Source organism: Saccoglossus kowalevskii, chromosome 6 (assembly GCF_978046115.1).
Source record: "Saccoglossus kowalevskii chromosome 6, keSacKowa6.1, whole genome shotgun sequence".
NCBI classification, from domain to species: domain Eukaryota; kingdom Metazoa; phylum Hemichordata; class Enteropneusta; family Harrimaniidae; genus Saccoglossus; species Saccoglossus kowalevskii.
Genome location: NC_140646.1, coordinates 2,701,675 through 2,763,387, shown reverse-complemented (window position 1 = coordinate 2,763,387; position 61,713 = coordinate 2,701,675). Strand labels below are relative to the sequence as shown.

The 61,713-nt window shown below is 35.9% G+C and overlaps 4 protein-coding genes across 5 annotated transcripts; 3 read left to right on the top strand and 1 right to left on the bottom strand.

Annotated features, from left to right (window-relative positions):
• The first annotated feature begins 7,823 nt into the window (after positions 1-7,823).
• LOC100369902 (cilia- and flagella-associated protein 90-like) lies at positions 7,824-11,397 on the top strand. The gene is made up of 3 exons (XM_002731645.3): positions 7,824-8,119; positions 9,297-9,413; positions 11,215-11,397. Exons 1-3 carry the CDS (start codon positions 7,940-7,942, stop codon positions 11,377-11,379), a joined length of 462 nt encoding a protein of 153 aa, XP_002731691.1. The 5' UTR covers positions 7,824-7,939; the 3' UTR covers positions 11,380-11,397.
• Positions 11,398-21,046: 9,649 nt separating this feature from the next.
• frat1 (GSK-3 binding protein FRAT1) lies at positions 21,047-23,235 on the top strand. The gene has a single exon (NM_001165027.1). It carries the CDS (start codon positions 21,138-21,140, stop codon positions 21,579-21,581), a length of 444 nt encoding a protein of 147 aa, NP_001158499.1. The 5' UTR covers positions 21,047-21,137; the 3' UTR covers positions 21,582-23,235.
• A 7,251-nt stretch (positions 23,236-30,486) lies between these two features.
• LOC102809467 (magnesium-dependent phosphatase 1-like) lies at positions 30,487-39,122 on the top strand. 2 transcript variants are annotated; one of them, XM_006812562.3, is made up of 6 exons: positions 30,487-30,730; positions 35,230-35,290; positions 36,107-36,217; positions 36,617-36,724; positions 36,816-36,901; positions 38,140-39,122. In XM_006812562.3, exons 1-6 carry the CDS (start codon positions 30,676-30,678, stop codon positions 38,235-38,237), a joined length of 519 nt encoding a protein of 172 aa, XP_006812625.1. In that variant the 5' UTR covers positions 30,487-30,675; the 3' UTR covers positions 38,238-39,122. The 2 variants fall into 2 exon arrangements, with proteins under 2 accessions (XP_006812625.1, XP_085356078.1); XM_085499952.1 differs by lacking the exon at positions 36,617-36,724 and having other exon boundaries at positions 30,490-30,730.
• Positions 36,079-60,381, bottom strand: LOC102802463 (biogenesis of lysosome-related organelles complex 1 subunit 4-like). Its single transcript, XM_085499951.1, has 6 exons — positions 60,225-60,381; positions 51,914-51,985; positions 51,118-51,219; positions 50,756-50,887; positions 46,980-47,098; positions 36,079-36,700 (listed from the first exon to the last, which is right to left on the bottom strand). The coding sequence occupies exons 1-6, from the start codon at positions 60,360-60,362 to the stop codon at positions 36,676-36,678; spliced, it is 588 nt and encodes a 195-aa protein (XP_085356077.1). The 5' UTR covers positions 60,363-60,381; the 3' UTR covers positions 36,079-36,675.
• Positions 60,382-61,713: the final 1,332 nt, after the last annotated feature.

The following is a 61,713-nucleotide window of genomic DNA, read 5'->3' as shown; positions in this document are numbered from 1 at the left end:
TCACTTTTCCAAGTTGATATAAATGATGTTTGTATATTTGTATTAATTTGGCCTAATTGCCTTGTTGTTAGAATTTCATTGTTGTCAACCAGGTTATACTGGTTGATGTTAATCAAAAGGGAGTCTACCATTTACTATTAATTTCTTAATATTAACAAGTAACCTGTAGAATACTGTGTGGGTAATATTTTTTATATTGATTTTTGTTGCATTTGCAGCAAATAGTTACCAAACAATGAGAAATCTATAGGATTGAATATACCCCACAGCTGGCTTCACGTGCATTGTTCATAGTTCATATGGTGCTTACACCAGGATTTAATTACAGCACCTAGGCGGTATGTGGTTACAGCTTAATGTTCGAGTAATCGCAAGAAATTGACATGACAATAGAAATTCATTAAAGACTGCCACTCCCATGCAATTAACAGCGAGTGAAATTCCTGGGATTGAAACATATATTTTGAAGTCACTGATGTAGGCAACGAATAACTGCAAGTTGACATAAAGACGAGGTAGTTTATTTAATCAGTGGTCAACTAGAGGCTGAAATTATAATTAATTTGTTTATTTCAATTTCTCCTGACGTCAAATAGAATACACTGGTGAAACACGGTAGTAACTGTGGGTGAAAGGATGTTTTGGGGTGTAGTTTACATTGTATATGGAGTGGTAGGGTCGGGTGTAATGTGTTCATTTCCAACTATTATGAAGTCACGTAGAATTTCACTTAATTTATTTTTGCTGACATGTTTTCAAGCATTACATGTGAATCTAATTTTCGCTGCGCTGTGTCTCAATATAGTATGAGGGAAATGGCATATTCACTGGAATTTATTTCAGGGGAAAAATGTTTTCAGTGATAATGAAGTATTATGACAGATACCCTCCCCGTGGCTTTCATTGCGTATGGAAGTTATTTTCACGAGTGATGCGGTGTATCCTGCTGCCGTACTTTCACGAGCGAAGCCACGGGGAGGGTGTGGGGTTCTGTTATTATACACATGTCCCATATTTGATTATTTCATATTAAAAAAAGAACGTGCAACAAACCGGGATAGAAATTTAGATCGGGGAACCCAATTGCCATTAATATGCTCCAAGACAGTGCTGCGACCTAGCAACGCTTGTCAGTGTAGAACGCGTGTCGCTGTACGTGTGAAAATAAAATAATCAGACGTCTAATTTAAGTCATTGTCCGAATAAATAACTCGTGGATGTTTAAGCGCGGTGGTCGTAGCACAGCGCGTGTTCGAATTTCATGTAAATAAACAATGTATTTTACACGCGTTGTATACGTCGCTGTGAGTCCCATATCGAACAGGACGCGACACGACGACTGTCGCCCTTTAGTTGGGACCACGACAGAACCAGAACTTAAACTGGGCGACTACGATACACGGTTGATGTTGAAGTTAAAAGTTCCTCCACAGATTTGTACATTGGCAAACATGCCGTGCAACTGCGGTACTCCACTGACGGAATGACTTTCGTTGAAATCGGTCGTCGCTGACTCGTGAGCTGCACACTACAACCTCGTTTGGGATGTTGCTTGCTTGTCGTGGATGGACTGAGTCTTGGTTACCGGTTAAATTTTGCTAATTTGGCGTTGGTAATCTTTATTTGGAACTGAGTAACGCCGCAACGTCGCCAACAGAAACCTCATGGTATATCGATGTTGATGGTTGCGGCTCCATATTAATCGGAGATTTTACTGCGGGTCCAGGCAGCGGGTGGATCTTCCGAGAGCCCTTCAAGATTTATAAAACTCAGATTCCAGGTGGTCAACAAACATTAAGTTCTCCCAATCCTAGTATTCTATGTGATGTACATCTAACATGCCAAAAATGCTGGTGAACGATTTGAACCTGACAAAAATACTTGAAATAGATACCAGGAAGGGGAGGGGGAGTAAAAGAAAAGTTATATAACATTTTTATTAAAATACACAAGTTTGTCCAACTCCCTGTGATACAACACCTCAGACATAGCTCATTGTACTCGGCTGGAGTGTGGGCAAAAAGTTACTATTTGAATTTTTGATATCTTTTTTCATTAATGAGAAAGTTGACCCCGAAGTTAGAGTAACTGTTCAGCAGGAATGGCTTTTTAACTCTTCTGTGATTTTTTTTTGGCTTGGCTGATTTTGTCACGGTTCATACTTGACAGGCAGGTCGTACCATCACTAATTGGAAAAACAATCCTGACCCACCGCTACCATGGCAACAGCCAAAGTCTTGTAATAGCAGTGCCCAAATGATCATGCCTTTTATTTTGGCTACGTTGCGCACTGGTAAGAGATCACCGGCGCCGACATTGTTACCACTGTCAACGGAATCCCAACGCAGCTTTGAACTTTGAATAAAATGTAAATGCTGCTTCCAATCTAGAAAATACTATCGCAAAACGATTGGAAATTATACATTTAACGGCTGAATACGTCCTAACAATAAAATAAAGTGACTTCTAATGACTGCCATGTTATTTTGCAAACCTCGTATAAGGTGCCCGGTTTTAGTTATAAACAGACGTTAGCTTCACGTTCATGTCCCTTCCATGATAACAGCCGAAAACATATTGCTTGTTTTTTACCGGTTTTCATTGGCAAGTATTTTTATTTTGTAAACAAATTTTCGTCTGCTATTTTTATTCAGTTCAAATCGTTCAGCAACATTTTTGGCATATTAGGTGTACATCACATGGAATACTACGATTGAGAGAACTTGATGTATGTTGACTGATTTTTATCATAGTACGAAGTACCAGGAAGTTACTCAGTTCCAAATAAAGATTACCAACGTCAAATGAGCAACATTTGACTGGTAATCAAGATTCATGTAATCCATGGCTAACAAGCAACATCACAAGCGAAGTTGTAGCATGCAGTAAGTCATCCCGTCAGTGGAGTACCGCAGTAACACGGCATGTTTGCCATCAGCATTGTATTCAAACGAATCACGTGGTGTGCCGTTCTCGTTCAAACCCGGGATTCGATCAATAGGAGAGTCCCATTAAAAAAACACATTGCAAATCATGCAAGTTCAACATTTTCAAACCAATATACTAAAACAGAAATGCTCAGAGATGTAAATGAAGGATAGATATTACTTTTCACTATACACATCTCTGTTGATATTATCCCTCACATATTGTACTCCCAATTACTCCTGTGTAAAATGGACTAGCCTCTTCTTGTTGACATTCAGACTAAAATCACGTGACAGGCTGTTAAAATTGGCTGTTGCATACTCTTTCGCCGGTCTGGAAAATGTGTTTAATTAACTCACATTCAAGCAACAATGCAGATTTTCCAGTGGGAGTGAGACTATTCAAACTCTGCCACTAAAAAATAGGGGTGTTTTCAGCAAAAAACGAATAACCCTGGAATACACACAATATACTGAATTTCGGAACAAATCGTGCATTACTTACAGCAGCAGAATACCACAGAAATATCAGACGAAACATGAAAACACTATATATTGTATTTCAGCCTGAACCCTCTATATTGCAATTCAAGGAATTAACCCCATATGTGCATCCATTTCCCACCTTGGTATCATCTACCCCTGAAAACAAACTCTTAATACCACGCTGAAGCGTTTGGTAATAATTTACTATTAAACTCAAAAACATCGTAATATTATTACTTATACACCAGGCAACTGTCATGAATTTGTTTTCGCGTATCTGTTGACCGACTTAATTAGCTGATTATTAGCTGAATTGCTGTGTTATGTCTGTCATCGTTTAGGCCTATTTGAAGTTTTGGACGGAACTTGGCTCAGTGATTTGGAACTAATTACGAGATATCCGTCGCGATTCTGACAGTTGGTATCCGTAGTTATTAATGTAGTGAACGATTAATCAAAAGATATGACGTATTCAGTACTTAGTGTGATTGGCTTTATGATTGAAGGTTACGCCCTAGAGTCTTTTTACTGTTTTGTAATTGGTTAGAGTTTTGAAAATGAATAAAGAGAGTTTGAGTTGGTCTTGGCAAGTACTCCACGATAGAAGCAGTCCTGGGCAGTCGAGTCGAGTCCTGGAGAGACTTGGGGCGAGCCTTGACGCAGTCTAAAAGAGTCTTGGGTCAGCCTTGTGATAGTCCTGGGGATTTTTCCCCAGGGCGCTGTGTCTTATAGAGTGCTCCACAGATCGACTAAGACGAGAGCTGAAACGTATTTCGTTGTGTGTGTCTTATTTGACTGTAAAGTATAAGTGACTTTCCCGATCCCGTACCTCAAAGGGACGCGATAGAGAGACGAGACGAGATTCCCCCCCTGACAAGTGTGGAGAACCCCGTGGAGAAGAATTACCCCTGATACAACACCAATTAAAACCAACATCGATTTAGAATTACTGTGGTCAATGACATTGACATTTTTTGCTTTTCCATAAAGCAGCAGTTTCCCTTTTTTAATAATCAAAACTACCCTTGATACCCTGGAGAAGTATGTCCATTGTTTCACAACAACGACTGTCCCAAGAGATTTTCGTCTTCTCAATTTCTCAAGATAAACGTCCCAGGGTTGTTTTGTTTACTAGAAAGAAATGTCCTTTGACAGCATTACTTGAATTAATTTCCATTGCACAAAAAGCAGCAAATACTCTTACTGAAGCACAGAATTGGCATGATTTTTTTCCGGCCATTCACGCAAACTGCAAATTAAGACTTTTACCGCATCCATAGTTGTTGACAGCCGATGGATGATGATGGATGTATTGTGACGTATTTTGACCCCCGGATTCTGACCTTGCATTCTTGCCACATTTACTTTCATACCCGTTCAATTTCCTTTCATTATTTCATCCAGATTCCATGATATTTTATATTTAAAACCAACCTTTATTTCACAGTCACTCTAGTTTTCACTTTTCTAAAATTATCCTACTGATCAAAAGACTTTTCACTCCCATCATGCAATCTCCCATAGTACTTCCGCAGACACAGCGGCGATCACCAACATATTTACAAATAACCTCAGAAGCTGAGGAGTCAAAAGACTTTTCACTCCCATCATGCAATCTCCCATAGTACTTCCGCAGACACAGCGGCAATCGCCAACATATCTACAAATAACCTCGCTCTCAGGAGCTGAGGAATAACTGTTCATTACCAGTCTCTGTTAAATGGTAAGATCATACTAGTCTGACTGGACCCTCTAATCATTTAGTTAACTGTTCGGTGACTCTTGTACAACGTAACAATGACCACGGCTAATTATAATAATATTAAAATTTATTGCACCCTTAGAAATAGTTTCCATTGGTTGACAGCAATAAAATGTTAGTAATAAAGTACAATACATATAAAACTAAAGTAAAATGTCCGTTATTGTTATTTCTGATATCAAATATTTTGTATAAATATGAATATTGGCTTATTATTATGTCTTCTCTTCAACTCATAATATATTTAAATATCTGGACATAACTTATTTTTTTTTGGAATATTGATATTAATATCTGCACATCACTTTTATTTTTTTTTTTGGAATATTGATATTAATACATAAATTTCTGTTTTTCTGGTCTAAATTTTCAATTATGGAAATGGTGTATTTCCCTTGTAATAAAATATTATAGACTAGCATTTTTTATAACATTGGCTTGATATAAATGACTGTCCACAACTTTGACAAAACAATAAATAACAGTTGACATAAAATCAAGCACCTCAGTTTGACTGTAAACTTTTTCTGTATCTTCTGCATTGTTTCAAAATTGTCACTGAATAGTGTTAAATTGTTTTCATATTTTCAAGTTGGTAACTTGAACAAACATGCGCCCACCCCTTTGTTTGACCCCCCTTTTCACGGTTTACTCCATGTAGAAGTATACGGATATGACAAAAAAAAAGCAAATTTATTAGTCAAAGGCGCCCTCAGCGTCGATCTTTTGGGGTGGAGTAGTCCCACCATAAATTTCAGGTGATTTCACACACCCTCAGTGGCAACCATACATATGTGCCTCAAAGAGTGGTTCAAAATTAAGAACTAAAATAGCAGAAACCGTTACAGGGGGTCGGCAAGGGGTATTTTCGTAAGCTGTAATCAATTGTTTTTATTTTCGTAAAAAATCTAATTCAAATAAATAAGAATTGTAATTTTAGATGTTTTTAGATGTGTATATACATGACGGGGTACTTTTGTTTTCCGGAATTATTTCAAAAATCTGAGTTTTAAAAAGTGTCGAAAATGCAATTTTAGTATAACACAATGCTCTACGGAACTGATATAATATTTTTGAAAAATATTAGGACGAGTTTCTCAAAATACATGACTGTAACACACAAAATAATACTATTTCATGGTGTCATGAATTCACATCACATACATGTACTAGTAATGGGCCGATGAACACTGCCATGCGATTTCTCAAACATAGTTGAACTCTGGTGACCTTGCCCTTTGTTATATAATATAATTCCCTTTATCATATTTGTTTCAATATAAATATGCATTGTCATAATTAATTTTGAATACAAACAAGTTTTGGGGTTGAACCAACAGTGGGGAATCAGTCTACCGAATGTCCTTAAAAGATGTAAATATCTTACAAAAAGATTGGTGCCTTATTTGTTTGACATAATTTCCAGCTTTATTCAAAGTAATTCAGATATTTTAGTATAAAAACAAATGCCTCATCGCCCCAAAAAAGTGTTGCATTTAGACGTGAATAGATTCATAAAACATGCAAGATAACAGAAAATCTTAGCTGGCTTTTGTCCAAGTATTTTGTACAGGTGTCTGTCAAGAATTAATGATTCACTGAAACAAATATGAACTGCCTCATTGTGTGACTACTGTATTATATGAAAAGTAAAAAAAAAACACCCTTTATGAATAGCTATCATGTTGCAAGTTCTGCTTTGTATGCAAATCAACTTAAATAGTTAGTTGGTGTCCAGTGGAAGGAGAAGTCAACAGTACTGTTGCCTCCTGAGAATCTACATCTTCAAACACTGCAATCTTTGAAGTGCGTTTTTAAACCAGTATTATAAAAACTCTATCATTCTGTTCTAATAGCTGAAACATATTCCTGTGAGTTTTCATTTGTCAAATGAACTGTTTGTCAAATACAGAATACATATATTTTAAAATGATTTTCCTTTTAAAATGTGGATGAAATGTTTTGCTTTTAATTATTTTTTATGTATTGTTTTTGATTTGATAACTTTGAACTAAACAGATTTTCTATTAGCTTCAGATCTTGATCAAAGTTAGGCACCCAGTTCATAGGAGTGCTTATATTGATTTTCTGACATCTTGTTTTCTGTAAAGATGTTATTGGTAGGTTTGCAAATGTGTATCAGACTGTGCAATCACTCCATGAGTTGGTTTTGAACCCCAGTATGGGATTCTGAGATACATTACCAAGGATATTATTACAAGATAAATCATTTGCTTCATTGAACACATACAACAATGCATATTTCCACTGAGATCAGTGACCTTTGATGTGTATCACCAGTGATCAGTCAAGTAGAAACAGTCAAAATATTTTATCAGATTTTCTCAATTTTTGCATGATATTTTCATACAGGACATCTGTTGTTCAAACTCAGGGAAGACTTTATACTGATGAATAAGGTGACCAAGTTTGATAAAGTTTGGAATAGAATTAGTAAAGTTATTATGCACACAATAACAATTATTAACGACGACGACGACGACGACAACGACAACAACAACAACGACAACGCCGGACAAAATTTTTCCCTTAATATACCCTTCCCTTTCATCTTTGATGGTACGGGCAAGGTAAAAATGATTACTAGTACACAATGTTGGTAAAAGTCTACTTTGCATCTTATGAATAATTCATGCGTCGCTAAGCACGTTGGTACTTAGTTACCTTTCGCGTTGTAGTGCTGCTGTCATTGAGCTCACTGGGATAATACGTGTACCATTTATCGCTAAAACAAGATTTACTGATGGAAGCAGATCCCGAAACTAATAATATGGCGACGGAGGAAGAACAGAGAAGACAATTAAGCGACTATCCAGGTTTAATGACGGCGAACGAACCTTTGGCCGCTAAATCAGCGTTCAGCTACGTCCCAACAGTTCGGGACGAACCACCGGAACGAACGGTTTTCAATAGCGTTGCACAGGTAAGTACGATTTATTTCATGGTGCCCTGTACGGCAATATCAATAACAAACCCGATTCAACGGAAACGTAGCCTGGTCGTTTACATAAACGTTTCCAGCCATGCCAACAAAATACCCTAATGACACGTCTTCTATAATAATGGCAACACTGTAACTAGCGCCGTGTTGTGTAAATTATTCGTCGCTAATGGTGGCATCAGTACGGGGCTGTGTTATTATCGTTAATGGTTGATTGCCACGGAAAATATGCATAACAGGTTCATTCGAAGCGTGATCAGAATCAGTGATGTGCTAGAAGATGTACATTCTCATAGTAAAAAATTGCAGTTCGACCACATGGAGCCCAGGAACTATAATCAACTGTAATACGCAGTCTCTATGAGCAGGGGGGGGGGGGGGGTATCGGCCGGTATCTAGTGTACGAAATAGACTTCTTACACTAGATACCAGCCGATACCCCCCCCGCTCATAGAGACTGTGTACTACAGTTGATTATAGTTCCTGGGCTCCCTGTGGTTCGACAGTGATTGAGAGCACCGCCCCTCACTGAGGTTCGCTGAGAGACGGAGGCTATGATTGGACAACCACATTATAGGCATCATGGCAAATAAGAAGGTGTTAATTTCTCATTAATATCAGTATTGACACCTTGGTACCCAATGACAAATTGATATCATTACTTCCTTAGAATTTATTTAGAAAACTAATTATTTTAAAACAATAGACAAGTAAGGTTCATGCCATGATTATGCAAACTACGGTACCGTGTTTTTACTGTGTGTTTTTTCAAAGTCACCATATAAAGCCCATTTACCGTATATTCTTCACATATGAAAACTGTGATATAAGAACCTCAAAACCATGCAAGCGATCAATGTAAATACAACATAGTTTTACACCATGTATTCAGACTGCAACTGAAACTACTATTATTGTTCATCTACAACTAAAACATTCACTAATGAGTCATAGTCTAATTACATGTATATGTCAGTCATAAATTGATATTTAATTACAGAATGATATTTGAATTAATTTTTTACGATGATATCAGTTCCACTTAATATGGTCATTAGTCATTAGAAAAAATATTCTTTTACAATTTATGCATAGATATTTGAGGATTTTTTATTTGAGATATATCAGATTTCAATTTTAGGGTTTAATTTAATTTCAGCCACGGTCCAATTCTACGTATGACAGATTATTTCACTGGACCGATACTTACAATAACAAATTGCATCGTTGTGATCGAGAGCATGCTAAATCCAGAGGATTGCAAGTCAATGATGAAGTAAGTGTCAATAATAATTTCTGCTCATACAACAGAATGTGTTGGCTATTGGTGTTGACAGGTAGAATTATAACATAGTTTCCCCTACAAATACATTGGTCTGCCCCTATTAAAATGTTTTACTCTTTAATACATCACTGGTATTTTAGACCATGTTCATGTTTAAAAATCAGATGCTCACTTGTTTTCTGTCATTGGAGAATTTTAAGAATTGAATGATAGAAAACATAAAACAAATGTAAAGGATTAGAGCTGTGCTGCACATTGAGAAAAAAACGCTTCATCTTTCCATGAACCAGAAAACAAATCATTTTTTTTTGTGGCCAGATTATTTAAGTATAATTTTTGCATACAAACATGAGAAACATGAAAACAAGTGAAGATGATCTGAAATTCTTAAAGTCAATAAATCATTATGGCTGTTGTGATTTTGGACATTGTTGTTAACACACAGTGTCTGTTTATTCTGATTTACTGTAAAATACTTTATTTTCACTATTTTTGCTGAAGGGATGAATCTTTGTAAATAAAATATACCTTTTTTCCTGTATTTTAAATTCAAGTCATCAAAAATTATCTATACAAAACACCCAAAAGGCCATCTCAGTGAAAATTAATTCCATACAAAATAAAGTATTTTCCAGTAACCCAGGCACTGCCCAGTATAACTTACATTTGGTCACATGGTTGAAGTAAAAACAATGATACTTTTATTCTTGAAATGAGTACCATGGAGAAAAGATTACATGCAAACCAATGTTTATATGTACAAATTAATTTTAGTAAACCCAACATCAGTCTTATTCAAATCCAAACAAGGTACAGTATATGCCTCTCTTCATTCTGCAGAGCACTCGCATATGTCACCATTTTTCTATCTCATCATGATCAATTGTATTGATTAGCCTACCACTGTGATGTTACTTCATACTGTAAAACAATATATTTCTACTTAAATATATTTAAATTTAAGTTTTGAGTTCGCAAGTTTGCCAGCGAAACAATGAATTCACATGAATTTCATATAGCAGATTTTACTCATTTGCGAAATTAATTCCCATTGACTAATTATTACATTTACAGTAATTAGAAGCTCATAGAAATTGTTTTTAGATAATTTATATTGTATATGACAATTGTTGATTACAGTGTATCAGTAATAAACATACATCACATAATTGTTTGCAGTACAACCACTTTAGGCCTGCTTTCATTTGCATAATTTGTATTATGGTTATCTGAGGAGCAATTTAACCAGTGGGGTACTTGATTTTTCAAAGTTGAATTTTTTAAATCAAGGCTAAAAAGATAGCCATAATAAATTATATTGTTATTCTACAGCTGTTACAAACTACACAAAGTTCTTTCTACTGGTAATACGTAATAAATTTGGATTTACTGTTGTCAAATCTTGAAGAAATGCACCCTCCAGTGGCCAACAACAGAAACATTTCATATAACATGCTGGTACATCCAAAATAATGCATTTGTTTTTATTGGCTGCTGTGTTGACTCTTTGTATTTCACAGATCACAGACAACTCTTTAATGTATTATCTCCTTCTATAACAGCGTCTATTATTTTGTCTCAACACAAAATTCTGCACATAAATGGACTCTCTGTGGTTTAATATTTGCTAGTAACTTGACTTCATCATGGTCACCAGTCTGGCAACATTAGTTACGGATTTTAACGCTAGATATAAGTTGTCAATTATATTTTCACATGTTGTCATTTGTGCATTACAATATTGTACATCAATTTGGTTGATAACTCCTACTTATTTCTTTTACCACTTCAGGAGAGATACAAGGAAGTACCAACTCTGGCGTCATCAGAATATGGACATCGACTGGAACAGTTTTTGGACCCTCCTGATAGGTTGCATGTCAGGATAGGACATGTTAAATCAGAGTTTTATAGAAAAAATGGTGTAAATATTGATGGAAATACAGAAGGAATGTGAAAAATAACAATTTCTTTATTTATTGGATTACATGCTCATTTTTGGTGACTACTGGGATAGAACATCCTTATTGGTTACTATAGCAACTAAACTTGAATAATTTTATGTCAACTATGATGTTGGTTTAAGTGTTTGATGACTACTGGCAGTTGCTATAGTGATGGGTCACAGAACAAAGACGTTTTGTGGTTTGCGGCAGCAACTTCCCCCCCCCAAAAAAAATATTTGCACATTTTGCAATACATTTAATGGTTTTGGATATTACCATGCAATATCTTTTCTGATTTTTGTAGTGGAAAGGTTTGTTCGAATTAATGAGCATCATAATGCACCATGTGATAGTTTCAGGCATGCTTTCCTATGAATAGTTTTATCATAAACTGTATAAGTTGTGTAGGTAAATGTATTTAATTGCATTAAGCGACTACGGTAGCTGGATTTGTGATAAAATGGTCACAATGTTTCCTAACAAGAGTGATGAAAAAAAACTTTCTCACAAATGTGAATACTAGCATGTCACAAACATTTGGTTTGAACAGAACAGAAGGGGAAGGTCTATATTCCTCAGTTTTTGATGTTAAATGTAGTATTGTAATTATTTGTACAATAAACTGATTTATTAGTTTCTACCATGCTCCCTTTGAATAGCGCCCTCTATCAACTAACAAGTGCCATAGACTTTTTATGTAAATTAGTTTTAATAATAAAAGACATTATGAATATTGAATAATTGTCTTCTTTATATCATTTTATTTATGATAGAACACTCACAATTTTTCTTTGTGATAATAATTCAGTAGTTGTTTACAAATTTTTTTTTGATGTCTAAAAGAATTAAAAATTCCACAATATTTTTAGTGAGTTTTTAATAAGGAAATGTGTTCCCCTGTGGTCAATGAAAATTACTTTATCATTTTTCTCACAAAGCAGACTGACAGTTAACCAAAAAAGTTTACATGTTGGGGAATACTGAAACAATTAATTGTAGATAGATTCTGACACAAAATAATGTCACTGCTATATCTGCTAAAATATGCATTCATGTATTCTTTATATATCTGTGAATTTGATTTGCAGAATTGAAAGCTCCAAATGATATACATGATGTATTTATGTCGACATAATTATGTTATATGGTGGTGAAAAGTCATGTTATATGCTATAATATATAAATATATAATAAGATAATATTATTATATGGTTATGTAAAAATCATATATTATCTATCTACCACAATTTAAGTTAAGGTAAGGTAAGGTAAGGTAAGGTAAGGTCATTACCCAATACATGTATTGTATTCAGCAGAATCAATTTACTACGCTGATTTAATGTTTTTAGAATTCAGTTCATCACCCTTCGTAATTAACAGCCGTAATGAATTACATCCCACATTTTGGTTCATTGGGTTTCTCTATTAAATAACCTATCCAAGCGGAATGTTGTTATAAAAAATCAGTTATTCCGAGTTTGTTGCATGTTAAAAACGTTGGTTTTCTTCAAAAGAATTTTAAGAAAGTTCTCACCTATACATTTTCGATAATGGTGAGATTCAAAATTTAACATGCTACTGTATTCATTGGAAGTTTTACCAATACCGAGAATAGATATGATGGAAAGAACTAGTACAATCACTCTATGACTTAATAACTGTCTGTATCTAGTGTGCAAAGTTTGTGTATATATCTGACTGTGAAATAAGATTGAGTAGACAGCGACAGCTGACAGATAGCTTTAGCTTTCTTTTTACTTTCATGGTACATGCAGATTTGTAAATACAATTTTGAAACTAAAGTGTGCTGATGGATTTTGTGAAGAAATGTTGACGGTAAACAGAAAAACGAAAAGAGAAATTTCGTGCATGTGGATAAAACAATGTATTTTACACGCGTTGTATACATTGCTATGAGTCTCATATCGAACAGGACGCGGTGTTAACATATGTCAATACAATACCACATTTATTCTATTAGAGTACACTCACTCGGATAAACTACAGCGGTGTGTACTAGTATATGATAAAAATGTGTCATACTTTTCATGATCCAGTATATAGAATATGCATCTGTTGGTTTATTTGATGCGCTTACAATATAGGGTATTACCAAAAATAAAAATATACCACAACCACCATAATATTTCAAATAGAAATGCTGTTACAGGTATAGGAAAATGTGTTATGGCAAGAGAAAATAATGTGTTTTGTCCTTTCTATATAATAAAGTGAAATAAACAAAATTACCTGAAGTGTTGGACAATGCCACCCATCATGCAAATTAAGTCAATAAATGGTGGAGTGGTTGTGGTGGAGCAAAGACCTATAACCTTGTAAACATACATTTTCGTTAATGTCACTGCCTCGAAAAATGCCCATTCAAGTTTCTGGTTGGAATACTATTTTATGATAGTACCTAATAACTGCAGTTGAAGGTGTATAAAAGTGAAAATTTGAAGTTACTGCAGTTGGAGGGTTCAGTTCAGAGGCAAGATTTTTTCTTCAATATTTGTTTTATTCATCAGTTAATCATAGCGAGAGTACATAGATCAGTTCACAATTATAAAATAAAATCTCTACTTATCGCACTTACGATTCATTCTAATGAATAATATTAGTTTTTATTTTTAATAGTAAAAGTTTTTACGAATTGCCATATGTGTTTTTTCTATCTTAAACACATTCTTTACCTCATTTCTTAAATTAAGCCAGAGTCGTCCCAACGTTCGTAGCGTGGTATATTCGGTTAGTACATTGCTCAGACAATTGTAACCAGCGTCACCCAAAACCAACTGGTAGTCACCTGGCATGCAACCAACTGGTAGTCACCTAGCAGCGTCACCCAAAACCAACTAGTAGTCACGTGGCATGCAACCAACTGGTAGTCACCTGGCATGCAACCAACTGGTAGTCACTTGGCATGCAACCAACTTGTAGTCACCTGGCATGCAACCAACTTGTAGTCACCTGGCATGCAACCAACTGGTAGTCACGTGGCATGCAACCAACTGGTAGTCACTTGGCATGCAACCAACTGGTAGTCACTTGGCATGCAACCAACTGGTAGTCACTTGGCATGCAACCAACTGGTAGTCACCTGGCATGCAACCAACTGGTAGTCACCTGGCATGCAACCAACTGGTAGTCACCTGGCATGCAACCAACAGGTAGTCACCTGGCATGCAACCAACTGGTAGTCACTTGGCATGCAACCAACTGGTAGTCACTTGGCATGCAACCAACTGGTAGTCACCTGGCATGCAACCAACTGGTAGTCACCTGGCAAGCAACCAACTAGTAGTCACCTGGCATGCAACCAACTGGTAGTCACTTGGCATGCAACCAACTGGTAGTCACTTGGCATGCAACCAACTGGTAGTCACCTGGCATGCAACCAACTGGTAGTCACCTGGCATGCAACCAACTGGTAGTCACCTGGCATGCAACCAACTGGTAGTCACCTGGCATGCAACCAACTGGTAGTCACCTGGCATGCAACCAACTAGTAGTCACCTGGCATGCAACCAACTGGTAGTCACCTGGCATGCAACCAACTGGTAGTCACCTGGCATGCAACCAACTGGTAGTCACCTGGCATGCAACCAACTAGTAGTCACCTGGCATGCAACCAACTAGTAGTCACCTGGCATGCAACCAACTGGTAGTCACCTGGCATGCAACCAACTGGTAGTCACCTGGCATGCAACCAACTGGTAGTCACCTGGCATGCAACCAACTGGTAGTCACCTGGCATGCAACCAACTGGTAGTCACCTGGCATGCAACCAACTGGTAGTCACCTGGCATGCAACCAACTGGTAGTCACCTGGCATGCAACCAACTAGTAGTCACCTGGCATGCAACCAACTAGTAGTCACCTGGCATGCAACCAACTGGTAGTCACCTGGCATGCAACCAACTGGTAGTCACCTGGCATGCAACCAACTGGTAGTCACCTGGCATGCAACCAACTGGTAGTCACCTGGCATGCAACCAACTGGTAGTCACCTGGCATGCAACCAACTGGTAGTCACCTGGCATGCAACCAACTGGTAGTCACCTGGCATGCAACCAACTGGTAGTCACCTGGCATGCAACCAACTGGTAGTCACCTGGCATGCAACCAACTGGTAGTCACCTGGCATGCAACCAACTGGTAGTCACTTGGCATGCAACCAACTAGTAGTCACCTGGCATGCAACCAACTAGTAGTCACCTGGCATGCAACCGACTGGTAGTCACTTGGCATGCAACCAACTGGTAGTCACCTGGCATGCAACCAACTGGTAGTCACCTGGCATGCAACCAACTGGTAGTCACTTGGCATGCATCCAACTGGTAGTCACCTGGCATGCAACCAACTTGTAGTCACCTGGCATGCAACCAACTTGTAGTCACTTGGCATGCAACCAACTAGTAGTCACCTGGCATGCAACCAACTAGTAGTCACCTGGCATGCAACCAACTGGTAGTCACCTGGCATGCAACCAACTAGTAGTCACCTGGCATGCAACCAACTAGTAGTCACTTGGCATACAACCAACTAGTAGTCACCTGGCATGCAACCAACTGGTAGTCACCTGGCATGCAACCAATTGGTAGTCACCTGGCATGCAACCAACTAGTAGTCACCTGGCATGCAACCAACTAGTAGTCACCTGGCATGCAACCAACTAGTAGTCACCTGGCATGCAACCAACTGGTAGTCACTTGGCATGCAACCAACTAGTAGTCACTTGGCATGCAACCAACTGGTAGTCACTTGGCATGCAACCAACTGGTAGTCACTTGGCATGCAACCAACTGGTAGTCACTTGGCATGCAACCAACTAGTAGTCACTTGGCATGCAACCAACTGGTAGCCACTTGGCATGCAACCAACTGGTAGTCACCTGGCATGCAACCAACTGGTAGTCACCTGGCATGCAACCAACTGGTAGTCACTTGGCATGCAACCAACTAGTAGTCACCTGGCATGCAACCAACTAGTAGTCACCTGGCATGCAACCAACTAGTAGTCACCTGGCATGCAACCAACTGGTAGTCACTTGGCATGCAACCAACTGGTAGTCACCTGGCATGCAACCAACTGGTAGTCACCTGGCATGCAACCAACTAGTAGTCACCTGGCATGCAACCAACTGGTAGTAACCTGGCATGCAACTAACTGGTAGTCACTTGGCATGCAACCAACTGGTAGTCACCTGGCATGCAACCAACTGGTAGTCACCTGGCATGCAACCAACTAGTAGTCACCTGGCATGCAACCAACTGGTAGTCACCTGGCATGCAACCAACTGGTAGTCACCTGGCATGCAACCAACTGGTAGTCACCTGGCATGCAACCAACTGGTAGTCACCTGGCATGCAACCAACTGGTAGTCACCTGGCATGCAACCAACTGGTAGTCACCTGGCATGCAACCAACTGGTAGTCACCTGGCATGCAACCAACTGGTAGTCACCTGGCATGCAACCAACTGGTAGTCACCTGGCATGCAACCAACTGGTAGTCACCTGGCATGCAACCAACTAGTAGTCACCTGGCATGCAACCAACTGGTAGTAACCTGGCATGCAACTAACTGGTAGTCACTTGGCATGCAACCAACTGGTAGTCACCTGGCATGCAACCAACTGGTAGTCACCTGGCATGCAACCAACTGGTAGTCACCTGGCATGCAACCAACTGGTAGTCACCTGGCATGCAACCAACTAGTAGTCACCTGGCATGCAACCAACTGGTAGTCACCTGGCATGCAACCAACTAGTAGTCACCTGGCATGCAACCAACTGGTAGTCACCTGGCATGCAACCAACTGGTAGTCACCTGGCATGCAACCAACTGGTAGTCACTTGGCATGCAACCAACTGGTAGTCACCTGGCATGCAACCAACTAGTAGTCACCTGGCATGCAACCAACTTGTAGTCACTTGGCATGCAACCAACTTGTAGTCACCTGGCATGCAACCAACTGGTAGTCACCTGGCATGCAACCAACTGGTAGTCACTTGGCATGCAACCAACTTGTAGTCACCTGGCATGCAACCAACTAGTAGTCACCTGGCATGCAACCAACTAGTAGTCACCTGGCATGCAACCAACTGGTAGTCACCTGGCATGCAACCAACTGGTAGTCACCTGGCATGCAACCAACTGGTAGTCACCTGGCATGCAACCAACTGGTAGTCACCTGGCATGCAACCAACTGGTAGTCACCTGGCATGCAACCAACTGGTAGTCACCTGGCATGCAACCAACTGGTAGTCACCTGGCATGCAACCAACTGGTAGTCACCTGGCATGCAACCAACTGGTAGTCACCTGGCATGCAACCAACTGGTAGTCACTTGGCATGCAACCAACTGGTAGTCACTTGGCATGCAACCAACTGGTAGTCACCTGGCATGCAACCAACTGGTAGTCACCTGGCATGCAACCAACTGGTAGTCACCTGGCATGCAACCAACTGGTAGTCACCTGGCATGCAATCAACTGGTAGTCACCTGGCATGCAACCAACTGGTAGTCACCTGGCATGCAACCAACTGGTAGTCACTTGGCATGCAACCAACTGGTAGTCACCTGGCATGCAACCAACTGGTAGCCACTTGGCATGCAACCAACTGGTAGTCACCTGGCATGCAACCAACTGGTAGTCACCTGGCATGCAACCAACTGGTAGTCACCTGGCATGCAACCAACTGGTAGTCACCTGGCATGCAACCAACTGGTAGTCACCTGGCATGCAACCAACTGGTAGTCACCTGGCATGCAACCAACTGGTAGTCACCTGGCATGCAACCAACTGGTAGTCACCTGGCATGCAACCAACTGGTAGTCACCTGGCATGCAACCAACTGGTAGTCACTTGGCATGCAACCAACTGGTAGTCACCTGGCATGCAACCAACTGGTAGTCACTTGGCATGCAACCAACTTGTAGTCACCTGGCATGCAACCAACTGGTAGTCACCTGGCATGCAACCAACTGGTAGTCACCTGGCATGCAACCAACTTGTAGTCACCTGGCATGCACAGATTAACATATTGGTCCCAATTATTCTACACCTGTGTCCAAATGTCTTTTGTAAAAGTGGCAATGTATAAGCAGGTGTATTAAGGTTTCATCCTCCTTTTTATAAATAGTACACAAAGGAGAATCAATGTGGGGTATTGACATTCCATACAAAGTAAAATTGGTGTGAACCAGATACCTTTAAATACGACAATAGAAATCTCGTGACTTTGAATCAATAGTTGTTAAAATGGAAGTACATAGAATGATTTCATGTAAAACAACAGAAATGTTGAAAGTGGCAACTAGAATGGAAACGAAAAACGGAGTAAATCATGATTAGAAAATTTAAACTGCTATAGTATTACATATTTCCCAAAACAATGCAACAATCAAATCCCAAACTAATTTTAGCAGTTTTAAGCTGTATAACAGACGGTGGGGCACGGCATCTACGCTGAATAATGGAGCTAAAATACGATTGTGTTCTGAATACGGAGAAATATTTGCTTATATTTTATTCGAGTCCAGATCAACTCAATTACTTTAATTAAGAGTTATTGTATATTATGTTGATAAATTTTGAGCGGTATTTACAGCTAGTATTTGCAGTCCTGTCGCTTGAGGGCGCCCGCAAACCAGATTGACATACCGTAACTTGAATGAAGGCTGGTATCATGGTGAATAGAAATTGTCATATTTTGTCATAGATGTGTGGAAATTTGGAAAAATATATGATTTATATGTAATCGGACGACGTTTTCCCAGTGTTATATCAGTAACTGGGTTGCACAAGATACTTTGTATTTTTATTTCTATTATTCCGCCCCATAGATGTCCATATACAATCTGATTAAAATCCGATGTAGGTATGAGGCTATTTTTTTTTTTATTATATTTTAGAGGTGACTGGGGCATGACTTTCAAAAAACTGATTAATGACAAGAAAAACCGAAAAATCGACATATTCAAACTAAAATACAAATAAATATTATATAAAATGTCATAAAAAAAAATTAAAAAAAAAAATTGGAGCCTTATACCTACATCGGATTTTAATCAGATTAGTTCATATATTGAGTTCAAGAACCAACCAAACGAATATATAGCCAGGACCCTGTGCATAGAGGTAGTCCCTAATTAGCGTTCTGTGTTCTACATTATAACTCTCATAATTAACATGTTTTATTTATTATTTATTTTTATTTCTTTATTGAAAATGCAATAGGAAATACCGTTTACGGGTTAGGATATTCTGTTGTAAACATTGACATAAATTATCTGTCGTGACGTCATATTTTTAAGTAAACGTTACGTGTTTTCTACCAATCTGATTAAAATCTGATGGCCTGAATTAACTTTATTTTATTTTTACTATATGTTTTTATTTTTTTGTAATTGTTTTATAATTATTACTTAATCTTATTTTCAAATACTTTATCTATCGCGATTACCAAAAATAAATAATAAATTAAAATAAAATGTATAATAAAAATAAATAATTATACACATATCGAAAACAAATATTTTAATAAGATTGGTAAAGTTGCAAAAATAGGGAACTTTCAAAAAATATTTTTATTTCGCTTATTGTCCACAAGGGCCAAGCAATCTATTAGTGTGGTTGGTTGCCGGGTTGCTAAAGTCAACAAATTGACAATTCATAAATAAGGGACGATTTATTGTCCTTGCTCTGTATCAACACATTTACTAACCGCGAATTCAAAATGTGTCGTTCATTTTGCTGGCTCCAATTTATTTACAATTAAAACAATGGAATATATATTGAGCTAATTTCTGAAACATCGACAAATACTAGCACATACATTGGATATGTTGTGTCTATGTGGACTTGTTTGGTGTACGATATCTTCCCTTATAATGGACAGGCCCTAAATGTAATGTAATGCAACAGCAACAACAAATATGCAAAATATATCTGCAATGTTGTTTTTTTTTTCGAAAGCGACGCAGCTACAAAACGTGTGCATTAATAACTTGTTTACAATCGCGCACCTACTTACAAGCAAGCAAATGTCAATTTTCTCACGCAACCACGTGTTTTCGATAGTTGGCGTGTTGCCAAGTTTGTTTACACATCACTTTGCTACAGTTCTATACAGCAAAATGCAATGTATTGAAAGGTAATAATAATATGCAACCATGTCTGTTTAATGAATGTACATACACGTACTAAACGGTAGATCAGCATAAAATTGGCAATTATGTTATAGCTGCTTTTACATGTGTTTGTGAATGAATTTATGTGGCGTGTTTTGAAAATATAGTAACCATCCATCCCAGCCAATCAGCGTGCACCAAGTCCGTCTAGTCAAAATAAATGAGTCACGCTTTCGAGGCATGCGTTACGGTCGTGATTAAAACAAACCACGCTACTGCTGTGTAAATACGCCAATGACAAAGTAGTGCTCCAACAAAAACAATAATTTCTATAACTTTCCTGGAACTAAATAAATATATTAACGTAGATTAAGTATTTAATAATCAAGTTTAAATATTTTTCGAAAAAAAGAAAAAAGTATTTTTGTTATATTTATGTTTTCTTGAAATTGACGAGAGCGTTTTCCCGCGTTTTGTGGAAGGATATATGTTAATGCTCTGTAAATAGGCATCAAAACAAAACACATCCCGATTTGTTGCCATTCATTCGAGTTGTTTGGTGCTCTCGAATTTGTGAATTGCTTCCTCTTAGTCGTCTTTAACTTCATATTTTGAAGAAAACTCGTCTCAAAATGCCTGCCCTTGAAGGCCAAGTTATAGTTAGGAGTACGAATGTATCATCTACGTCAATGGGAACTACTGAAATCGACGAACTGGTGAAGAAATTGAGCGAAACATTGAGGCTGAAGGCCAAACAGAAACAGCGTGCCCACCGAGCTTCGCCTTACCATAGTCCATGTAAACATTGTCGAACAGGTCAAGTCTGTCACAGTAAAGATTGCAGCTATCTTCGACACACACATTCAAAGCGTATCAAGAAGAAAACTGGTGATAACGATGCACATAAGCTTCTAGAACAACTACTACGACAAGGTAACTTAATTAAAGAGGCCGTCGGGAGGCTTAACTTCAAATCAGAACCAAAATGTAAATATTCCAGTCAATGGTCTTATTCTTCTGACTTTGACGACGACGCCTGTTTAGATGTATGCGAACCACCATCGCCAGCTTGCTAACATTAAAGAATTGCATAACAGTACCAACACAATAACGCCTCAGGGACAAGTTTGTTGTTGTGGAATGAAGCTGTTGTTTACAGGAAAACGTCTGCGAACGTGTTGTGTCTGCCATTATAATTTATTCAGACACGAGGGCCAAGGTCGCGCATCGTTTGAGTGTAAACACATTTTAGTGTTCTGTGTACTGACATCGAACTGACTAATTCGAAGATGTGCAATCTTTATCAAGAGACTTCTTCATCACATTTCAACTTTTCAACATCGTAGCTGTTTAAAAAAAATGTCAAAAAATATACTTTTGTTGTCGCTTTCGTTCTGACAACCTCGTATTTGTCTATATTATCACGCCACACATACATTAAATATGTCATTTGAAGCGTTAGTTATGACCATTTTATGTTTTGAATTTTTTTCCTTGTAGATTTGTTTTACTTGAAATAGTAGTAAAATGAATTTAAAAATGTACATATGCGAATGAAGCTACAAAGTTAGGTGAAATGTGCTTTTTGTATCAAAACAGTTTATTAATATTTAATTAAATGGTAAATTCCATTCATGACAACTAATTGATAATGTCCATATTTGTTGTTAATATTGTGGTCCTGCTCGTCATCAATTTTGCAGGGTATATTGGAAAACAGGTATTGTCAATATTTGAGTAGTTTGTAATGATTTATATATTATATATATATACATACATAACAGGGTTTTATGTTTTCTAGAATTTATTTACATTATTTTGCAATTTGTGGAAGTAGCTTCCAGTGAACCAAGTATGCAAAACACTGCATCTCTCTGGTTTTGCATACATGTGTTCAGTGCATGTTAGGTGGTGCAATCAAGTAATATATAACCATGTGGTATAAATGGTGTTTTATATTTGGTGCTAATATAATTTACTTTTGGATTATATACCTAAAAATCAAGACTGGTAATTTCCAAGCTAAGTATTGCCAGCCTAGTTAAGTTTAGCGTGCAAGTACATAATGCTCCAAAAAAAAAAATGAGCCAATTAGTTATAGTGTGCATGGCTGTAATAAGTCACATCTTTTTCTGTCATCTTTTCTCTTTATTATAGTTATAAACAAAAAATACAAAAAGAGTACTTGTAGTTTATTTTGCTTTTTCATTTGCCATTTGTTTTTACACTCGTTTCAATTTACCCAAGGATGTTGTCAACTGTTAATTGTTATAAATATTTATAAATGTGTTTTCACAGTGAGAGGTGGTCTTTTGTATTGCCCTTTATGTGGGAGGCTAAGGTCATCTCAAAATTATGTTCATCTGCACCTGTGATGTCAAAATAGCAGTTGCTATGATTGGTTAAACAGTTTTTCAACTGCCATTTTGATTTTCCAAATGTTATTTAAATATTTATAAATTGAATGCAAATCACATCCATAGGTGATCTGAAATGAGAATACATTGAGAAGTATTTGTGTTTGCCAAAAGAGTCTTTCCAAAGAGGCCCAGCTGTTTTAAAAAGCTGGTTCCGCACAAACTCAGTCATTTTTTACTTTGTTATTAAACTATTCTCATTGCTTTTTTTCTGATTTGTCAACATTTTCATAATTTTGTAATTTGTGTTACAATCAAGTTGAGTATATTATAATTAAAAGTCATTAAATATGCGAGTGATTAAATATGTAAATGTGATGTTCTATTTTGTGTTAATATGTCAGTTGATCTAGTTCACACTGTAGTTATCTATTATGGTACATAGCTTTGGTGTCATAGTTACAAAATGTATTTTGACCTTTACTGAACTGTGGTCAAAGCTCAAATATGAACTTGTCAATCATGCTCTGAATTTCATTTAAATGTCCATTATAATCGTTGAATAAGTATTTTGGATGTATAATAAGCTCTGCTTATTGGGTTTATCTTACTAGACTACAAGAATATTGACACTAATAGTCACTATGTTATTAGTTTTACCCTGGCCTTTAATGATACTGTTTTAGTGGGCGTGTTGAGAACTTCAATTGCCCTCTCATGCTATACACCACCTATATCTAAGATTAATTGCTTTGATCAAAGTCTCTAAAACATACATTTCTTTACCCTAATAGTTTTTCTGATGCTTCTAAAAACCCTATTGCAATGAAAGGTCTGTGCGAAGCGAGTCTAAAGATTCCCAGAATGCAATTTGGCATCAAACCTAATCACTTGCAGGTTTCCAACACTTATGTTTAGGATTAAGAATGTGAATTGTACAAACTAGTACGGGTAAATTAAACTATGAATGAATAGGTACTATATTATAAGTACATGTAAAAATACACATTGTCTTATTTTGAATACGAACACTCTTAATCTAACTAAATGCATGTACAACTAATAGAGCAGGTACATTGGGTGTTAGATAAATCAAACTACAAATGTCTGTCATTCATGTTTCAGTAGTCTTCTGGAAATTAATTAGATTTGTTCATAAATTACATTACTAAAAGTGAACTTAAGGTAGAGATGCAGTTTACCGGACAGATATTTTAATTAAGCAACCAAGATGACCTCCCTTGTTGACAAAACTATATATTTTCGGAAAGCTTATTGTATGAATTTTAAAATTTTGTTGGTATTATATTTTTTTGTACACTGTAGTTTGAAATATGCACAAAAATGTGCTTTTTTGGTCAAAAGTGATTTTAAAAAAATTAGCTCCTTAAACCATGCTTCTGTTTCCTGTCAAAATTGGTTTATGGGTACATCTGTTCATTATGAAGAAGTGCCGTCTTGAAAACTGTCTACCAGTTGTCAATTTTGCAGGGTAGCAGCCCAAATTTCACTACTTCAAGTTTATGCATAAATTAACAACCAGGCTAGTTGTCTGTACGATTGTTGTAACACTGTTCAACCAAAAACAATGCCCCGACGGCGTTTTGAAGATTTGTGACAATTTCAAAACAAAAGGTCAAAGCGTCTAGGAGCTATAGTTCTGGGATGTGCACTAAAAAGAAGCTGAGATAATTGCTAATTTGCATAACAATTCACTCAGTAAGAAGTTTGCTAATGCTCATAATTAAAATGGCTGTAACAGTTGCAAATTTAAATGTATTATCGTTTTGTTAAAAGTTAAATATAGTGCATAATATGGAGATTCCGTTATTTCTTTTTTTCACCATGTTTCTTTTTTTATTATTTATGTACAGCCTTGCTAAATCTTGCTAAGCATTCAAAAGAGAGAATGTTTGCACCTGTTATCTATATTTTAAAAATTGTTTTTTAAGTATGTTCCACTATTCACAATTCTACAAAATTTTAACAGTCAATTTTAACAGCCAAGACTGTTTGGATAATAAAAAGCAAAAAAAAAAAAAAAATTTACTCCCAAGTGCCCACAAACCTGCATCTCTACCTTAAACACAATTATCGATACACGATCTGAACTTGTCTTGCATAGTCAGATTAGATCACACAGGCAGCCCAGGAAAAACAATTGAGGTTAATAAGATGGACATACAAAAAACAGAACACAGATTCAGTGTTGCGTGTACACCAGTACAGAGACTATAGTTTATGACCAATATTTTATTATTGACATATTTGAAGCACTCTTACTACCATCACCTGTTTTCCCTTGGGCTCTTTCTGGTTAGATATACTAGTAGTTGCTGATGCTGTATGTAGGCCACTGGCATTGAAATAAGAGTCAACTTACATTACATATTAATTAACTTGTTTGAAAGCAATATTTGTCAACACCAAAATGTTAATGTAACATTCCTGTGTATTTTTCTACAAGTTTTTCAGTAATTTTGGATTAAATGGCCATCAATACAGGTCTTGATTAAATGTTTATTCTGTAAAAGATGACACTGATTGACTTGGGGGTTCAAAGGGTCAATTTAATAAATGTAAAATAATGTGGAGGGCTTAATTATTCACTGGGTATTATTTTAGCTGATAGCTAGTACTAAATGCAGAAATTAAAACCCAGTAATTATTAAATTAAAAACCCAGTGTGCTAAATCCAAATTATACCCAGTGAATATTCTCCTACAATTTTCCTTTTTCATTTACAATTGTTATTACAATTATTATTACAGGTTCTCTATAGTTTGCAAGTAATTTATGTATAAATCAACGTAACTAATATTCTCGAAAACCAACTGTCAGTTTTCAGCAAGTTAAATTTTCACTACCATTACTACAAATCTAAGGTGATTGTCAGGAGAAAATTTAATTTAATTTTTAATTTAATTTTTTGAAAAATAATTGACTCACAAAACTTAGTCTCTTTCAAAATAAAAGTGGTTTACAATAATACAGCATATGTGAGATACCGATAAGTGCCTGGACTGCATCAGCTTGTGTGCAACTGGGTATGGAATCAGATGACATCATTTAAAATGACTGCATTGTATATTGTATGAATATTAACAATACAGCTGAATTTATATAAAGGTAAATTTTCAAGAGTTGTGAAATCACAAAATTATTAACATTTAACATACATTTGTTCAATGTTAAATATTAATTTTTATTGAACTATGATTAAACTGAGATTATTGTTTTGGTAATGCACACAAATATAAATTTGAAACACATACCATAGTAAATGTATTTTGAATGTATTTCAGTTTAATTATTTATTTTTTTAGGTATTTTGCATATCTACACACAATAACAAAACACAATTGCAAAAATACTTCATTATCTAGGTTTCAATTTACTCACAGCATATTTCATATTTGTTTTTGCATGTTTTTTTGTTTTGATGTAGGTAACTATGGTTACTGCCACATTATATGGTTACTCAATAAATTATGTGGTATGGTGTGATTGCAATGAGGTCAAAGCATATATACATGGTGTAAAATCAATGTACACAATACTATATGATAAAATATGTAATTTATGTTTTAATATTCAACTTGCCTACACCCCTGGCAGAGACAACTAATAAGTCCAATCAGAGGTACATTACTTGGGGTTTGCAACTACGGTGACATGATACCAAGATCCCGTTCCAATCTCGCTCTCGCATAAGCGTTCCAACTTAGAAAAATTCGAATGCGCATGCCCGAGGTAACTAGGTTACTGGGATGTCCAGGTGGATCAAAATAGCTGCTCACGATATGACGGATTACGATAACTATATTTTCTGTACATTTTTTATGTATTACATTTTTTCACTATGAATGTGGTAATACATGTGGTATATTGTTTTATTACAAACCGTCTTTGTCATGTCAGAAGGTCGTAGCATCAGTCTCGCTATCTACGAGATGAGACTTGAATGGGATCTTGACATGATGTCACCATACAGTACTATGCGCGTTGCAAACCCCAAGTAATGTACCTCTGGTCCAATTAAGAAAGCAGTAGCAACTTGTGTTTACCCATATTTTTCTAAGGACTGAAACTCCAAATTACATTTCTTACTGGTCTTCAAGTGAAGGTATATTTATCTCAATGTATATCGATTTTCTGTATTAAAACAATAAAGAGAGGAGACTAGACAAATCTATACAATACAAGTAACCTGTAGAATACTGTGTGGGTAATATTTTTTATATTGATTTTTGTTGCATTTGCAGCAAATAGTTACCAAACAATGAGAAATCTATAGGATTGAATATACCCCACAGCTGGCTTCACATGCATTGTTCATAGTTCATATGATGCTTACACCAGGATTTAATTACAGCACCTAGGCGGTATGTGGTAATCGCAAGAAATTGATATGACAATAGAAATTCATTAAAGACTGCCACTTCCATGCAATTAACAGCGAGTGAAATTCCTGGGATTGAAACATATATTTTGAAGTCACTGATGTAGGCAACGAATAACTGCAAGTTGACATAAAGACGAGGTAGTTTATTTAATCAGTGGTCAACTAGAGGCTGAAATTATAATTAATTTGTTTATTTCAATTTCTCCTGACGTCAAATAGAATACACTGGTGAAACACGGTAGTAACTGTGGGTGAAAGGATGTTTTGGGGTGTAGTTTACATTGTATATGGAGTGGTAGGGTCGGGTGTAATGTGTTCATTTCCAACTATTATGAAGTCACGTAGAATTTCACTTAATTTATTTTTGCTGACATGTTTTCAAGCATTACATGTGAATCTAATTTTCACTGCGCTGTGTCTCAATATAGTATGAGGGAAATGGCATATTCACTGGAATTTATTTCAGGGGAAAAATGTTTTCAGTGATAATGAAGTATTATGACAGATACCCTCCCCGTGGCTTTCATTGCGTATGGAAGTTATTTTCACGAGTGATGCGGTGTATCCTGCTGCCGTACTTTCACGAGCGAAGCCACGGGGAGGGTGTGGGGTTCTGTTATTATACACATGTCCCATATTTGATTATTTCATATTAAAAAAGGAACGTGCAACAAACCGGGATAGAAATTTAGATCGGGGAACCCAATTGCCCATTAATATGCTCCAAGACAGTGCTGCGACCTAGCAACGCTTGTCAGTGTAGAACGCGTGTCGCTGTACGTGTGAAAATAAAATAATCAGACGTCTAATTTAAGTCATTGTCCGAATAAATAACTCGTGGATGTTTAAGCGCGGTGGTCGTAGCACAGCGCGTGTTCGAATTTCATGTAAATAAACAATGTATTTTACACGCGTTGTATACGTCGCTGTGAGTCCCATATCGAACAGGACGCGACACGACGACTGTCGCCCTTTAGTTGGGACCACGACAGAACCAGAACTTAAACTGGGCGACTACGATACACGGTTGATGTTGAAGTTAAAAGTTCCTCCACAGATCTGTACATTGGCAAACATGCCGTGCAACTGCGGTACTCCACTGACGGAATGACTTTCGTTGAAATCGGTCGTCGCTGACTCGTGAGCTGCACACTACAACCTCGTTTGTGATGTTGCTTGCTTGTCGTGGATAGACTGAGTCTTGGTTACCGGTTAAATTTTGCTAATTTGGCGTTGGTAATCTTTATTTGGAACTGAGTAACGCCGCAACGTCGCCAGCAGAAACCTCATGGTATATCGATGTTGATGGTTGCGGCTCCATATTAATCGGAGATTTTACTGCGGGTCCAGGCAGCGGGTGGATCTTCCGAGAGCCCTTCAAGATTTATAAAACTCAGATTCCAGGTGGTCAACAAACATTAAGTTCTCCCAATCCTAGTATTCTATGTGATGTACATCTAACATGCCAAAAATGCTGGTGAACGATTTGAACCTGACAAAAATACTTGAAATAGATACCAGGAAGGGGAGGGAGGTAAAAGAAAAGTTATATAACATTTTATTATTCAATAATTTATTAAAATACACAAGTTTGTCCAACTCCCTGTGATACAACACCTCAAACATAGCTCATTGTACTCGGCTGGAGTGTGGGCAAAAAGTTACTATTTGAATTTTTGATATCTTTTTTCATTAATGAGAAAGTTGACCCCGAAGTTAGAGTAACTGTTCAGCAGGAATGGCTTTTTAACTCTTCTGTGATTTTTTTTGGCTTGGCTGATTTTGTCACGGTTCATACTTGACAGGCAGGTCGTACCATCACTAATTGGAAAAACAATCCTGACCCACCGCTACCATGGCAACAGCCAAAGTCTTGTAATAGCAGTGCCCAAATGATCATGCCTTTTATTTTGGCTACGTTGCACACTGGTAAGAGATCACCGGCGCCGACATTGTTACCACTGTCAACGGAGTCCCAACGCAGCTTTGAACTTTGAATAAAATGTAAATGCTGCTTCCAATCTAGAAAATACTATCGCAAAACGATTGGAAATTATACATTTAACGGTTGAATACGTCCTAACAATAACATAAACTGACTTCTAAAGACTGAATGTTATTTTGCAAACCTCGTATAAGGTGCCCGGTTTTAGTTATAACAGTTATAAACAGACGTTAGCTTCACGTTCATGACCCTTCCATGATAACAGCCAAAATCATATTGCTTGTTTTTTACCGGTTTTCATTGGCAACCGAAGTATTTTTATTTTGTAAACAAATTTTCGTCTGCTATTTTTATTCAGTTCAAATCGTTCAGCAACATTTTTGGCATATTAGGTGTACATCACATGGAATACTACGATTGAGAGAACTTGATGTATGTTGACTGAGTTTTATCATAGTACGAAGTACCAGGAAGTTACTCAGTTCCAAATAAAGATTACCAACGTCAAATGAGCAACATTTGACTGGTAATCAAGATTCATGTAATCCATGGCTAACAAGCAACATCACAAGCGAAGTTGTAGCATGCAGTAAGTCATCCCGTCAGTGGAGTACCGCAGTAACACGGCATGTTTGCCATCAGCATTGTATTCAAACGAATCACGTGGTGTGCCGTTCTCGTACAAACCCGGGATTCGATCAATAGGGGAGTCCCATTAAAAAAACACATTGCAAATCATGCAAGTTCAACATTTTCAAACCAATATACTAAAACAGAAATGCTCAGAGATGTAAATGAAGGATAGATATTACTTTTCACTATACACATCTCTGTTGATAATATCCCTCACATATTCTACTCCCAATTACTCCTGCGTAAAATGGACTAGCCTCTTCATGTTGACATTCAGACTAAAATCACGTGACAGGCTGTTAAAATTGGCTGTTGCATACTCTTTCGCCGGTCTGGAAAATGTGTTTAATTAGCTCTCATTCAAGCAACAATGCAGATTTCCCAGTGGGAGTGAGACTATTCGACTCTGCCATTAAAAAATAGGGGTGTTTTCAGCAAAAAACGAATAACCCTGGAATACACACAATATACTGAATTTCGGAACAAATCGTGCATTACTTACAGCAGCAGAATACCACAGAAATATCAGACGAAACATGAAAACACTATATATTGTATTTCAGCCTGAACCCTCTATATTGCAATTCAAGGAATTAACCCCATATGTGCATCCATTTCCCACCTTGGTATCACCCACCCCTGAAAACAAACTCTTAATACCACGCTGAAGCGTTTGGTAATAAGCTGGATTACAATTCGGTCACGTTCCACGCACACACACGTTCTGAAGGTCAAAACGGTCGTTATGAACTGAACTGTTGTTGCACTAACATTGAGTGGTAACAGCGCCACAACAGTTCATTTTTGGCGAAGGTCGTCGTCTGATCAAAATGGCTACTGCGACGTTTCCCAGGCTGCTGCCCAAACTGATTGTCTTTGATTTAGGTAAGTGTACGATTTCACGCAATTAATAACGAAATAACAAAACAAGGACTGTACTGCAGACCCGACGAGGACACGGGCGCTTGCAACAGGATTTATGGTTAAGGGAGATAGGCTTGGGTAGGGTTATATACTAGTATAGAAATAAAGACAGGGTATGAAACGTCCGCACTTGGAATCGCTGTACACCAAACGAATACGGCTGGTTTGTGAATAAACTCGCACACTACACTCACCAAAAAAGCAATCCACTTGACTATCAGACTCTTATTTATCCAATTTTGTCATACGTTTGTAATAATTTGTCTGTAAATTCGCAAAAAAATTATAATTTCTGGCGCTATCGAGCGTCGCGGCGTACCCCAGACCATTCGTCCCGGTGTTATCGCTATCGCCACACGAGACTCCAGCTTGTCTCCTATACAATTTTCCTTCCGCCCACTTAATTTTAATATTCATATGACCTTTGCACTGACATCGATAGCCAATCGCATTCGACCGCGGACATCACTCTAAATAAACAACTGAATAAATTAATATACCATATTTGGAAGATAGCGGGTAAATTCAACGTTGTTGGTGTGTTCGTGTGTTGTTCGCACGAAACGAGGATTTAAGTCCTATTCATAGGAGCACTGTCTTCACTAGCATTCAAAAATCTAACTAAACATACTGGATTCGAACCAGCGATCGCTCACATAGCTGACATAGTACAAATCAACTGAGCTATGTGGGTAGTCGTGCAAATTAAATAATTTGTTGTCATATTTAGCTTTATTGCCAAATGGGGTTTGCGAGAAAAAGATGGGCAGGCAAGGGAATTGAACCCAGGTCCTCCTGATCACTATGTAGAGAACTGACCCACAAGACCTCAATGGATTGACTGGATGTGTTTGCATTTGATAAGACTATATAGTGTGTGTATATATAGAAATACAACATATTTCTATTATTGAGTTACAATTGTCAAAAAAATTGCCAATTTTGTGTTTTTACTTGTGTAAACTATATGCATGCCATAACCCGTTAGTGTACATCTTGCCAATTGGGTGTTTGCCATTTGCGTTGCCCATAACTGACCTGACCCTAACCCTAATGCCAAGACACGTTCCTGTTAATAATTCCGTTGCCCTTACCTGACCCGACCCTAACCCTAATGCCAAGACACGTTCCTGTTAATAATTCCGTTGCCCATACCTGACCCGACCCCTAATGCCAAGACACGTTACTGTTTATAATTGCTCAATAATGATACTCTGTTGTGCACTGTCTGCGGGTAAGTTGCATTGATGTCAACTGATTAAACAAGTTGCGTTTAAGTAATTTCCACTATTAACATGTGGTTAAATTGTGACAATAAATGTGTGGACAAATATTTGAGATTAATTTTGGTGTAGACAACTCTCGTTTAATTATTTTACACCATTACAAGTTGTTAAATTGAGAGAATAAATGTCTCAACAAATATTTAATACTTAGTTTGATGTAAACAACTCACGTTTGATTAATTCCCGAAATTACAGGTTGTTAAATTGAAAGAATAAATGTGCGGACAAATATTTTAGACTTATTTTGGTGTAGAAAGCTCTCATTTAATTATTTTACACCATTACAAGTTGTTAAATTGAGAGAATAAATGTATGGACAAATATTTTAGACTTATTTTGGTGTAGACAGCTCTCGTTTAATTATTTTACACCATTACAAGTTGTTAAATTGAGAGAATAAGTGTGCGGACAAATATTTTAGACTTATTTTGGTGTAGACAGCTCTCGTTTGATTAATTCCCACAATTACAAGTTGTTAAATTGAGAGAATAAATGTGCGGACAAATATTTTAGACTTATTTTTGTGTAGACATCTCTCGTTTGATTAATTCCCACAATTACATGTTGTTAAATTGAGAGAATAAATGTGCGGACAAATATTTTAGACTTGTTTTGGTGTAGACAGCTCTCGTTTAATTATTTTACACCATTACAAGTTGTTAAATTGAGAGAATAAATGTATGGACTAATATTTGAGACTTATTTTGGTGTAAACAACTCACGTTTGATTAATTCCCACAATTACAAGTTGTTAAATTGAGAGACTAAATGTGTGGACAAATATTTTAGACTTATTTTGGTGTAGAAAAGTCGCATTTAATTTAATTTCCACAAATTACAAATTGTTAAATTGAGAGAATAAATGTGTGGACAAATATTTTAGACTTATTTTGGTGTAGACAACTCTCATTTAATAATTTTACACCATTACAAGTTGTTAAATTGAGAGAATAAATGTATGGACAAGTATTTGAAACTTATTTTGGTGTAGACAACTCTCATTTGATTAATTCCAACAATTACAAGTTCTTAAATTGACAGAATGAATGTATGGACAAATATTGACCATTATATTTGTGAGTAAATACCTGTTGTTTAATTAATTTCCACCTCTACAATGTTGAGAGAATAAATGTGTCGACAAATATTTGATACTTATTTAGGTGTAAGAACTCGTGTTTGACCAACTTCCACCATTGCAAGTTGTTAAAATAATGAAATAAATATACTGGTATCATTGGATATTTGATTTAATTGTGAAACTTTCTAACAAAATGTTAACTGCTGGCTTCGAACCCTCAATCAACAATTCCGCAGACACAGTATAAATTCAACAACACCACAGAAGATATTCGTCTGTTGCCTGAATTGTTTTCGTAATATAGGGAACACTTTAACAAAACTTACCTTGACTTGGGTCTTGTTTATCTCTTGTCACAATCTGGAAACTGTTGAACAAATTGCGCCAGTTTAAGACGTTAGTTATTTTATTATTTATTCATTCAGTTTTGTATGGCGGAATTTTGTGAGGTTTATTATTTTTTTGCGACGTTCTTTGTTTACTTGTTTACGGTTTGAGAGATTTCAGTTTATTTGATTTACGTTTTTACGATAGCTCTGAGCGGGACTCGAACCCACTGTCTTTTCAAGCTAACTTTGTTTTATTTTGATGGCACGCTTGTGTACCACGCCACGACGTTGGTCGTTAAGTGGTGTTTATTTTTCTAACTACTCCAGTGTTCCGATGAGTTGAACGGAAAAGCCAAAACGATTGCTGGTTTCTGATTGCTTCGGTTCTGGTGAGTGTGTATCTAGTGTGATTCGAACCCATGTCGTTTGTATTGGGCGTTTTTTTATTTCCCATGTTGGCTACGCCGTAATATGCAACCACTTCCCCGTTTTATTGTGATTTTGAGTGTTTAATGATGTCTTCCTCACCCGTCACGCCATGACCCAGTTTCAACCACACGGCCATTTTGCAACACAGTTCGTGACCCTCGGCGTCACCCGACTGACTATATGAGCGTTCTGTTCAACTGTTAAGCTAGGATTTATTACCGTTATTATCATTATATTGTCACGTGATTTGTTTTACCTTATGTGTAATGTCTTAAGTATCTTTATTGTAATTTGTATATACCAATTCGTATATACCGAGGAAACGACCCCGGTTGAAGGTCATGTATTTTATGACGTCACCAATTCGTGTGTAGGTACTGCTTCTAGATCTGTGCCGTACTTTCTGACAATGTAAGATTATTGACTTAAAAAAATTGGGGGTCACCAACTTAATTTTCGAGAAAATGATGGTTGTATTTTTGTGGATAGTGGCCATTTTGGCAGTATTATAGTGCTTTTACCATAGATTCCTATGGAAACGATATTATGCCATATCTCAAGAGGACTTTTTGTTGTCCTGATTTATTTCAAAAAAATCTAGAATTTAAAAAGTGTCACTGTATTCACACTGCTTTCAACAAAATATGTAAATATCTTAATTTTTAATTTCAGATTTATTAAAATATTATTGAAATAAATTGAAAATATTATTCGAAAGCCAACCGTTAACAGTCAAAACCAAAGCAGATAGCCAATTTGCTAGCGAGTTTGCAAATTGGCTGCCCCAATACTTCTGAGACTTGCTGTAATGTACTGGCCAAGTCAACGATGGTTTTTTTTTGCAAATATTGTACTGGTATTCACTGACATGGATTTTCATCCAACCTTCTGTGATTTTTTGATGAGGTCATTAATTGAGTACATGGGGAAACAAATTTCAGGAAAAAAACCCAGAAAATTAGTGGTAATAGCAAAGAGGATGAGGGACTGCATTTTTAAAAAACATATTTTATATCTAGGGTATATAATTATTATTATACATCATCTACATCCGGACTCCACTCAAAGAAGTTCGCTGATTCTGTTCGGAACATTTTGGAATTAAACATTCCTATGATGTATCCTTGAGAGGAAAAGAGAATGACATTATGCCGTCACATCGACTTCCGCTGCGTGTTGGTTGATTCTCCCACAGTACTGTCTTCCTGCATACTTTGAGGTATTCTCGTAAAACCTCATAATATTACAATCAATCTAAGATAGAAGCTTTATGATAGTAGTGTTTCATGTGTAGCCATAATAAAAAATATATTTTTTCTGGGTAATTTTTTTCAGATGAAACTCTGTGGCCTTTTTGGGTGGATACACATTTTGATCCTCCCTTCCAGAAGACCAGGTAATGTAAGTCCGAAATGCGACCTAAGTTTAATTTCATGTAGTTTCTCTTTCACTACCGGTAATAATTAATGCAAGCTGCTTGCTTTTTTATAATTATTACCACCGGTTTCTTCTTTCCATCCTAAATTCACAAAATAGTCCCTTTTATAGTCTGCACTTTTCTTCAAAAGATTGAGACAAAAATGGCCAAATTGTTCGAGTAAAAACTGAAAATTGACTCAAATTTTATCTTTTGGCTCCAGAAATATTGAGATTAATTAAGATTGGAATAAATTAAGATTTGCACAAGATTCACTAGTGAAAACACTTGCTAATATTCTACCATTATTGAATCAATTATTTTATAGTGTTGGTACAGTGATAATTTCTGTATCTTGATAAAATACAAATATTTTGTTTTCCATTATAATTTGATGTTTAATAATCACATATCCATAAATATCTTCCTTGTCTTCATATTTGTGATTTACATAATAATTAGTCTGTTTTTCAGCTTTTCCATGAAAGCTTTCTTTGATCTGTATTGTGTGTACATTGTTTTATGACCACTCATAATCTTTTTTAGTCAGTGTTTTGACACATGGAATATGAAATTAACTAAAACCTTAAACTGAATGGTTCATGTTTCCTGTGAACCAGTTTTAATGATTGACTGCCCCTATTGGTCTCATCAATTACACTGAGAAATGTGCCACTGTGGTTACACTTTGAGACAACTAGTACAAATAAGCTTTTCATCTGAAAAGTTAACTTTCCATTCATCATTTATCAATTTGTGGGACATGATAAATATATAAACATATTTTATTGACAGTGATGGTAAAGTTGTGGATAGTAATAATGATGTTATGAGGATACACAAAGATGTTCCTGCTATACTAAAACAGATTCAAGATCGAGAAATTCAGATAGCTGCTGCTTCAAGGTACTTGTGTGAATAGAACAGAGAATTTAAATACAATTATTTATAGTATTTGATTGATTAAAAATAGTTCCTTTCCTTTCAAAGTGACTGTGAAATTTGTTCCGTTTCCTGTGGATCTTATTCCAAATTTTCAGCTTTTTAGTGGCAGCAAATCCACTGGTATTGACAATGCTACAAAATAATAACAATGACTAGCCCATCAACCCATAATGGATGAAACTCACTTTGTGTGACATACATTTAGCACAAAATGAGCTTGAGTTCATTATGGGTTGGCGTGGAGTAGCCAATACTGCAATAATGTCAGTTCAGGTTCTGGTATCTGCAGGGTTAGCTTTCTCTCTACAGGAGTCATCATGGCCATGTACATTTCTGTAGTTGGTAATATTTTTTTTTCAGGACAGACTATCCAACCGGTGCAAAGACTTTACTAAAACTTTATGATATTGACCAATATTTTAATTACAAGGAAATTTATCCTGGCTGCAAAAGAAAACATTTTGAGAAGTAAGTTCAAGATTGACATGATCATTTGTGACATTTTCCATTGTGCTATATTATATGGTTTGATTGAAATTGTATCTGTTATTTCTTCTAGGTTTCATAAAGCAAGTGGTGTAGCGTATGAAGATATGCTATTTTTTGATGATGAAGCAAGAAATATCAGAGATATCTCCAAGATTGGTGAGCTATCACATATCCAATAAGATTATGAGAATACAACAAAGTATGCTCAAAAGCAGACGTTCATGCAATCCTGAACTGCCGGAATGCATATTTTGCGGTATTCTCATGATATCCAATGATATTCATGTCAGCATTGTCGATCAATGGAAACAAGGTGTTTGAATGTGACATAAATATGATATACATTTGCCAATAAACAAGCCATTGATTAATACATGGAAATTAAATATATACGGTACTCCTTTTTGATCAAGTGCATGTACCAGTTCTATACTGAACTGCCAGACAATTTAACATGTGTGAGTATATAATAATAAAAAAAAAAATTGGAATAATTATGTCAGATTGTAAAGCAGACAGGCTTTATGATTGTATGAGTTGCATTTGATTTCAGTCATCTATCCCACAATACATTAATTTATGATTTTGAATTGTGATACTGTCTATGACTGCCAATAAACCATTTTGTATTGTGACACAAACCAACTGTTTTTGATATGCTAGATATGTTGATTTGCATCAAACAAAATGGTTGCGAGTTGACTATCTTGAATTGGAATGTTACACAAATAAACTTTTGTTGATGTGTTAGCACAGAATTTTCTGTGAACCAAGTTTGGACCCAATTTAACTGCAAGAATTTCGGAAATAAGTGTTTTAAAAAGAACTAGAATCGACAATGGCTGCTGAAATGGCTTCTGGTCAGCCACATTTCATAGAATCTTTAAGCTATTTTTTGTTCAAATATGCCCGCCAGTCAGTCATTGTTTGATTGAACAAAACTCCCATGTATCAACCATGTTTGAGGGGGAATCAGGCTATTAATTTTCAAGATAATGAACGAATGGAATTCAATCCATAAGCCTTGGCTAAAAAAGAATTCAAACTCATCTGTAACACATCCAAATACGTCTACGGCTGATTTTGCTTCCTCACATATAATAAGATTTGGCTGAGCCATCCCACTGCTGGAATTTCAGAGTTAGGAAAAAGACAAAAAGATAGTTTGTGCTTCTCGGTGATACAGCCCAGTTAATCTGTTAATAAGCAAAATGATTTTTGACTGGTTTGCATGTTGTATACTGTTTTCATTTTTAATAACTCAATTTATCCACAACTGAATTAAGAGGTTACATGACTGCAAAAAATGCTAATAAATACCCCTAATGTATTGTATATGTTCCATGACACTTACTTTATACTCAATGCAATATTAAATCTTCCTGTTTTTACAGGTGTTACCAGTATATATGTGGATTATACAGTTGGTCTAACTGTGAAAGTGTTGGAAGAAGGCCTCCAAAAACATTCAGAGAAAAAATCAAAAAGATGATTTTGACATTTGTGATACCAAAAAAAATGTCAGTCCCTCATATGCAACAATGAACAAATGTAAACAAACAAGATATAATAAGAGACATAACCTCACTCATATTATGACCAATTATTATTATTATTGCTGCCTTCTGTGCAGCCCTGCAAACAAAGTACATTATGTCTCAGTTCTTCTAGGGTTTGTGATTCTATAGTACTGTATTTACTCAGCAAATTTAAAACTCCAAATCAAAATGACATATAGTATTTGAGATGCTGATCCAGCATTCATGCATTTTTGTGAGAATATCCTTATTGTGTATATAGACAGTAAACATTGGTAACATTAGGAACAAATTTGATACAAAACACTTTTTAAATGAGTGCTTCTTCATAATAACTGTGAAATTATAAATTATTTACATTCTAAAATATTGTTATTTTAATATTCATACACACACTAATCTTGAAGTCTGGTTCCTGAAAATAAAATAAAATATATGCGAAAGATCTATATTATGGAATTAAACCATCCATCAATCAATCCCTTGGGCTCTTTTCAATACTACACCGTGATTTTTATATTTTACCAAACTGTTGCTGAACTTTCACACATACTGGTTATGCATATTGTTTGCATAGTAGCACATTAAATTGACAAGGTTATAAATATGCAATGACTGCATTCTGTAGATCAGAAACTGCAATTTACATGTACATAGATTTCTAGTTTGCAAGTACATGTTTAAAAAGCTACCGAGTGTATTTTCACAGCACTGCCTTGAAATCTTTACTATATTAACACTGATATATAATGTAAAATACTTTCTTTTATGCTTGTAATTTATTTTCTCTATTTTTGCTTAAGGAATGATTCATGACAATAAAAGGAATATACCCAGTACTTTGTTTTTCTATATACTTAATATCCAACTTATCAAAAATCAGTGAAAATAAATTCCATACAAAACACCCCAGGTCTTTTTTAATTCCGGCTGACATAAAGTATTTTACAGTACCACACTTATCTCCCAAAGAAGCAGACATGAACTAATAAATGCTGTACTTTATTTTAAACCATACACACCTATCATTTACATTTATTGTATGCTGTACTTTATTTTAAACCATACACACCTATCATTTACATTTATTGTATGCTGTACTTTATTTTAAACCATACACACCCATCATTTACATTTATTGTATGCTGTACTTTATTTTAAACCATACACACCTATCATTTACATTTATTGTATGCTGTACTTTATTTTAAACCATACACACCTATCATTTACATCATATAGTATAAGAGTTCAAAAAATCTGTACTATCATAACATGCTGATATACCATATAATCAAATCTGTTTCTAGATGTAATTCCAGATCATGGTTGAGCTATTAAATCATATGTTTGTGAAATTTGCCTAAAACAAAAAATGAGACAGGAGCCTCATCGTTAAAATCTTACATTTGCCATAGACAAACCTGTCATTTACTGAAGTGCTACTAATAAAGCGCCATAGACAAACCTGTCATTTACTGAAGTGCTACTAATAAAGCGCCATAGACAAACCTGTCATTTACTGAAGTGCTACTAATAAAGCGCCATAGACAAACCTGTCATTTACTGAAGTGCTACTAATAAAGCGCCATAGACAAACCTGTCATTTACTGAAGTGCTACTAATAAAGCGCCATAGACAAACCTGTCATTTACTGAAGTGCTACAAATAAAGCGCCATAGACAAACCTGTCATTTACTGAAGTGCTACTAATAAAGCGCCATAGACAAACCTGTCATTTACTGAAGTGCTACTAATAAAGCGCCATAGACAAACCTGTCATTTACTGAAGTGCTACTAATAAAGCACCATAGACAAACCTGTCATTTACTGAAGTGCTACTAATAAAGCACCATAGACAAACCTGTCATTTACTGAAGTGCTACTAATAAAGCGCCATAGACAAACCTGTCATTTACTGAAGTGCTACTAATAAAGCGCCATAGACAAACCTGTCATTTACTGAAGTGCTACTAATAAAGCGCCATAGACAAACCTGTCATTTACTGAAGTGCTACTAATAAAGCGCCATAGACAAACCTGTCATTTACTGAAGTGCTACTAATAAAGCGCCATAGACAAACCTGTCATTTACTGAAGTGCTACTAATAAAGCGCCATAGACAAACCTGTCATTTACTGAAGTGCTACTAATAAAGCGCCATAGACAAACCTGTCATTTACTGAAGTGCTACTAATAAAGCGCCATAGACAAACCTGTCATTTACTGAAGTGCTACTAATAAAGCGCCATAGACAAACCTGTCATTTACTGAAGTGCTACTAATAAAGCGCCATAGACAAACCTGTCATTTACTCAAGTGCTACTAATAAAGCGCCATAGACAAACCTGTCATTTACTCAAGTGCTACTAATAAAGCGCCATAGACAAACCTGTCATTTACTGAAGTGCTACTAATAAAGCGCCATAGACAAACCTGTCATTTACTGAAGTGCTACTAATAAAGAGCCATAGACAAACCTGTCATTTACTGAAGTGCTACTAATAAAGCGCCATAGACAAACCTGTCATTTACTCAAGTGCTACTAATAAAGCGCCATAGACAAACCTGTCATTTACTGAAGTGCTACTAATAAAGCGCCATAGACAAACCTGTCATTTACTGAAGTGCTACTAATAAAGTGCCATAGACAAACCTGTCATTTACTCAAGTGCTACTAATAAAGCGCCATAGACAAACCTGTCATTTACTCAAGTGCTACTAATAAAGTGCCATAGACCAACCTGTCATTTACTGAAGTGCTACTAATAAAGCGCCATAGACAAACCTGTCATTTACTGAAGTGCTACTAATAAAGCGCCATAGACAAACCTGTCATTTACTGAAGTGCTACTAATAAAGCGCCATAGACAAACCTGTCATTTACTGAAGTGCTACTAATAAAGCGCCATAGACAAACCTGTCATTTACTGAAGTGCTACTAATAAAGCGCCATAGACAAACCTGTCATTTACTGAAGTGCTACTAATAAAGCGCCATAGACAAACCTGTCATTTACTGAAGTGCTACTAATAAAGCGCCATAGACAAACCTGTCATTTACTGAAGTGCTACTAATAAAGCGCCATAGACAAACCTGTCATTTACTGAAGTGCTACTAATAAAGCGCCATAGACAAACCTGTCATTTACTGAAGTGCTACTAATAAAGCGCCATAGACAAACCTGTCATTTACTGAAGTGCTACTAATAAAGCGCCATAGACAAACTTGTCATTTACTGAAGTGCTACTAATAAAGCGCCATAGACAAACCTGTCATTTACTGAAGTGCTACTAATAAAGCGCCATAGACAAACCTGTCATTTACTGAAGTGCTACTAATAAAGCGCCATAGACAAACCTGTCATTTACTGAAGTGCTACTAATAAAGCGCCATTGACAAACCTATCATTTACTGAAGTGCTACTAATAAAGCGCCATAGACAAACATGTCATTTACTGAAGTGCAACTAATAAAGCGCCATAGACAAACCTGTCATTTACTGAAGTGCTACTAATAAAGCGCCATAGACAAACCTGTCATTTACTGAAGTGCTACTAATAAAGTGCCATAGACAAACCTGTCATTTACTGAAGTGCTACTAATAAAGCGCCATAGACAAACCTGTCATTTACTGAAGTGCTACTAATAAAGTGCCATAGACAAACCTGTCATTTACTGAAGTGCTACTAATAAAGCGCCATAGACAAACCTGTCATTTACTGAAGTGCTACTAATAAAGCGCCATAGACAAACCTGTCATTTACTGAAGTGCTACTAATAAAGCGCCATAGACAAACCTGTCATTTACTGAAGTGCTACTAATAAAGCGCCATAGACAAACCTGTCATTTACTGAAGTGCTACTAATAAAGCGCCATAGACAAACCTGTCATTTACTGAAGTGCTACTAATAAAGCGCCATAGACAAACCTGTCATTTACTGAAGTGCTACTAATAAAGCGCCATAGACAAACCTGTCATTTACTGAAGTGCTACTAATAAAGCGCCATAGACAAACCTGTCATTTACTGAAGTGCTACTAATAAAGCGCCATAGACAAACCTGTCATTTACTGAAGTGCTACTAATAAAGCGCCATAGACAAACCTGTCATTTACTGAAGTGCTACTAATAAAGCGCCATAGACAAACCTGTCATTTACTGAAGTGCTACTAATAAAGCGCCATAGACAAACCTGTCATTTACTGAAGTGCTACTAATAAAGCACCATAGACAAACCTGTCATTTACTGAAGTGCTACTAATAAAGCGCCATAGACAAACCTGTCATTTACTGAAGTGCTAATAAAGCGCCATAGACAAACCTGTCATTTACTGAAGTGCTACTAATAAAGCGCCATAGACAAACCTGTCATTTACTGAAGTGCTACTAATAAAGCGCCATAGACAAACCTGTCATTTACTGAAGTGCTACTAATAAAGCGCCATAGACAAACCTGTCATTTACTCAAGTGCTACTAATAAAGCGCCATAGACAAACCTGTCATTTACTCAAGTGCTACTAATAAAGCGCCATAGACAAACCTGTCATTTACTGAAGTGCTACTAATAAAGCGCCATAGACAAACCTGTCATTTACTGAAGTGCTAATAATAAAGCGCCATAGACAAACCTGTCATTTACTGAAGTGCTATTAATAAAGCACCATAGACAAACCTGTCATTTACTGAAGTGCTACTAATAAAGCGCCATAGACAAACCTGTCATTTACTGAAGTGCTACTAATAAAGCACCATAGACAAACCTGTCATTTACTGAAGTGCTACTAATAAAGCGCCATAGACAAACCTGTCATTTACTGAAGTGCTACTAATAAAGCACCATAGACAAACCTGTCATTTACTGAAGTGCTACTAATAAAGCACCATAGACAAACCTGTCATTTACTGAAGTGCTACTAATAAAGCGCCATAGACAAACCTGTCATTTACTGAAGTGCTACTAATAAAGCACCATAGACAAACCTGTCATTTACTGAAGTGCTACTAATAAAGCGCCATAGACAAACCTGTCATTTACTGAAGTGCTACTAATAAAGCGCCATAGACAAACCTGTCATTTACTGAAGTGCTACTAATAAAGCGCCATAGACAAACCTGTTATTTACTAAAGTGCTACTAATAAAGCATATACTGTACATGTATATGGAATCCTAGCAGAAAATTATGCAGTAACAAAGAAAACGTGAAAGTTAAAAAAAAGAATATTTGAATATTTACAATAAAACATTTTTTCTTCACTACACTGTTATTTTGGCATGATTTATTCCAAGCCACAATCACCATCACAAAATTATTTCCAGACAAGTAAATTGCCTATATAGTGTAAAACAATTTATTACTATTTTCATATTTTCAGCATATTCACTGTGTTTTAATTTTACGAATTTGTCAAGGAAACAAGTTTTATAAATAAGTTTTATTGTTATTTTACATGTTCACATAGATTTAATTTAGTGAAGTTTACTTATCAGTGAAAGTAGCAAAATTAAAACCCAGTGAATAATTAATGTATTTACTTTATTGTTATAGTAAATTCTCAACCACATTATATACTGCACATCCAAGCTTTAACCATCTATTCCTCACCATGCTTTAACCATCTATTCCTCACCATGCTTTAACCATCTATTCCTCACCATGCTTTAACCATCTATTCCTCACCATGCTTTAACCATCTATTCCTCACCATGCTTTAACCATCTATTCCTCACCATGCTTTAACCATCTATTCCTCACCATGCTTTAACCATCTATTCCTCACCATGCTTTAACCATCTATTCCTCACCATGCTTTAACCATCTATTCCTCACCATGCTTTAACCATCTATTCCTCACCATGCTTTAACCATCTATTCCTCACCATGCTTTAACCATCTATTCCTCACCATGCTTTAACCATCTATTCCTCACCATGCTTTAACCATCTATTCCTCACCATGCTTTAACCATCTATTCCTCACCATGCTTTAACCATCTATTCCTCACCATGCTTTAACCATCTATTCCTCACCATGCTTTAACCATCTATTCCTCACCATGCTTTAACCATCTATTCCTCACCATGCTTTAACCATCTATTCCTCACCATGCTTTAACCATCTATTCCTCACCATGCTTTAACCATCTATTCCTCACCATGCTTTAACCATCTATTCCTCACCATGCTTTAACCATCTATTCCTCACCATGCTTTAACCATCTATTCCTCACCATGCTTTAACCATCTATTCCTCACCATGCTTTAACCATCTATTCCTCACCAAGCTTTAACCATCTATTCCTCACCATGCTTTAACCATCTATTCCTCACCATGCTTTAACCATCTATTCCTCACCATGCTTTAACCATCTATTCCTCACCATGCTTTAACCATCTATTCCTCACCATGCTTTAACCATCTATTCCTCACCATGCTTTAACCATCTATTCCTCACCAAGCTTTAACCATCTATTCCTCACCATGCTTTAACCATCTATTCCTCACCATGCTTTAACCATCTATTCCTCACCATGCTTTAACCATCTATTCCTCACCATGCTTTAACCATCTATTCCTCACCATGCTTTAACCATCTATTCCTCACCATGCTTTAACCATCTATTCCTCACCATGCTTTAACCATCTATTCCTCACCAAGCTTTAACCATCTATTCCTCACCAAGCTTTAACCATCTATTCCTCACCATGCTTTAACCATCTATTCCTCACCAAGCTTTAACCATCTATTCCTCACCATGCTTTAACCATCTATTCCTCACCATGCTTTAACCATCTATTCCTCACCATGCTTTAACCATCTATTCCTCACCATGCTTTAACCATCTATTCCTCACCATGCTTTAACCATCTATTCCTCACCATGCTTTAACCATCTATTCCTCACCATGCTTTAACCATCTATTCCTCACCATGCTTTAACCATCTATTCCTCACCATGCTTTAACCATCTATTCCTCACCATGCTTTAACCATCTATTCCTCACCATGCTTTAACCATCTATTCCTCACCATGCTTTAACCATCTATTCCTCACCATGCTTTAACCATCTATTCCTCACCATGCTTTAACCATCTATTCCTCACCATGCTTTAACCATCTATTCCTCACCATGCTTTAACCATCTATTCCTCACCATGCTTTAACCATCTATTCCTCACCATGCTTTAACCATCTATTCCTCACCATGCTTTAACCATCTATTCCTCACCATGCTTTAACCATCTATTCCTCACCATGCTTTAACCATCTATTCCTCACCATGCTTTAACCATCTATTCCTCACCATGCTTTAACCATCTATTCCTCACCATGCTTTAACCATCTATTCCTCACCATGCTTTAACCATCTATTCCTCACCATGCTTTAACCATCTATTCCTCACCATGCTTTAACCATCTATTCCTCACCATGCTTTAACCATCTATTCCTCACCATGCTTTAACCATCTATTCCTCACCATGCTTTAACCATCTATTCCTCACCATGCTTTAACCATCTATTCCTCACCATGCTTTACAACCCACACATGTAGTAGGAAATTTGAAAAATAGTTTCTGCCAAAACTCATCACTCAGTGTAGCAACACTACAAAATTCATATAAAGAGTTTGATTTATGAGCAAAATTGACCATACTCACAAAGAAGCAAATAAAAAAACAAAATTTCATTTGTTGGATACTGATTGTTGTAATATTACTTAATTTATGTAAGAGCATGTGCTAGTAATAGAGTAAATACCAAATGTAACAATTATATCTGTAAGATATCTGGATCAAAAGTTGTCTGCAAACTGCTGAGCATTTTCGTAGATTAGTTTATGATCAAGTTTCCAGCTTAGAACATCACCAAATCCTACTGATTTTTAAAAACTTTCAAATAATGCAGCAAATAATATACATTTTTTGTAACTTTACAATAGAAAATGAGCTCTGTGAATCATTAACCATAATATCATTTTGATAACATGGATAGCTTACGCTGATGTCACTACTGGTGCCATTCAAATATTCCATGCACTCATCGGATCTAACAGGATTCTCCTTCAGTCTGGTATATGTTGCTGATAATCAAATGAGTAAGTAGGTGCCCAAAACATGCATTCTCTGCCAACCAGTGAACGACAGTATTACAATACAACTGTGAGGGCAGTATACACTAGGAAAGGTTACAAAACAGTGATGAGACAGGTAACTCAATTCGCATCTAGCCACTTTATGGTATGACCACAAGGGAGTTGTTTTAGTAATAAATAAACATGGATCAGCTCATATCAATGTTATTTCTGAACATCAACAGGTTTGAAATTTGTCAAGATGCAGTTTTGAGTGATACAAATTCAATTAAATCATCCTATTACTAATAGACTACCCATAATTTAAACAAGATCAGACTAAATGCATGCAGAACAACCATCCACACCCTCTGTCCCCTTCTTTTTAACTTTCTTTGTCGCTTACATCAAAATATAATTTGTATATTTGCTGAAATAATCCGTATCTTTCATGGTAGTCATAGTTTCCAAAATAATATGTAGTTTTAAACCATGTCATTTACCTGACTGATAAATTCTTTGGATTATGATTGTAAGAAAACATGCTAAAAGTAAATCTTAATTTAGTGTGACATATTTGAGTAACTTTGGTGAACTTGTCTGCTTTCTACTCATCACCTTTTTGCAGTTACTTCTTGCTCTGATGTCTCTGACTTACTAAAGTAGTCTTCAGTCTTGAATATTTCTGGTGGGTGGTATTTTTTAATTTCTGACTGTGGTGTATGGACTGTTTTTTTCTGTAGGAATAATTGAAACAAATTAAATATCAGGACATAACCATAGTGCATATTATTACCAGATGTTTAGTATGAAATATCACTAACGTATATTTCACATTAAACATAAAGGTGTGCACACCACACATCAACAGTATGTGTGCGCTTGAACCAATCGTATGACAGTACAATGTTTTTATTGCTGCGGTATGAAACGCTTGGACAATTACTTGCATAATGAAATAAAAATAACTCAGTAGTTCAGTATATGATTTGTAAGAGTAGCTCAGTATATGATTTGTAAGAGTAGTTCAGTATATGATTTGTAAGAGTAGCTCAGTATATGATTTGTAAGAGTAGTTCAGTATATGATTTGTAAGAGTAGCTCAGTATATGATTTGTAAGAGTAGTTCAGTATATGATTTGTAAGAGTAGTTCAGTATATGATTTGTAAGAGTAGTTCAGTATATGATTTGTAAGAGTAGCTCAGTATATGATTTGTAAGAGTAGCTCAGTATATGATTTGTAAGAGTAGTTCAGTATATGATTTGTAAGAGTAGTTCAGTATATGATTTGTAAGAGTAGTTAAGTATATGATTTGTAAGAGTAGTTCAGTATATAATTTGTAAGAGTAGTTCAGTATATGATTTGTAAGAGTAGTTCAGTATATGATTTGTAAGAGTAGTTCAGTATATGATTTGTAAGAGTAGTTCAGTATATGATTTGTAAGAGTAGTTCAGTATATGATTTGTAAGAGTAGCTCAGTATATGATTTGTAAGAGTAGTTCAGTATATGATTTGTAAGAGTAGTTCAGTATATGATTTGTAAGAGTAGCTCAGTATATGATTTGTAAGAGTAGCTCAGTATATGATTTGTAAGAGTAGTTAAGTATATGATTTGTAAGAGTAGTTAAGTATATGATTTGTAAGAGTAGTTCAGTATATGATTTGTAAGAGTAGTTAAGTATATGATTTGTAAGAGTAGTTCAGTATATAATTTGTAAGAGTAGTTCAGTATATGATTTGTAAGAGTAGTTCAGTATATGATTTGTAAGAGTAGTTCAGTATATGATTTGTAAGAGTAGTTCAGTATATGATTTGTAAGAGTAGTTCAGTATATGATTTGTAAGAGTAGTTCAGTATATGATTTGTAAGAGTAGCTCAGTTTATGATTTGTAAGAGTAGTTCAGTATATGATTTGTAAGAGTAGCTCAGTATATGATTTGTAAGAGTAGCTCAGTATATGATTTGTAAGAGTAGTTCAGTATATGATTTGTAAGAGTAGCTCAGTATATGATTTGTAAGAGTAGCTCAGTATATGATTTGTAAGAGTAGTTCAGTATATGATTTGTAAGAGTAGCTCAGTATATGATTTGTAAGAGTAGTTCAGTATATGATTTGTAAGAGTAGTTCAGTATATGATTTGTAAGAGTAGTTAAGTATATGATTTGTAAGAGTAGCTCAGTATATGATTTGTAAGAGTAGCTCAGTATGATTTGTAAGAGTAGTTCAGTATATGATTTGTAAGAGTAGTTCAGTATATGATTTGTAAGAGTAGCTCAGTATGTGATTTGTAAGAGTAGCTCAGTATGTGATTTGTAAGAGTAGCTCAGTATATGATTTGTAAGAGTAGTTCAGTATATGATTTGTAAGAGTAGCTCAGTATATGATTTGTAAGAGTAGTTCAGTATATGATTTGTAAGAGTAGTTCAGTATATGATTTGTAAGAGTAGTTCAGTATATGATTTGTAAGAGTAGTTCAGTATATGATTTATAAGAGTAGCTCAGTATATGATTTGTAAGAGTAGTTCAGTATATGATTTGTAAGAGTAGTTAAGTATATGATTTGTAAGAGTAGTTCAGTATATGATTTGTAAGAGTAGCTCAGTATGATTTGTAAGAGTAGTTCAGTATATGATTTGTAAGAGTAGTTCAGTATATGATTTGTAAGAGTAGTTCAGTATATGATTTATAAGAGTAGCTCAGTATATGATTTGTAAGAGTAGTTCAGTATATGATTTGTAAGAGTAGTTAAGTATATGATTTGTAAGAGTAGTTCAGTATATGATTTGTAAGAGTAGCTCAGTATGATTTGTAAGAGTAGTTCAGTATATGATTTGTAAGAGTAGTTCAGTATATGATTTGTAAGAGTAGTTCAGTATATGATTTGTAAGAGTAGCTCAGTATATGATTTGTAAGAGTAGTTCAGTATATGATTTGTAAGAGTAGTTCAGTATATGATTTGTAAGAGTAGTTCAGTATATGATTTGTAAGAGTAGTTCAGTATATGATTTATAAGAGTAGCTCAGTATATGATTTGTAAGAGTAGTTCAGTATATGATTTGTAAGAGTAGTTAAGTATATGATTTGTAAGAGTAGTTCAGTATATGATTTGTAAGAGTAGCTCAGTATGATTTGTAAGAGTAGTTCAGTATATGATTTGTAAGAGTAGTTCAGTATATGATTTGTAAGAGTAGTTCAGTATATGATTTGTAAGAGTAGCTCAGTATATGATTTGTAAGAGTAGTTCAGTATATGATTTGTAAGAGTAGTTCAGTATATGATTTGTAAGAGTAGTTCAGTATATGATTTGTAAGAGTAGTTCAGTATATGATTTGTAAGAGTAGTTCAGTATATGATTTGTAAGAGTAGCTCAGTATATGATTTGTAAGAGTAGTTCAGTATATGATTTGTAAGAGTAGTTCAGTATATGATTTGTAAGAGTAGCTCAGTATATGATTTGTAAGAGTAGCTCAGTATATGATTTGTAAGAGTAGTTCAGTATGTGATTTGTAAGAGTAGTTCAGTATGTGATTTGTAAGAGTAGTTCAGTATGTGATTTGTAAGAGTAGTTCAGTATATGATTTGTAAGAGTAGTTCAGTATATGATTTGTAAGAGTAGTTCAGTATATGATTTGTAAGAGTAGCTCAGTATATGATTTGTAAGAGTAGTTCAGTATATGATTTGTAAGAGTAGTTCAGTATATGATTTGTAAGAGTAGTTCAGTATATGATTTGTAAGAGTAGTTCAGTATATGATTTGTAAGAGTAGTTCAGTATATGATTTGTAAGAGTAGCTCAGTATATGATTTGTAAGAGTAGTTCAGTATATGATTTGTAAGAGTAGTTCAGTATATGATTTGTAAGAGTAGCTCAGTATATGATTTGTAAGAGTAGCTCAGTATATGATTTGTAAGAGTAGTTCAGTATGTGATTTGTAAGAGTAGTTCAGTATGTGATTTGTAAGAGTAGTTCAGTATGTGATTTGTAAGAGTAGTTCAGTATATGATTTGTAAGAGTAGTTCAGTATATGATTTGTAAGAGTAGTTCAGTATATGATTTGTAAGAGTAGCTCAGTATATGATTTGTAAGAGTAGTTCAGTATATGATTTGTACGAGTAGTTCAGTATAATCACAATTTCTCTATTTTTTTGACACTTGATATAAAGATTATCACCTGATATCACTTATTCAAACAGCTGGTTGATACACATGTTGTCATTGGCTGTATTACCCACCCACATTTGGTTCATGAATAATATTAGCCAATGACCGAAAACAATCAACCGATTGTATATACAAGTGACCTCATATTTTTAGCATGACTGCTGATTGAATGAAGTTTTTGACAAAATAAAGTAATTTATGCATGAGTTATTTTAACACTTATGTACTTACAGTAAATGGTAATGGAAGTGAACTAAATGCCTTCTTGATTGAGCTAAGGGATCCCAATTCTAATTCAGTCTCTGCTGTATTCACTTGATCTTCTAGTAATGTCACGTCTTGCTTTACTCTAGTAACAAACACCTGTAGACAACGCCATATAGTTTACTACACACAACTAACCAGGTCTTAGAGGTACTAGACAATACACTATAGTTAACCAGAGTTTAGTAGATCAAGACAACACCATGATAATTAACAACACACAACTAAACCTCAAGCTGACAAGTTGTGAACTACTTTCAATTGTCATGAGTCTGTAATTTCCCTGTGTTTACCTATGCCCCATCACAGTCATTGTGAAATTTGCTTACCTCTAACTGGTCAATTTTGTTAAATATTCTCCTCATTTCTACACTCTTTGCATGAATATTCGGTATGGTGCTATTCAGACACAATGAAGAGTCATCACGTATCTGCAATAACAAATTAATTCCAATTTCACTTGTGTGTGCAAGATCAGTCAGTTCTGTGTTTTCATTTGTAAGCATAACAAATATGATTAATAAGTTGAAGATATTTGTTGACCTTTAGACACAAGGTTTGAAAATACTGTCAACATGTTGAAATAGCCACACGCTAATTTTTTTCTTTTAAATAGTTTTTTGTGCCAGGCGACAACTATGGACATTGAATGTCACTGTTGTCTCTCCTGACTTTTTTTTGTATGTGCAAATTGCAAGTGCACCTGGGGACACAAACACCTGCGGACTTTAACCAAGGTTCCCCCAAAGTCACATTCGTTACTGAATGAATCTCGGCCAGAGAAATAGGCTTGCCCATTGAGTCTGTGGCACACTCACTCACTCACCCAGGGTAGGGGTCGACCCTTTTGATGTTCAGCCTAAGGTAGGATTTGAACTTGGGTCTACTGGTCATGAGTCTGATGCGACAACCACTTCAATGCATGAATTAAAAAGAATTTTAATTTAGCTAAGGTGTCAACAAACTCATTATGAGAATATATATTTTATTTTAAACTAGCAACATCTTGAAATATCATTTTAGCAAAAAATTAGCTAAAAAGACGCTCTTAACAGTGGACTGAGAAGCAAAAATAGTATAGTTAAAACCCATATTAATTAATGGCATTACAGTATATGTACCTACCATATTTACAGAACTGATAAATTCATCTAGTTTCATCAACATATCTTCAACAGAGTCTTCCATAGTGGCTCTCTATACAAAGTAATAAATAATTTTTGTTTAAATGCCATTTTATAGTCTGTAAATAAATCATTTGATTAGAAGTTGTTGTGATAGGGATTTGGGACTGGTAGAGTGAGCTCACATAAGCAGTTTCATACTAAACCAAAATCTAAAGCATCATGATATAAGAGTCGTCAATGAGGTCCTCACCAGAACCAGAACAAGAAAACAGTTATGAATTAACAGTAAAAATATATCATGCCATTTATTTCTTGAATGAATGGACAATTATTTTTATCTTATTTAATTTGAATCAGTTTATAAGCAGTTATCATCACATTGATTGCTTTGTTTATTTGAATCAGTTTATAAGCAGTTATCATCACATTGATTGCTTTGTTTATTTGAATCAGTTTATAAGCAGTTATCATCACATTGATTGCTTTGTTTATTTGAATCAGTTTATAAGCAGTTATCACATTGATTGCTTTGTTTATTTGAATCAGTTTATAAGCAGTTATCACATTGATTGCTTTGTTTATTTGAATCAGTTTATAAGCAGTTATCATCACATTGATTGCTTTGTTTATTTGAATCAGTTTATAAGCAGTTATCATCACATTGATTGCTTTGTTTATTTGAATCAGTTTATAAGCAGTTATCATCACATTGATTGCTTTGTTTATTTGAATCAGTTTATAAGCAGTTATCACATTGATTGTTTTGTTTATTTGAATCAGTTTATAAGCAGTTTTCATCACATTGATTGATTTGTTTATTGATGAGGTATTGAGGAATGAGCTGTATTCTGAGAAACAACATGCAGAAAAAAATTAAATAGCTCTGATCCAGCGTCTTTGAAACAATTTAATGTGTATTTTTGAATGCACCATCTACAGGCGTTTATGTGTCTGTTTGTTAGCATTCTGTGATTACTACCCTTTAAGATTCTTTTGCAATTCATATTAGGATCTTCATTGCATTATATTTCTAATATTTTCTAGAAACTAACATGTAATTTAGTTGATGTAATTTCAATTGATGAAGTATAATTCATCAATTCACTGTTTTTACTTTTGAAAACACAATAATAATATCAAGTTGCAGTGAATCGCAAATCATAGATTGGTTTTGTATTTGTACAGTGAGTGAGCACTCCGAAAGTGCCAGGTGACTAGTTCATTTTTGAATATAATAAAAGTACATGTGAACAAAAGACAATATGTTAATGTTTATTGCGACTACAGTCACTTGGTGGCTGACAATCGATTTCACTGGGCAAAATCGTTGGTATACGGCGGGTACATTAGCGTATTCGCACGCGTATATTCCCGATATTCGAAGATATACGTTGGTCGGCGCACACGTACATTCAACGTATGTACGGGGAATACGCAACATATATTTACACATTCGGAACATACTGATACGTAAATATACACAGCAGTATATTTACGCAGACCGGAAGTATACAGTGCGCACATTAACGTACACCTAATGCAGAACAATGCTGTCTAACGTATTCATACGTATACGTAGTATATACGGACACGTGATAAACCACTGCACAGAGTTAATACTGACGCAGATCGATGTATACGTAGCGTATACGGTCACGCAATAAACCAGTGCACACAATTAACATCGGCGTAGATCTACGTATATTTTGCGTATACTCGGCATATTTAAAGCGCATGCTATTGGCTGATTTTTCAGGAACATTTGCATACAGGTCACATATTTTAGGTCATGCTTCATTTCCGGTTAATCATTCACGTAGTAATTTGGTTCTTGGGCGCCGCACGTGCTTGTAATTTTTCTAGGTACTAGTATTTTGTTTATAAATAAAGTATCGATAGTATTACTCGTGTTTGCTACCGCAACACATTTCTTTATAAACACAATACAACAACCTAGCAATATCACGAGCTCCTGTTACAGTCATATACATGTAAAGATAAAGAAATGGTTATTGCCACACCCATGGCCATCCCAGTGATCAGACGTTTTTTTTATGAACACAGGACCAGCAACGAGGCATTAACCCTTTCTTTATCTGTAGGTTACAAGTGACTGTTCTCTTGTGACTTGCATCAGACTAGATCGCATACCACAGGAAATTAAACGTGGGAGGTGATTCAAAATGACATATTTGGCCACTCGATGTTCAACACAAGTAGGATCAGGGCAACGTGAACGGTTCATAATCGGAAATAACGTTTACAGTAGATCTACGGTCAACGATAACACATTGCAACTAATGCAATTTCGTGTTAATTAATATTGAGGAGTTGTTTTTGGGTAATTGCAAAGGTGGGAATAAAATACATACATTTGTGATTCAAGTGATTTAGTATTTATTTGTAATAACAATACATACACTTACAAGTACACAAATCTTCCTCGACATACATAAATAAATCATATGGGGTTTTAATTCCAATTTAATTGAAGGTGAAAAATAAGTTTATTTCAAGTGGTTTAAATTTAGTGGACTTCTTTAACAGAAATAACGAAATTCAACAATTAATGCATTTAATTGAAGGTGAAAAATAAGTTTATTTCAAGTAGTTTAAATTTAGTGGACTTCTTTAACAGAAATAACGAAATTCAACAATTAATGCATTTAAACTGAGTCAAGTAATTTATAAATTCAATGAAACAAAAGAAATAAAATTCCAGTTATAAGCCATAAATATTGAAAGGGTTTGGGTTTGGGTAGGAATCAGAAAAAAATCACGCTGGTCATCAAAACTTAGGGCAATCACGTGGGGTTTGACAGGTACATGGTGGTCCTACTTATTTCTGGAGCATGGGATCGGTTGCCTCCTTGCCACTCGGTTGTCTTAATCCAAAATCAAGTCGTTCAGTGCCATGACCTGAATGTCGGAGACATCACAATGAACATTCCTTTCCGATCTTCTTCGCCGTCTTCCTCATCTGACATCATAATGTCACCATCTCCCACATCTCTTGTTCTTCCTCTTTAACTTCTTTTCCCGACATTCCGTCAGCTGCAATGATAGAAATGTTATTTATAACTAACACTATATTTATTATTACTGCTATTTTAACAAGCTTGAATAAAACGAATTCAAAATTATAAAAACTATAAATTAACACTTACTCATCTCCTCCTTGGTTCTTTATTTGTTTTTTCCAAGCTGTATAAAAACACTTTCGTCTTTCTCTGTCATTTTCTGGTAACAGTACCTAAAATAGAATATGTAACAGTTTAATTGAGATTTGTCAAGCAAATTAGAATAGAAAAAGGTGTTGTATTATAATGTTTGGTGACCTGGACAGTTTTTACTCAATATATTACCGACTCAACAGTGGGCAATGAGATTCAAACCTACCTCCCGCTCGAAATCAAAACGTGCTAATCATTGTAGTAATAACTTATGTATTTTATATTTAAAATTATAAGGGTGAAAAATTTGTTAAGAAAACGCAAGCCAATCACCAAGAATAAAAAATGCACGCGAGCTGTAGCTGGAACAAACGTTGACACATTCAAGAAAAAATAACAAAAATATAAATAAGACAGCATGGAAAAAAATTAATTGCAATGGTCATATCCCGTGATTTCAAATGTTTGCCTAAAATATTATGCCACATAAAACTGTTGTTAAAATGCAAGTTGGTATGAAGTATTAGTGCTATATGACTACATTCACCCACACTTGCTTACATGAAGTCAGTAGAAGACAAAAGATTTTTTCGTTAGTGTGGAGAAACGTTGGTCAGCGTGGGGGAAACAGAGGTGTTAATCCGAAAATTCATTGTCTGTTCTTGTTTGTGATTGGTTCAGGCAACGTTTCGAGGATCGCGTCGTAGCTTCTTCGTTGGTAGTGGGAGCGTGTAAATGGCGAGCGCCGGGTTACCACGAAAGTTGGGTTACTGCTATCGCCATTTATACACTACCATATTTTATTTAATAAAAAAATAAAACAAGAGACTGTATGCAAGTCTAACGCCCACTTTACACTAGCCTGTATCGGTTAATTGCTGAACAGCCTGAGCCCTTTGTCAATTTGAGTAGAGCTCTTTGAAAACAATGAAAGATCAGACAAAGGCATGGAACAACGGACATCATATGGTATAACCAGGCCAACATGAATTACTAGTAATTTGGGTGAAGAGGTCAATTAATTAGATCGGACATCAATTTTCGACTTTCGCATACTTACGTTTTTTCTGACACATAAAATAAAATTGCATATATAGCGATTTACAGGCTGTAATCAAAATCGATCCACTGAATACAAGTTATAATAGTTACAATGAAATGGTATGAACTAAGTGTGAAAAATTGAACGGTGACTTTTCTATGCGTGTTTGAAATGACACAGTTAGACACGCTACATCGACTGAAAGTTAAACACAACTTACACAAATACTGCCTGATCAATCCAGACACGCTGATTTTCAGAACTTCTAAAAGGGTTGATATCATTCTCTTGTGATGACTTGGTGTCGGTTTTTAAAATAGCACGCTTTTTTCTGTCTGTTTTGATGTAGCCATGACTTCCTTGCGCAAACGATTTACTGTTGTAACTAAAGATCGCATAATGTTGGTGATCCGAGATGCTTGAAGACTGTGGGCGAGATCTATCAAAACTTCCGAATAAACTTTGACTTGGTGAAGATGAGATGGGGATTGAGATCAGCCTGAACGCTGAACGTCAGACAATCGACAACTACGATGGAAATGGGACATCTTGTTCCTGGATTAATGCAACAATTACGTAACTGATTTCAAAAGGGCTCATCACTTCAGTCACGTTAGCGTATAGCATTTTGTTAGTAGGGGTGTGCGATTGCGAAATTCGACATTTCACAGTTTCATCATGTTCGATTATTATAATTATTTTATTTCCACCAGTAATATAGATATTTGTTATTTTACTATTCTGTACGTACTAAAAACGTAGTATTTGATTTGTTAGTGACGACGGTTCCAACTCAGCCCATAATGATAACGTCCAACCAGTGTATTGCGCCCTCATTATTTTGGACAGTGTTCTACGGACGCCTGTTCGCGCAAAGAATTGTGAGACACTCTACCACAAAGATGAAATGAATATATATACCCGAACGAGAGACTGCACCATTGGAGTATCTCTCACGTACACCATAGACTGTGGAAAACAGAAAATTTCTAGTAAAATGTATTTAGGAATTCAAATGATAGTAGAGACAAACATTTATTTAAATTTATAAATGAAACCTGATAACAAAATACAAGTTTACAGACAGATTCGGAAAAGGATCGTCGTGACCCAAGTATAAATAGGCTTCTAAACAATATGAATTATTTCTTTGCAATTCTCGCTGCAGTAAACAGTAGATGTATGTGGCTATGAATATCACTGCAGTTATTCAATGTTGTATTTATGACAATAATTAATAAAGTTAAAATTAAGATTTTGTTGAATAAAGGTACAAAAAAAAACATGAACCGGTAAACCGTTGCGCTGCTAAGCATGAATAATTAACTGATGTCAATCGATGTCACGTGATGTGAATGCACTAAAACATGAATCGTCAGTCTAGTTTTCACAAACATTTACACAGTTCCTAATATGTTGCCAAGTACCACATAGCAGGTTCAACCATAGACTGTCTATGGTTCAACGAAGACAATGAGAATTGTGTTCGCAAATCTGAAACGTCACTGCAAAGAGTACTAGCCAGAAATATCCATAGTTGTTTGAAACGAAAATGCGATGTTTAGCGTTGTTCACTGTATGTGTTCCGAGTGTATGTGGTGATATCACAGTCACTCTACTAGTAGAGTGACTGTGGTGATATAGATCGTATTCTGAAAATAACGCAGCGTACGATGGTAAATGGAATAGAAATGAAACGATCCCTAGAAATGGCGATGACGGCAAATTCGACCAATTTTGTTACATGTGTCTCAGTGAGAATTCATTTCACTTTCTTGGTATGGACTTTGTGGCTATTCTTACAAAAATGACGATCGGCCAACATTCACGTGTATGAGACCACAAGCCGGCCCCGAGAAACACGCAGACGACCCAAATGGAAAGTACATGTATTTTAACACTCGCCAAAATATTCACACCTGTATTGTTCGCATTCATTCAGGCTTGCGAATGATATTGCAATTAATCAACGTATACTCTATTGTGCAATTTCCGGTCTTGTGTTCGAATTCACCAGTGTATAGTGAGACAAATGAAGACGTCACGTTAATATCAAAGCGATGGTACACTTCAGTCAGGAAATGTTTTTTTTTTTATTTAGAAATTAGTAACAACCGTTTCTAAATTGTACCTGTACCGACCTGTGAGTTTAACGTCTGTGATTTGTAAACTGTTAGAAAAGCTTGTGAGATCAGCTGTTATGAGTCATATGGAAGTAAATAACTTACTATCTGACTGTCAGTTTGGATTTCGAGAGAAACGTGGTACTATTCTCCAGCTTCTAACAGTTTTGGAGGATTGGACTTATGCTATGGACAGAGGTGCACAAGTTGATGTGATTTATTTCGATTTTCAAAAAGCTTTCGATACCGTTCCCCATAAAAGACTAATACACAAGTTGAAAGCATATGGATTTGGAGGATCACTACTTAGATGGATTGAGGACTTTTTGTCAAATAGACATCAACGGGTGGTTATAAATGGTAAATTTTCTGATTGGTTACCTGTGGTGAGTGGCATACCGCAAGATAGTGTTCTGGGACCAGTTCTTTTTGTACTTTTTATTAATGATCTGCCAGATGCGGTTAAGTCAGTGTGTAAACTCTTTGCGGATGACACTAAGTTGTACAAGTGTATTTTTAGTCATCTGGACCAAATAGAACTTCAGAATGATATTTTCAGTCTTTGTGAGTGGTCAAGAAAATGGTTATTAGAATTTCATGTTAAAAAGTGTAAGGTGATGCAGTTTGCCAAGAAGGACTTTGATGATTATAGTTATAGTATGCGTAGCAAAGAAGGTGTTGTGTTCCCTATTGATATGGTTAATGAAGAAAAGGATCTTGGTATTGTATTCCAGGACAATCTTAAATTTAGTAAACATATTGCTAAAGTTGTGAATAGTGTTAATAGGATGTGTGGTCTTATCAAGCGTTGCTTTAGGCATTTGGACCAATCATCATTCACTAAATTGTACAAGGCATTGGTGAGGCCCCACCTTGATTATGGTGATAGCGTATGGTACCCTATTACAAAGCAAGATAAGAGATCTGTGGAAAATGTCCAAAGAAGATTCACTCGCTGTGTAACTGGGTTGAGTGATTTATCGTATGAGGGAAGGTTATCTGCATTGAATCTACCTACGCTGGGTTATAGAAGACATAGAGGGGATATGATACAAGTCTTTAAGATCTTGCATGGACATTGTGATGTTGACCCAGCTGTGTTTTTTGAGTTATCTTCATCTGTAACCAGAGGTCACAGGTGGAAACTTATCAAAACACGTTGCTACAAATCCATTCGTCATAACTTCTTTTCTACACGTATTGTCAATGATTGGAATGCACTGCCTGAGTACATTGTAGACAGTAACAGTATTGATTCGTTCAAACATAAACTCGATAAATTATGGATATCACGCAGATTTGATACATCATCAATTTATTAATATTCAGCTGACCAAATTAAACAAACTGGTGGGGACAACAAGCCATAATGGGCTTATTTTATTCCCCGAAGATTCCAGTAAACATTCCAGTAAACATGTACATAGACATTTCTCAATTACATGTACTCGGCAAAACAGGAGACGTTTTTAGATCGATTCCATGCGAGTCGACAGTTCCGGTAATTATTTATTATAAGTACTGGCGGCCGCGATACCAAATAAAACCGGACAATTCCACGCGCACAGTATTCTCCACGTATGCGTAAATATACAGACTTCGTAAAACAACGTCAATTGTACTACGAGAATGCATGTAAAATACGTACGTATACGCTGCGTGCCACCCAAGGCGGGCATGTGCGAAAGAAACCATAAAAATACGTAGCGCATATGTACGTATATTCCACGATTTGTATACGTAATCATATCTGCGTATACTAAACGTATACCGCGAATATACACAAAATGTATATCTGCGTATACAATCGTATATCAACGATTTTGCCCAGTGTTTATTCGGATTTTCAGCCCTCAACTGGCTCAAGTGACTGGGACGGTGACAGTGGGTGTGACGAACTTGAAATTATTAATTAACAAATATAACTTCGTCGGCTGTGTGAAAAACAGTAATACAATTATCACATATTACCTCTTTTCTAACATCTAGCTTTAAATATTTGGAATAGTCATTTACAGTCTGCAAAATAATTTCTTCTGTTGATGGTACAGATGGTTTTACTTCATCTTCGTGTGTTGTTTCGCCCTCTTTCCCCTTACTGTCGGCCATTTTAAAATTGTACCCCTAGCTGCCCGTAAATTGGCAATGTCCCCTTAGTTACGTTGTATAATTTCGAAGCTAAGTAATATTTAAGGTAGCGAGAAGGGAAATTTTCACTTTTTTCTTGATTTTTCAAAAATTGATAAAACGGTTACTAGTACTTTAGACCTTGATACATCACCCCAGGTTTACAAAAGATCGAAATTGCGAAATAACGTTGCTCAAATTAGTGTTTTAAAACACTAGCACACAGTCACACACACAAGGTACATCATGTCACAAATATGTATGTGCATTTGTTTCATGATCCCATTAACGATAGCCAAATGGCGGCCGCTTTAAGGCCGAAAATGCATTGAAATCGCACATTTTCACCATTCCGGACCCAGATCTCAGTTATGCATGGACGGATTTCATTCAAATTTGGTACATACATTAAACATAATAGGACCTTGATGCACGTCATTTTTTTTTCAGATCAAGTTCGAAATGGCCGACTGGCGGCCATTTTGTTTTAAAGAATTCAGTTCTGGATCCGTATCCGAGACATGTCTGGATTGATCAAGTTCAAACTTCACACACACAAGGTACATCATGTCACAAATATGTATGTGCATTTGTTTCATGATCCCATTAACGATAGCCAAATGGCGGCCGCTTTAAGGCCGAAAATGCATTGAAATCGCACATTTTCACCATTCCGAACCCGGATCTCAGTTATGCATGGACGGATTTCGTTCAAATTTGGTACTTACATTAAACATAATAGGACCTTGATGCACGTCATTTTTTTTTCCGGATCAAGTTCGAAATGGCCGACTGGCGGCCATTTTCTTAAAGAATTCAGTTCTGGATCCGTATCCAAGACATGTCTGGATTGATCAAGTTCAAACTTCACACACACATGGTACATCATGTCACAAATAGATATGTGCATTTGTTTCATGATCCGCTTAACAATAGCTGAATGATGGCCATTTTAAGACCGAAAATGCATTAAAATCACGTATTTTCACAATTCCGGAACCAGATCTCAGTCATGCATGGATGGATTTTGTTCAGATTTAGTACAATGTGTTGTACATATGCAGGTGCATTTCGGTCATGATCTGCTTTGAATGTATAGGTCACTCAAATATGAACGGAACGGGGACGCGTCATTGACAATGACTTGTATTAACTATTATTACATTCTGAACGACACTTCAAATCTTAGACTAATAGTTGTATTACACTTGTATCGTGAAAGCAACTGAACTGGGACCTCTTGTTACGTGTTTTGGGTGCTTGTTCTAGTTGTAATATTTTTTTTTTATTTTAATGAGACAGTTACGTGAAAAAAGCCTAGGTAACTCCTTTT

What these genes read in the sequence shown, in the direction of transcription:
- frat1 (NM_001165027.1), top strand. Translation starts at nt 21,138, where the DNA reads ATGCCTGCCCTTGAAGGCCAAGTTATAGTTAGGAGTACGAATGTATCA.
- LOC102809467 (XM_006812562.3), top strand. Translation starts at nt 30,676, where the DNA reads ATGGCTACTGCGACGTTTCCCAGGCTGCTGCCCAAACTGATTGTCTTT. An exon ending in AAAAGAAAACATTTTGAGAA is followed by an intron (nt 36,725 to 36,815) that starts GTAAGTTCAAGA and finishes TATTTCTTCTAG; the next exon opens with GTTTCATAAAGCAAGTGGTG. An exon ending in CAGAGATATCTCCAAGATTG is followed by an intron (nt 36,902 to 38,139) that starts GTGAGCTATCAC and finishes CTGTTTTTACAG; the next exon opens with GTGTTACCAGTATATATGTG.
- LOC100369902 (XM_002731645.3), top strand. Translation starts at nt 7,940, where the DNA reads ATGGAAGCAGATCCCGAAACTAATAATATGGCGACGGAGGAAGAACAG. An exon ending in TTTTCAATAGCGTTGCACAG is followed by an intron (nt 8,120 to 9,296) that starts GTAAGTACGATT and finishes ATTTAATTTCAG; the next exon opens with CCACGGTCCAATTCTACGTA. An exon ending in GATTGCAAGTCAATGATGAA is followed by an intron (nt 9,414 to 11,214) that starts GTAAGTGTCAAT and finishes TTACCACTTCAG; the next exon opens with GAGAGATACAAGGAAGTACC.
- LOC102802463 (XM_085499951.1), bottom strand. Translation starts at nt 60,362, where the DNA reads ATGGCCGACAGTAAGGGGAAAGAGGGCGAAACAACACACGAAGATGAA. An exon ending in ACAAAATTGACCAGTTAGAG is followed by an intron (nt 50,888 to 51,117) that starts GTAAGCAAATTT and finishes CGTTGTCTACAG; the next exon opens with GTGTTTGTTACTAGAGTAAA. An exon ending in CACTTCCATTACCATTTACT is followed by an intron (nt 47,099 to 50,755) that starts GTAAGTACATAA and finishes TTATTCCTACAG; the next exon opens with AAAAAAACAGTCCATACACC.